Genomic DNA, 71,672 nt, shown 5'->3' on the forward strand with positions numbered 1-71,672 from the left:
AGTTTATCTTTCTTGTTATGCGTATCTGTTAGGTCCAGTTGGTCTTTTTTGGCCATGGACAAAGCCACTCATGCCACATTGACGGACTGCTACGTTGACAGGCCGCACAGTGTCTGAGCTCACATGCTTTTTGTGGCACTGTCTCAGAGCGCTGCCTCCCAAAAAAGACGCTGCATCATGGGGCCCACACTTTGCTACGTTCCCCTCTGATCCCTCTCTTAAGGCCCAAACAGCAGCTGTGGAGATTAGAGAGGAGAGGGCACTGACACACACACAGGCTCTCCCTCACAGCGACACAGCAGCAAGGACAGATCTGGTTCAGGCTGGAGTGGACTCTCATCAGAAGAACCTCTTAACAAGGCTGGGAACAACCAAACACCTTCCCCAGCAAAGATCTCCTTGACTGGACTCTGAATTTCCAATGACCCCTTATTTCCTTGGATGTCCAGTAACCTCACAGCGGACCTTTTCTTTTGTTGGAATCTCTACCCCCACACTTCTTTACTTTGGGGGCTACACTAAGTCATTTGCGACTCAAGAACTGGACTTCTTGTGTTAATATAAACTTATTCTGACTGGTCCTATTTACGCTTTGGCCATGAGTTGTTTTGGGTACCGACGAGAGCTGAGTAAGTATGAGGACGTTGATGAGGACGAGCTATTGGCTTCCCTCAGCCCGGAGGAGCTGGCTGAGTTGGAAAAGGAGCTGGCGGACATCGATCCTGACGCCAATGTGCCCATAGGACTCAGACAGAGAGACCAGACAGACAAGACCCCGACAGGCACCTTCAGTAGGGAGGCCCTCATGCAATATTGGGAAAACGAGACTCGTAGACTGCTGGAGGATGAGATAGGTGGAGGAAGCCCCAAACCGGTGAGTGATGGTGTCTAATTAGATTTGCTTGGCATTTGTAAAATGTGCCACAGGCCATGTTGGCTTGTTTGAAGTTGTATCAGATGAACTCAGGGCAGATTACTTAAAAAAGCTGAGAGTTAAGATGTTCTTTGAAGTGCTAACAGGAAGAAAAATCAAAGCAAATCACTACAGCGGCCTTAAAACCCCTGGTGTTCGTTTAGTTTTACAAGATGTTATGTAAGTTTGGAAGATGCTCATAATTGAGATTTTGCATTTCAAACATTAAACAACTTTATCAAAATACAGGCTGAGGAACAAGAGGAGGAGTGTGTGACAGAAGAAAACAGTGAAGCAGAGGATGAAAAAGATGATGAAAATGAGAAAGAAGAGAACAAGTACGAAGTAAGGAAGGTAGACAAGGAGACGCAGGATGATGAGGATGAGGAGGAAGAAAAAGAAGAGGAGGAAGAAGAAGAAGAAGAAGAAGAAGAAGAGGAGGATAGTGAAGAAGAGGAGGATGCTGTAACAGAAGAGGAAGAAGAAGAGGAGGAGGAGGAACAGGATGATAAACCAAAACCTGATTTATCCTCAAATGATTCTGGGACATCGTGGTCCAACACCCCAAAGCTCTTAATACCTCAGAGAGTGGAGCCGATAAGACTGACTCCCCCTCCTCCACCTGCTGACCCCAACACATCCAGAAACCCTATTGTTGTTGATGAAGCTCTCCAACAAGCCCTCAACAATGACCCTGAACTCACAGAAGTTAATCTCAACAACCTTGACGACATCTCTCAGGTATGAAAGACACTTGTTTGTTTGTTTTTTTGGTAATTTTTTCTTTTCTTCTTAACCTCAAAATTTAAAATAGACCTTCTGGTCTGAATATATGACCTCCATCATGAGGGTAGAAAAGCTGTCTGATAACATTCTACAGTATCCACCAAACAATAGATGAAGTATTAGTTTCAAACAATTGTTTACTCAGAGATAAACATGTGTTAGCCTCCAGCTTGCTAGGTGTTGAATAACTTTTGATTGTACGCCAGCTTAATTTTAGAACAAGGCATCTTGCCATGGTTATGCAATGGAGGGTGTACTTACATATTTGATACAAACTCTGTTATGACTGGAAATTCAATAAAAACATGGTGTCCTTGGTCTACGACGCCTTAAGCTAAAATCTACCTGTGGTCTACTGAGTAGCAAGGCTGGCAAGGCTGTGCTGCTCAATGAAGTTCAAGCTCTTTTGTAGACTTGGTAAAGATCAGCTTAGATGAAATGATGCTCTGACCTGTGCTGTGGGAAATCGGCCTCAAACTACAATATCATAATATATAACCATAAAGCTCCTTGTGTGAGTGTCTCAAGGAATTTCTTTGGGGGATATAGGCTACTATGTACAGGTCAAATGGTATCCTAAATGCTTTCATGTTAAGATGTTACAGAAGATGTAAACAGTCCGATTTACTTCTTAGGAAACCCTGATCCGGTTTGCTGAAGCACTGAGGTCCAACACACACGTGCGGATCTTTAGCCTCGCAAACACCCGAGCCGATGACCCAGTGGCTCTGGCCATTTCGAAGATGCTGAGAGAGAACTCGTCCATCATCAGTCTCAATATCGAGTCTAACTATGTGACCGGGAAAGGTGTAATGGCGTTGGTTCAGGCACTTCCAGGAAATAACACCCTGACTGAGCTCCGGTTTCACAACCAGAGACATATGTGTGGAGGACAGGTTGGTCCTCTTCCCTTACCTCCTCTCTTTGTTCCTTCACCAACTCAAGCCACCTCCTTTAAAAGGAAACCTCTTCCCGTCTTTGTCTTTCCATAGGTGGAGATGGAGATGGTTAAGATCCTGAGGGAAAACCACACCTTGATCAAACTGGGTTACCAGTTCAACCTCCCTGGTCCCAGGATGAGTATGACAGGGATCCTGACCAGGAACCAGGACCGTCAGAGACAGAAACGGCTGCAGGAGCAGAGGCAGCAGCAGGGCCAACAAGGGGCGACAGAGGGAGTTGTTAACCCCAGAACCACTGCACTGGTAGGTAGCTTTGCTCCAGAAAGCACTAAATTGGATGGTGTTTAGACTGGATTATATTCCACTGGGGGATTGCATTCAGTTTTTACTGATCACATCTATTTCCTTGACTCTGTCCCTAGAGAGGAACACCTAGTTCATCACCTCACAGCTCGCCCAGAGCCTCTCCTTGGTCCTCACCCAAACTCCCTCGGAGTGACTTGGCTAAAAAACAGACTCCTCCTGCCCCACCTCCTCCTCCACCACCTCCACCACCTCCACCTCCTCCACCACCTCCACCACTTCCTGCTATGCAGAAAGAGAAGAAGAAGCCCACCAGGATGATCGCAGAGGTCATCAAGGCGCACGAGGCCGGCAGCAAGGGGACAAAGACGAAAGGGAAGAAGAGCAAGAAGGGGAAGGGGAAGGGCTCGAGGGTTGAGGAGACCGGCAGCATCCTGAAGGAGCTGAAGAACGCCCTGAGGCCCGTGTCAGTGGAAAGGAGAGGGGAGGAGGGCAGCCGGCCATCCACGCCAATGAGGTCAGCACATGACCAGCTGATGGAGTCCATCCGAGGCAGCAGCACGCGCACCCTGAGACGGGTGAGTGGAAGGATTTGTGCAACAATACTTACATTTACGAGATACCAAAATGATGCTATTAATTGTGCCCTAAATACTGTATCAGGTTGAAGCTGGATTATGTAGACACTGTATCGAGTGAAAAGTATTCCTCCCACACAAGCAGCCAAGCAATGTGCTTAATGAAAAATTGCAGAGGCCCTCTATAGGCAACGCGAACAAGTAGGAAGTTTAATTTAGATGAGGATGACACAGAGTCAGCGGTGTCTGAGTCATCTCTGTGGATGACACGGTATGTTCTGTCTACATTGAAGTGGGCAGGTAAGAGGCTTACTGTGATCTGATCACAGAGCTACAGTATAGGGCAAATAATAATGTCAGCTAAGGCTTTCAAGTTTTCTAACAAGGAAGATAAGTTGATACAAAGAAGGAAAAGTGGGACGGTAAACAAGAAATGAGACAAGAAGGAACTATTGCTGTGAAGAAAATTAAGTACTTCTGCATTGTTATTTTGAGTGGTTGCTATTTTTCATCTTTGAGAGGAGGGACAAGCATTACCTTGGCTGGAGCTTTAGCGCAGCTTGTTACATTGTTAGAGTGGAAAATCAGCTCTGCCCTCAGATGGCGGGGTCTCCTAGCTGTGAAATTCCTGCCACTTAGTGCCAGTATTTATAGAAGCTGTTCACTGGAGCTTTGATAAGACATTTATGATGCGTTACCACAGCACACAACAAATAACACATTTGACAAAGCAAACCAGTGAGAAATCATCTTTTGACACCACTGAGGACGCCTTCGTGCAGAATCCAAGGATGTATTAGTCATAATAAGCCAATGATATCAATCGGTCCCTTCGTCTTATCACTATCTTTGAGGTTACCATCGTCTTTCCATAGCATGAAAGGCTGTTTTCATTTACTATCATTGTCATTTTCCAGGTGCCAGTCCCACATCATCTGCGATAATACGAGCAGAAATAAGAGAGGCATATTTGTTGCTGTGGAAATCTGGATAATGATGATGATGGAGCGACCAACAGTGATGAAGGCACAAGGTGAAAACACGTTGGGACGACACAGACTGAATTCTTACTCATGATAAAAAAAAAGAAAAATATACTGGAAATTTGCACTGCAGTAATAGCTTTACATTTAAATAATGTTGAAGTTTTTTTTTTTTTAAGTATTTATGCATTATAAATAATATTTGTATTTGAATTTTGAAATGATTGACTGAACTGTTTACTGACCAGCTGTCTAATTCACTGTCTTCATGTTAAATTGTAAATATGATCTGTTGCTGGTTGCATTATGTGTTTATTGTCTAAATATAGCCATTTGGTGTTTACAGTAATACTTGTCAAAACATACGGACTTTGTTCTTATTTCCTGGCTAATGGACGAGCTCTACTTCAAAGAAAAAGGTCGGTCAGGCCCAAGAGGAGGCAGAAAACATTGCTACTGTTTTCTTTTTTTTTTATCAGCTTTCCGGTCAAGCACCTCTGATGCATCTTCCCACTCTGACACATTCACAACACACCCACTCTAGCTGACACATATCAGAACAGGGCTTTTGCGCACTTTGAACAATTCACAATGTATGACCAGAGAAGGGAAAGATTGTACACTAATACCCGTATCACTGATAACACAGAAGAGAAACCAACCCTGAACAAATATCCCTTCTTATGTAAATGACTGTAACTTGATACTTAGGCGTCACTATGACTACAATGATGACAATGCTAAAACTGAGTAACAGAAGCACACGAGGTGAGAAGTATTGAAGGCCACTATGTCTCTTAATTCAGGGGGTGCATCCTTCAACTATTTACCAATGTTGTCCCATTTCGTAGGCTTCTTCAGTCGACGTGTTCTTCGGTTACTGCTAGACTTTCATAGGTCAACGAGGCAAAAAAAAAAAAAAAAACACAAAGGATTTGCTAATTATGATACTGGGTGCTCGATCAAGAGAAACATGTTGACATGAGGGAGAGACTGAGTGAAGGAGATGACTAATTGGACACTGAGAGGAAGAGGTGACAGGTTGGAAGAGAGAGACCAAGGCCGTGTGTGTGTGTGTGTGTGTGTGTGTAGGGGGGGTGTTGGTGACAGACGAGAGGGTGAGAGTGGAAGCTAAAGAGCCCGAAGAGCCAGAGAGATGTGAGCTCTCAGCATCAGTTAGACTAATCCTGTTTCTGCATTTCTTAATGTGTCTCGGAGTTCCCCAGCTCAGAAATAAACCCACAGTGCACCTGTTCAAAGACGCTGCAGTCATGGGCTGAACCCTCAAACTCTTAGAGGAGTTCTGCACCAGATATGACCACAGGCTTGATGATGTGTTCAACTGCTTCAGGAAAACAGTAGCCTACTATATTATACATAATACTTTGTACAAAAAAAAAAAAGGTATCTAAATGGAAAATCTAATACTAGACTTATTGAAGGCTTGGACAGCAGTAAGTTCAGCTACAATGCAACAATGCAGGATTCACTCCCCACACTGAAAATCTGCTCAATGTCTTTCCTATGCACAATGCACCCCTCTAATGTCCTAGGAATAAGATTTCCTGTACTCAAATACAGCACTTCATCATATCTGTCAAACTCTAAATAGAGGGGTCCTTCCATAAAACTCACCCATAAATTGCACACACTTCCTGCTTGTAAACAGGGTCTGTGCACTCAGGGTGGCCGATGCATTATCCTCTTAGAAAATCCAAGACATTATTTTCTGAGCGGAGGAGCAGAGGTTTTCATGCTCCGTAGGGAAATGTAAAACCAGTCTCCAAACCACAGTTACTGTATGCGAGTTTGCATGTATTCCTTTAACGCTGGGCTACAGAATATCCCTTGAGCTCACGACAGTCAGGCCCTTTGACCTTTGCATTTCTTACTAATGCATGTATGCATGTGATGCTGCTGTTTCACAAATGACATCTGTTCTACTAGACTCCGAAATTCCTCAAATGCAAATCTTGCTGCAGATGCACTGAAGAATAATATCACCAATAACTTACTAACAGTCCACTTTTTGAACTGGTTGCACTACAACAGCAACATTATCATTACGTTATATATGCTATATCTATGCTTGCATCTATAAATGCACATGTGTATGTGTTGGTTTGGGTCTCTATGGCAGCACTGTCTCCATGTAGTGCTACCACAATAGTGGAAAGTGCCATACCTGCTCTAATCCTTGTCATAAGCTCTGCAGCAGAGAACTGATACAGGGTCAGTATCGTGTCAGCTGATGTGGACATCAACTAAAAATAACGGGAAAGGCATTCAGTTGTTGTGATTGTTATCAAAATAATAATGAAGCCATTTTTATAGTTCCTCGCTTTTTCAACTTGTTTTCTATTTGAATTAGCCTGTCCTACTTGCACTAAAGAAGCAGGGTTAACAGATGAACTCAAAAAAGAAAAGAAAATAGGGATGTCCTCATCATTCAGCTATTTCTGTCCTTCACACACAAAAGATTCACTTTAATATAGCAACGTATTGCTATTAATAGATTCACAAGGGGAGTCTACAGTACGCTCATTCCAAGAAAGACACATGAATGCCTTTACTTCTTCTTTTTTTGAAACTGGTGTTTTACACACTTAGACACACACTTAAACACACTTAAGTCGTTGCAAAGAGATAACACTTCTCCTTTCACCCTCACTCACCCAGTTTTCACTTCTACCTGGCTCAGTGGGTGAAATGGTAGCAGTAAAGGGTGTGATAATCCCCTGCTCAGCTGTTACCAGATCTGTCCAACTCCCTGTCTCGCTGTCTGCTGCAGGTGACGAGGCCTGTAGTCATCACTCCAAACACACACACACACAAACAGATGCAAATACTCATGTTACAAGTTTGACAGAGATGATTGTGCTCTGCTACAAACAAGTGTGGCTAAACCTGTATAAAGCATTAGGATTTCTTTTCAGCTAAACTAAGATCAAATCTATGATGCCACCCAAATTAAGTGCCGAAAAAAGTTGACAAAGAAAACATAACAAAAAAAAGAAGAGATATATCCAAAGTATGTAAATATCAACCTTTTATTGGAGTGTACAATGTCAGAGTCCATTATTTGTCCAGCCTCTTTGATAAGGCTCGGCGTCCATAACATTTTATTAACCAAGTTACCTACAGAAGCTAACATCAGCAAAGACATGGCTAGGTTTTTGCCCCAAACAAGAATCTTGATATTCGACAAAGAGGTCAGTTCTTACATCAAACAAGTGGCAATTTGTCTCTCAAAGACGGATTTTAAAGAGGACGCATTTGCTATCTGAAAACTGAAAAAACCTAAAAAAAAAGCAAAAAAAAAGCAAAAGGAGTTTGGGGACATTATAGCATACACTTAATTTTTTTTGTTTTCTTAATATATAGGTTTAGGTTCGGCAAATAGGTTTCTCTATTCACTTCTCTATCATCCAAATATTTGCTATCAGGAAGATGCTTGTTACCATGTTTTTTTCCCATAAATATAGATATATAATTAGCCAATTAGCCATTTACCCTTAGCCAAAAAGTGGTGTGCAGCACATTGCTTGACAATAGTAGTCACAGTAGTGTTGTTATAAGATGTTATTCATAATTTATTTAATGTCACATTAAAAATGTTGACATACTGTAGTGCTAATTCGATTGCTAACACTTTTTAAAAAAAAGCTCTTGTTTGGATTAGCAGGCCTAGAATAGACACAAACCATTAGTCTGGTTAAACGACTGCCTGAAATGGATAATCTGCACAATTTTAAGCCAACCAAGCAGCACACATTAAGATTTATAACAGACTATTATCAGCGAAACAGAGCTTTCTTTAAGGCTAACGTGGCTAGCATGCCTCCGTTGCCCCTCAATGCAGAGATTTAAAGCAGCTATTGAAATTTTTAAAAGTAAGACATTTTCTCTCTCTGTGAGGAAGTGGTCTCAGGTTATTGGATCCCACTTAACGTGGATAAAATACATGTTGACATGTGAGTATTTGGTCTTTGTAGAGAAGAAAATGGACCACTGAGTTTTTATACATGTGTTTCCTATGTTACACCTCATTATGTACTAGTTGGTCAAGACAATATTGTTACTTGTTTGAATAATGCCATGAATCTATTGTTTGTCCTTAAACTGTGTCAGCACTTAGTGTCTATAGCAAGGAGAACACTACAATAGTCTCTCTGTTTCTGTACAGTAACTTAGCATATGGAGCCACTATAAGCATCAGGTGTGTAAAACTAAAATGTCTTTATTCCTCAAGCTTTACATGATGGACAACCTGATTCCAACAAACAGGCATTTGTTAATACTCTGCTTGCTACCGTAAAAAAAAAAAAGAAGAACATTTTCAACTTGATCTGTAGTGTGACAGCGACAAAAAAGAAAAGAAGTACAATTCACAACCGATAGCCGGCCATAACACTGTGGGCTACCCCCATGTGATTACTGTATGGATTATGGTGTGTTAACGGTTAAAATGTCTATGTGTATTCTGCCTCATTATTTAAAGCATATGCATGTTTCATAACGATACAGACCTGAAAATGTCCTACTGTACTGTACTGATGCAGCGAGTCTCCTCTTTCAATCTGTGCAAAAATATAACAAGACTCAAACTCTGGAGCAAATTTACAGTCGACAGCAAATGAAGCTAAATATTCCAAAAAAGAGCATTTTCTTTTTTTCTTCTTTGTTTTAAGAAAATATGAGTGCTAAACTAGGATCATTTGAATAAGTAAAAATAAACTACAGAGCAATAGGGTATGAAAATAGTTCATTTTTTTAAACTCCTTACGAACAATGACATGATTGATGAAGGATTTGTGGCAGCTTGTTGTATGAGCCCTCCCTCTGATCACTGACCAAAAAAAACAAAAAACAAAAAACATTCAACTCTAAGGTTTAACAGACAACTCGATGTGAAATTGCACATGTTAATCTGGGGGCTGGAAACATGGGAGAGTGACGGGGACATGTGTGATGGGAGGCTGAGTGACAGATGGAGGTGATAAAACGTCGCAGAGTTGGGGGCCGTGGGAGGAGAAGGAAAAGATACAGAGATGGAGAAAAAGCAGAACACAGTTAAAACGACAGATGAAACAAATTACTTATCGAGAGACAGAAACATGGCTAACGGGAACACAGACGGACAGACATGACGAAGATAAAGAAATTACCTAAGATATGAGAATGACAAACATTTACAGATTAAATGAGGTATTGCACAGATTAATAAAAAAAAAGCATAAAGGCAACAAAAATATACAGCAAATTGATAGAACATTTACATTTATAATTTTGAAATTAAAAATTTCTTTTTTAAGAAAGACGAGAACAATTTTTAGTGTCATAATCATCCAGGTGGTGGGAAGGGGAGAAAAAACAAAAAAACAAAAGACAAAAATAAATCACTAGTCATCCCATTCATCATCATCTTCAAAGTCTTCATCATCTTCATCGTCATCATCCTCATCTGTGGAAGAGAAGACAAAGGTTACACGAGGTCAACTACAACATCTGGAAATGATACAACAACACAAGTGTGTAGTAGCAATGACACACACAGGCACATACACATATGTCCTCTTTTTAACTTTGTACCCTCTCTGAACACATTTTAAGAACTACTTTCACATCGGAGAAATGTTTCCTACAACGAGAGGCTTGTAATGGAAAAGAAGAGTCACAAGGTTGTTCAAGGCTGATGAGGAAGTGGTGAAAGTCCAATTTATATTTTGGCAACCAAGTGTCATCTGACAGACGCAGTAAATGACGCAAGGTCTAGTTTTAATGTCAAGCTGACACAGAGTTACAGCTGCAACTGCTCAAGAGTATCATTCAAGACCAAATAAAATCTCTGTATGTCTCTTTATCCCTAAGAAGGAGCCATCTCTGTGTGAGCATTTCACTTTTCATAATATGTGAATATGTTTATGGTAAAAGGAAAAACCAGTCACGGTGGATTAATCCTCAATTTCGAGTTGAATGAGTGGAGGTAATCTATTGGTAGGAAAATGCTCCTAGTTGTTTTGTTCATATGTTATTCCTAACATCTAGATCATGCTCCTTTTAATATCAGTTAGATGGTTCCAGTTTCACTCATTCCACTGGTTACATCATAGTAAATTGAATATTTTTGTTTTTTTCCGAGTCACTGGTTGGACAAGACGTTCAATAACGTCACCTCGTGTCCTTGGGTATGTGCTGGCTGAGTGTAGGGAGGGTGTAATTGTTTATGAATGTACCTGAAGAGTGAATAGCTTTGCTCCTTTTCTGCATCACCTCCATCAGGGCCCCTACGATGCCAGCCGAGGGGGCCGGGGTGGAAGGAGCTGACTCGCTGTTTTCATCCCTCTGCAAAGAAATGGCGCCGACAGTCAGAGTCAAGGCAAGGCAAACAGACTAATACATGGGTTCCCAAACTTGTTTGAGACTTGATGTCAGCCCCTAAACGCTAGGTTAACACTACCAATTTATAATGTCATTAATTATTTTTTGACTGCCAAGCAATTAGAAAGGTGAGCATGGCAAATAAGATTTCAATATGTTGTGTTATAACAGATTATATTTGAGAATAATTCTCAAAATATGATAATTCAATTTTATTTTGTTATTTGCATTTGTTCTCATCTTCCCTCCAATTTGCTGAGAACCCCCATAAACCACCTGGCGGCAACGCAGGAGGCCTCAGCCCCCACTTTGAAAACCACTGGATTAATACATAGATGATTGACAGTGAGGTGTGTGTGTGTGATGAATGAATGCTGACCGGTTTAAGCTGGATTCCTTGTCGGATTTGGTCCAGAAGTGCGTCTCGTCCAGTGCTGGAAGACACCGGCCTCTCTTTCTGCTCCACCTTCTTCAGCTGGGTTCCTTCTCTGATCTGACTCAGCAGCGCCGACTTTCCCATTGAGGGCGGACCGCTGTCCCCTCCGTTAGCCTCCATGCTGGGCGGAGGAGCAGGGGGCGGAGGGCCAGGGGGCGGTGGAGGAGGAGGCGGGGGAGGCGGTCCTCCGGTACTGGATGGAGTTGAGGATGAAGGGGGAGGAGGCGGCGGGGGAGGCGCCACGTGAATCGAGGCGTGAGCTGGTGGAGGGGGCGGCGGGAGAGAGCCCCGGCTTGGGGGGGGAGGCGGTGGAGCGGACATGCCCGGCCGAGACGGAGGGGGAGGCGGGGGCGCAGAGACGGGAGCTCTGGACGGGGGAGGAGGCGGCGGGGCTCCTCGCCCCCTGGCGGGAGGAGGGGGAGGCGGGGCCGAGCCGTGGTGGGGGGGCGGGGGTGGGGGGCCACCTCTGGATGGAGGAGGTGGAGGAGCTGGGGATAGAGAGAAAGAATAAAAACTGAAATAGTTTTAACAAAAAGTGTTCACAGTGCAGCATTAAAAAACATCAGGTTAATAATTACTCATATTTCATGTGGAGAAAACCTCCATGAAGAGACTGAAGAGAGAAGACAGCTGCAAGACGTCGGGTTTAACAGCACATCTGTCCAAAATGCTCATCAGTTCCCCAACTCTTTCTTGTATCAAGCCATGCAGTTATAAGATTAAGCCACAGGGGGCAGCCTTCTCCCATGTAACTGGTGTTATTTGTGATATGAAAAAGAAATTATAATAATCCTCACAACAACTATCTCTGATTACAAAAATGAGACGATAAGTTGAAATCAAACCTATTCTAAAGTTGTAAGAACCAGCGATTTGGTCTTTAAAACATGCCTTTTGTTTTCTCTTACTGATCCCTGAAAGGTTGTCAGTTCACATGCAAAGTTGTTTGTACACTTTACAAGTGTGGCTAAGGCTGAAGTTGCATAGCAGAAAAGTGATCACCGCACGACTGTTAATCCATCAATTCGGCTTAAACAGGAAGCAGTGTGCTGTAGGAATGCTGCATCTTTCATGGCACTAGTTAAGAGTCAAAAAGCCCCAGAATCAGGTAACAGAAGCACATTCAACTCAGACTGAGAGAGTACTACGGCAAAACACTGCACTCACTTCTCAACTGACACTATATCACTGAAATCTCAAGTCATATTACAATCCAACTCTACATGCACAGTCATGAGCTGTCACCGCAGGTCATGCATAGAAACCTACCACTCCACCGGGGCGGACCTGGGGATAAAATCACCACAAGAGTTAGATTGTCTTCAACTGACAACCAACCCATTAAAACACAAGGTGGGTATCCAACAAAAAAAATGTGCACAGAGTAAAACTGTATCACCAAACCGACAGTCTGTATTCATGGCTGCATGTCTGCCTTACCTTGTCTCCGGAGCTCATCCTTGACAGCTTCTACGCCTCCCTTTTTCTCAATGAAGTCGTAGATGACCTTAGAGGTCTCCTTGTCCTTCAGCTCAGCCTCGGAGATGCCACACATGTCAAACAGGTTCTTTAGCTCTGGGTCCAGGTTATTCAACTGAAGAAAAACACACACAGGGGAAGACCTGACATTTAGTAAATACATAAATTATGTAACCTTCCAAAGACGGCTGCACTGTAAGTGTAAGTTTAGGTTACCACAGTGATGATTAAATAATGCAACAATCTGGGCTGTGTCGTCGCACAGACACTAATAATATCATATTATGAAATGCATACAAATAGTCAACCAGCTGATAATGTGTGAAATGAAGACTTCATTAATTCATCCTCGGGGACACATTGAGAGACACTAACTGAAATTGAATTAAAGCAGATATCAGTGGAATGTTTTTGTTAATATAAGTCCTAAATAGTCCTATTTTCCGTCAGCAATCACTTACATGAAGTATTTCAGCCTAAACACGAGTCTCTCCGTCACTCTGCTCTGCTGTAATCCGAGGAGAAAATTTTCCTTGTGGGATACAAGTGTTATCCAATGAGGGGAGAGAACGGCATGAAGGGCTGTGTGTGCAGCCAAGGGATGCGCGTGAATGTGGTGACGTAGCACGAGGACCAATTGATGCCTGACAAGGGCGGGGGCTGCTAACTCATGGTGCGTTCAAGGAAACTCGTACTTTGTGTTTTTCCTTCCTGTGAAGTCATACCAGTTCGATCTGGTACGAGTTCACGGGTCGGAAGTTACGAGTGGCCGTTATAGGGAACTTTCACAGACAACAGGACGGTAAAAACACGAGCTACGGGTTACCTGGAACGCTACCAAGTCGTAGTTGTGACTTGAAGCTGTAACTTACGGTTTCAAAAGCCTGCCTTGAACACAGCATTAGCCGAAACGGCCGTGCCGCTGTTATCTGCTTTAATTAATGTGTTTCATTACCATTACCGTGGAAATTGACAAGCCTGGTTTTTAGTAAGTGGCTCAGGCTCACTGTATCCAACCACAAGTGAACCAATAAAAGCTAATTTAATAAATTGAGGGACAAATAATTGAGATTTCTCTTCAGGCTCATTAAACTGTAGCCGAAACTGGCAGCATGTTCATTAGCTGATGTCGTGCTGCTATGGGCAAAACATAAAGGCGGTAAACACTGATTTTCCTGTTGCTGTAACGTTCCTACACATACCGCACATGACCGCATGACCTATGTTAAGAGCTGTGAATTTAATCTGTATTTATGAGCTTTGCAGTTCAGTGTCACATTCAGTGACCGACATGGATGACTGCTGTTTGACATTGGCTCTTGGATATATCATCAGATACATCAGTTATTTCTTGGTTTTGAAGTTACACGTTGCTGTGTGGAGACAATTTCATTCTCATTCCCCTTAAAATAGCTGAAAAATGTGACCAGAATATTAGCAATGATGCTGCCACCTTGTGGTGTGGGGTGACACCACTTTGTTTTTAGACCATAGACTGTATATAAAAACCCCAGATAAACATACAGTACTTCTGTTCTGATGGATTTAAATAGTTAGAACAGGTGTGGCCGCTTCCCCCCTCAGCTGTTTGTGGTTTCAAGTTGTTTTTTGTTTGCCAGTTAGGATGATAAAGAGAGAAGTTATTTGTGTCCACATTTCTCGTTTTGCAGGGTTAGTTTTGAGGTTGGCTGTGTGAAGGTGCAGCACTGTCACCATGGGAATAGGTCATGCCCTTTGCAGGTGAAGTGCTCCAGCTGTCTGCATTTAAATTCAAATATAGTTATCCCATTAAAGGTGGGAGCTACTTAAGAAGCTTCACTTTTCTGTAGATAAAGTTTTTATTTTATGTGAAGTAAAAGTAAAGCACTTAAAATATATTATAAGGATAGAAGAGACAAATTTAGCAGCTAGGACGATAAAACATGTGCCATTTGTGCGTCAGCTTTAAGCCTGTGGATCTGAGGTGAGCGACTGACGTCACCCATTCAGATCAATCTAAGTCCTTGAAAGCATTAACTTATGAAACCAAATCATCTGATTTTCATCTTTTTTTTTTTTTTCATTTACAGACGGAGCATGTCCTCTGACCTGCATGATCTCATACTCAGCATCCAACGTAATTACTGACGATGCTTTTTGGGAACGAGTCCATGGATTATGCAGATGCAGGTTGATTCTCTTCCCTCCGAAATCTCCTTGTGTAACGTTCCTGACGACTTGGCCGTGCAGCTCGGCTTAATATTTTCAAAGTTGGTATTAAATTTGAAAAATCTCTCCGGAAGCGGGACGTCTGTCTGACGAACAGATAAGCTCACGGGCCAAAATTTGAGGATATCTACGTGCAAACAAGAGCACATGCTGACATTAGGTAATGTGACTAATTGCTTACATCAAAGCCTGTGTTTGGATCCCATCCTACGTGCCCAATGTGCCTGTAAAAGAAAAGCAAAACAAGAGGGGATGTGAGCTACAGAACATAACATTTCTGGGGAAAAAAAGGCATAGAGACGTAGAGATGCAAGTCAATCAGCTGTTTACTGTAAACACTAGGACGACACCTGTGTTTCTAACCCAGACAACCCACTGATCTGACAAAACACAATGAAATCTGTCACTAACATGATTCCTGAAAGCACAGCACAGATTTACGGCATTATTAATCTTTTGCATATTTCTGGATTTCTGGATTAATGTCTACCCCCACATTCACCAGTACTTATACAGATAAGAGGCACATATGGACAAGACAGACTCTGGGCCAGTATGTCAGACAGGAAACATGTCTGCATTAATTCCATGTTAGTTTTATCACCAACATAACACAGTTGGGGGTATGGTAGAATAACAGCTGGACTTGAGACAAAAACATCCTCTGCTGTATTTGGTGAAAACTGTTTTTGGATTTCAAAGGAGACGACAATTCATGGTCGACACCCTGAGACAAACACAACTAGTGTCGCTGCTTGTGACTCACTGGAAGTTGCTCGGTGTGCCGATGTCTGCCTTGGTCAGCCTCTTCCTCTTGCCTTTGCCCCCTTTCTTCTCCCTCTTGGGGAAGGTGGAGTGCACAATGTTGTTCACCTGAGAGTTGTTATGGAAACGCTGAACACTGTTGATCTCTGGGTTTTTGATGTCGACTGTGGCCATGGGCAACGAAGGACCTGGAAAAGCGATGGAGAGGATGGTCAGGTTACAGTTTATATAACAGAGGACAGAAGCCTGCTGTACAGTTTTCCATCACGTCTAGAGAAGTATTCTTAAACCCTCAACACGCATACTGGCTTTATTAAAAGGGAAACAAATTATGAAATCTGGCATAATTGTAAAAACACTTTGGTGTTAAGTGAGTAACAAGTCAGAAAACACTGAAAATGACCCTGGCACGATATGAAAACGCAGGCCCAGCCATGTCCTTTCACTTACGTAATCCATTATTTAATTGCTATTACAGACTGTGTTTGACTCAAAGAGAACTGAGAATTTTATTTGGGTTTAAGGGCATGGGCGTGGCTCAGGCTGTGTGGGATTAGAGCATCGTCTCATTACTGCCACTCAGGCAGTACAACAAAATGGAAGAACTGGTTAAGACTAGAAGATGATAGTGAACAAAATGATATCACACAGACCAACAAGGCTTACAAAGATAACTGAGTTTTTTTTTTTTTTAATTCTGTAGTCAAACTCGTTCAGTCAGTTTGGTGACCTACAATCCCTTCGAACTGATAAACAATGTGTTCTCTCATTCACTCTACAGCGAGTTCCCTTTGGATGATTATTTCAGACATGTTCCATCTGCAAAGTGTGATGCTATGTAAATGGATGGACCTTTTTTCCATCCAGGCCTGTCCATGAGTGGCAGAAATAACAAAGAACTACCAAACTAATATAAAATAATCATGACAAAAGGATGACCATACTTAATATTCAGAAAATGATTTCAATTGTATCTATTGTTATCGCTTTTGTTCAACTTTTGGTCTGCTTCTTGTGCTATTGTCATCTGTTAGACTGAAAATCTGTATGTTTTTAGCTGGTTCGATGATATTATCAATTGTATTGTTTATTTTGCTGTTGTTGCCTCTTCTAAGACTGTATGTCACAATTGCTACATTTCAACCTTAACTCAACTGTCCCATCTGCCGTACTTTGTGATTATGAACGTTAAAGCCCAACATGTGACAAGAGAATATTGGGTTTAGAGTAAGAGCTATGAACTCTCATTCTCTCAAAACCTCTTCAAAATACAGACAACTTTGTTTTCACTGTTATAATGTGGAACAGTTTTGGTGTTTGTATATCAGTGTTTCAAACACGGCAATATAATCTGCCCACAACCAATCAAATCAGCCAACACCAACTCCATTGTACACATGCAGCCAATTAGATTTAAATCAACAACAAGAGCTCAGCACACTGGGAAATATCAACCGAGAGCACAGAGACAGATTCTGTTGCTGCACCTAACCTCAATGCTATTTTATCTCTGGTTCACAGATTTGCACCAGGTGTTAGCCACATTTTTCATATGCTGCTCTTTACTTTCAAAAGTGTAGTTTAGCTCCCACTCGTGCCTCAGCTGCAGCACGTACCTCTGACGCTCTCAGGACGAGGACTGTTGGGAGTTTCAGCGGGTGAAGGCGAGGCCGACCGACTACGTCGCCTTCTCACCCTGTCCCAGATACACCCACCCTCCTGTCTGGCCGTGCAGGTGGTCAGACTGACATCGAGGAGCACTTTGCCGACCAAGCTGCGAGCTCGCTCATCGGGGCAAATGGAGAGTCGAGCGGTCGGGTCGGAGAGAGGCGGGTAGAGTTCGTCTTGAGGGAGAACCAGGCAGTGCAGGGAAGACAGGCAGCTACCTGGGCTCAGACGTCCACCTGTGGTTCCTCCTCCGCCCTCGCAGTTAAGATCCTCAGAGGGAGCGGACAGGAAGGTGGTGCAGAACATCATTGTAGCTGATGGCTCGGTGTGAACATGGAAAGTGGTTCAAATAAAAGTGTCTTGTTCTGAGATCTTCTCTGCAGATATGTTGTAGAAATTCTGACAAGTAAGACCATTAAGCAGGGAAAAGCAGCAGGAGGAGGCTTCCTTTTGAACTTAAACTTTGTAGGCAGTTTAAAAAACGAAATCCACTCAGAAATGATTCCAGTCTTCTGAGGTAAACTCTTTCTTCTCGGTTGGATCCCGAAGACAAAGATGATCCCAAAAGGTTTCCAAAGCACCTTCAAAGAAAATAAGCTTGTGATGGACGCCGTGCGAGAGTCTGTATTTACTGAATTAATATCTTCCGCAGACATCTGGTGGAGTTGACACGCATGCTGTCTGAGCTGTGAAGGCAGACGTCCAGCAGTGGCATCAGAGGGGAGAAGAGCCAGCCAACGCTTACCCAGCCAACAGCCAAAGTTTACTCTTCCTCTTACATTCCTTCCATTACTACAACGGCGCTCCTCTATGCATCTTGTTTTCCCAGCCTCTGTTTCTTTGCGGTATCCGAGCTCCGCATATTTTGTAACTATTTTGCAATCATTTTCTATTCCCCTGGTTTTCCCATCGCAGCAGGACGCACCGTTAAGATTATCATGCTTGGACTGGCTCGCTGCGATCGTTTCTCCACCCACCTCTACTGCTATCTCCACCCATTCTCTGAAAAACACACAAATGGATCTAATCCCAGCAAATTATTCTGGATTTAGCACTGGACTTTACGTAACCATTAAAACCCATCCATGGCATAATCCTCCACGTTAATCTCGGGGGGGTTTCTAAAACATGATGAATCTATGGGGTGAGAGAAAGGGTGAGAAAGGCAGAGCAATAGGAAAGACAAGAGAAAGAGAGAGAAGAGGGAAATTAAGACAGATTAAATGAAGATCAGAGGGCAAATAGGGACAAATGACGACAAGGGGGAGAGCTGGAAAGGGCAGAAGAGAGGACTGGAGCTGATCAGACAGTAACACAGCTACGATGCAGTAATGGAACCAAGGGTATGACAGATGGAAATAGAGAATAGAAAATACTCCTGAGACTTCCTTTGGACTTGGACCAATTCACAGACCAAGATGCACTAATTCAGAAACTGAAACCATGCATGAAAACAATCCATGATAGAAACCCGTATTAACATTTCTGCATGACAGCATGACTGGGCACAGATACGTGGAACATGTTGCTTTTAGGTAATGCGTGTCCTTTTAATTCTCCTCTCTGATTGGTGATCTTAAAAAAGCTGCAAATACCGCCGCAAAGTCAACTAGACTGGTACGGCGGCGCATACTTCCACCAAGGCCAGGCATTTGATCCGAAATATTATCCGGGTCTGCACCCAACTGTACAATCTCATTGTTACGGCAGCGTGTGTTTGTGGTACTTTTGTCCTTCCACTGTCCTCCCCATGTCTCCCCCCGTGGCTCTGTCCAGGCTGTCCCTGATTACTCCATGAGAAGCACTTAGATAGGGAAGGAAGGGTTAAAGGCTCTGGTACCAGTGTAGGAGAGTAAAAGATTTTACCTTGGGGACTGCTGGGTTTGCTGCGTCTCAGCCTGGGCTATTTTGTTGTGGTGTGGTCTCATTTGTGTCTTATAGTAATTTGTTTTTTTAGAGGTGTTTCCCAAACATGAAAGAAAGTGATTTTTTTTTTTAATTCTGGGTCCACCTCCTTAATCGGATTGACATCAAAATTTAATGGGTCCTCCTCTGGCTCATGCCCCCGTCGCTCCACCAACTTTGGTGTAAATCGCTTTTTGCATAATCCTGCTGACAAGCAAACAAACAAGCAGACGCAGGGGAAAACATAGCCTCCTTGGCGAACTGAATGATTCGTTGTAAAAAAAAAAACAAAAAAAAAACGTCAACCATCAGCTCAGAATAGCTCCGGGTTCCACGTGGCTTTAGGGACATCGTGTGTATGGCCATATGTGGCATGCATCTGATGTGACCAAAGCAAAACACCCGCAGGCCCAATGCTGTTAAGCTGCTCTGAATACGAGCATCAGCTAAATGCTTAAATGTGTCATCTTGTGTCGTTAAGACCTTTGCATGATTGCGCACACACAGACACACACACACACACATGAACACAGATATATTAATAAGCCAGCTAGGTCAACTCATGCTGCTTGTCTGTCCAAAACTGGTTCATCTCCGCTCCTACTGTCTCAAACTCGGCTGTGTTCACGAGCCATATGTCCAAAAAATGATAATAAATAAAAAAACATGTGCATATCTGCAAGTGCATTCCATCTCTTTAGTCATCTGACTATACTGAGTGGCTGGGGCCAAGCTGAGGCCATGAAGGGCATCCAACTCACAGATAAAGGACTCAACTACAGGGCACTGTGGTATTATGTTATTCTGAATATAATCTCATTGTCATGATATTACGATCATGTGCTTTTTCCCATTTATTTTGATTTGACTGCAAGCTAGAGTTATAAACAAGAAAACAATTTAGTGAATTTTAGGGCAATATTTATGTAACTCTTACTTCTGTCCCCAACTGGATTACCTGAATTTTTTAAAATCTTAATCTTTGACAAACCCAAAGCAGTAAAGAGTGAAGTAAGGTGTTGAGTGGGAGGGTGTGTCCCAATTCCAGGCTACATAGTTCCTGCATACTACAGCGCATACCACCTATTAACATACTTTAGCATATTGTACAAACAGAACAAATGTGTTGATAGATATCAATTCATTGACAACTATTAATGTGACCATTTCCTGGAGCCGTTTCATCACCTTCCAGAATTTGTTTTTCCACCTACGAGCAGCTGCTCTGTGTACTGCATTGTGGAACAAGAGTGTCCAACAACTGTGGACTCATCAATGTATGATGATCAAGTAAGATGACTATACTATATTTTTCACCTTTCTAATAGTCTTTATTTTATCTCTTTTTGGAGTTCACTTTACTCATTGTAGATACCAGGTTGCTTTTATTCCCTATACAGAATTTCAAATGCAATGTCAGCTATGTTGCGTAGCTATCACAAAAATCTCAATGATCCCGAAAGTTTCACCCACTGAGATAAATGTCTCGACACATGTCTGACACTGGTTCAACACTTCTCTGTCAGTTATGTTCAGGAAATAGTGGGAAAAAAAACATACCATTCACAGGGTCGCGTCTCTTCTCTGTGAACACACAGACAAAATCAAACCATTACAATCCGGTGCTGAGCAGTGGGTTGGGTTAGTGAGAAGCGAATGTGCACAAGAGTGCAGGTGCACATAGAAGAGAGTGTATTGGTTTTTAAGTGCAGGCCTCAGTGGGATTGGAAAGTTATTCGGAAAAGAAGCCAAGCAAAGTGATCCGTTAGTGTGTTCAGGGGCGTAAATCAGACGTAACTCTCATTCATTCACACATGACAGCTCACATCAGATCCACATATTATTCTATTGTGTAAAACACTCAACTGTCTAGAGGAGAATACATGTGTGCTTCTCTCTCATGTAGCACTATAAATAATCTGAACACTGACATGCACACGCTCACACACAAAGAATGTATCAAAATAATATTGGTTTAAGTTTCCCCTTGAAGGTCATACAGAAGAAGCCTTGTAGACAAGATTAAGGGCCCGAAGCAAAGGGCTGAAGGAGGAAAGATGAAAGAGAATGATCCATCTGAAAGGTCATCGAATGACCTGCAGAGGGGGGAAGAAGGAAGACGGTCGGTCTTAATCAGGCAAGTGATGATGAAGGTTAAGGCCTCAATGCCAATAATTAGTTGGAGAATGCATCAGTGTGGCTTTGCATAAACAATGTGTTCTCAATTGGATCCTCAGTCTGGTTGGGTGAACGCAAACATGCGCAGCTCATTTTCTTAGATGGAGAGATAAGATAAAAGCTACGATGCAAAACAAAAAAACTATGCATCATTTCCACTGAGTTTCCAGTGTAAAGGCGTAAATGTTGTTGGACGATTTGCATCCTATGTGTGTATCTTTATTATTTATAAAAACATCTGTTGGGGCTCAAGGGTGAATGTTCTCTCGCATATGCTGTACTCACCATTTTCAATTCATTATAAGCCGACTCTAGAAACACTGTGGTCATGAGGGATAAAGTCTGTCTCTTAGCAACTCATTCATTTGCCCATTTCAACCTGAAACTGCAGTGCCCCCCTTGGGCCAGTTGTCAGAATTTTTCAAATATGCAAGTGCTTTGTTTTGAACCGTCACTTGCAGGACTTGCTTTAAATCTGATCAAGGGTCTGTTCTTACCAACATAGGAAAGAATAATGATATGGGGGAAGCATTAAAAATGTAGCTATGACAAATGCACATTTAAGAACTATTTGTTAAGTTTTCTTGAAGCAACACGTTTGGTGAATATTTGGCGTTTTAAATGTGACATATGTCTTCATGGGTCAGATATTCATTTCTACATGTAGGAGCTGCACTGTTGAAGCTGAAGGACGGTTTGCAGACTGACAGGTTTGGAGACAGTGTTACCCAAAGAGTGTAGAGATCACAAGAGATCAAGAGAGGAAGAGCAAATAGAAAACAGTACCAGGCAAGAAAAACCTGAACCATTTTCAATACATGAGACTTTGGTTTGTCCATCTCATATACCCGATTTAAAACATCAGCCCTGTGCAACTAAATTTATTTTCCTCATGTACTGAAGTTTCACTCTTTTTGCCCAGTAAAAATGACAAGTTTAGAAATTTGTTTGATCCAGTTGGCTAGTTTCAAGCCAAAACCTCCCACCACACCTTTACTTTGGCTTGCTTCTTTTTTTTTTTTAAGAAATTGAGATAAATTTACTAAACGTGTCATTTTTTAAAAATCATGTTAGGAGAGCAGGTAAGGTTGTAGTTAAGTCAGCAGCGGCAGTAAGTTGGTACCAGTTTTCCTCTGTCTTCTCCCCATTAGCTCCGACACCTGGGCATGGAAACGCTTGGTCTCCTCCTCACTGGCAAAATTCATACCCACTTGGCATGTCTGCAAAACACACACACAGAAACACAACAGAAATGTATAAAAATTCAAAACAGATAGACCGTTAAAGTCAAAGTAAAAATTTAGTCAAAGTACAAATTGTATTCCTTGTCAAAAGCCAACAATCCACCTCCAATATTCAATTTCCATGACTGAATTTCCAAACGTATTTCCAGTGAACAGTCCCAGCCTTATCAGCACAGTCAGCAGTCCCACATACCTCATGGTGCGCTGGAGGCTGAACTGCCACTCTACCCTCGAGCTAAGATGTTTGTTCCACACATAAAAGGGGCTTTGTCACATGAAGCATTTTAGATATGAGATAAATGTTGATTTACATGATGAGAAATCAATTTCTGGGTTGAACCTCTAACAATTTCCTCTTATCATTTCCCCCGGAGCAACATTTGGACCTATTAGGCCCATTATTTAAAAGTAGGAGTGTTGAGTTGGTGATATGACAGACAGGAACTCTTTGTTGAAGCGAAAACCAGAGAAACAGGTCAACAATTTACTAAATAGCACAGGGGAAGAGAAAATATTTGCACTAGTGGGTCAGAGGAGTATCGACATGTCTTGAAAAAACTGTGGCTCTTAACTATGCTTGAAATGTGATGATCAATAAAAACACATGCCACATTACAAGCAGAAATCTATGAATGGGAACAAATTTACAACAAATTAAATCAAAAACAACATTACACACTAAGTTTTTGTGACCGTATTTTGAATGGTAGCGACTATCACAGTGACTAAAAGTTGTTAAGTGCTTAAAACTGCCTGTGTAGTCGACCCTGATACAGTAGGTATCACATTTAACACACTGACTTGACACACGCACACACGGTGAAAACCTGACTAAATAAATAAAATAGAGAGAGTAACTCACATCTCCAGCAAATGAGATGAAGTAAGGTTTGGGGAAGTAGACGTTAAAGTTGTTGTAGAGTTCCTGTTCAAACATCATCTTACCATCCTGTGGAGAAAAAAAACACAATAATGAATACAGAATAATTAGGTTTCACTTAATGCTACTGACTTTTAAGAAACAGACATCACACATACTCTACTGTGTTTAAAGGAACATAAATTATATGCAGTAAATAGAGCAGTGGTACACCACCAGTGGCATTCACTTGGGTGAGTAGTACAGTCATCTGGTTTTGTGCCAGTGCCAGCAAAACCACAGATGTAATCATGAGTGTGCAGATTTGCTGTGTATTCACTTACCCTGATGTCAAAGACCCTGATGAAGTAGGATCGATTGGGGTTGTCTTTGACCAGACAGGCCACCCCGCAGCATCTCTTGTTCCAGCTGGAGTTCCTATCTGCTGTGAACACCTGGACCACAGCTGAAGACAATGTCTGGAGGGAGGGAGAAGACAGAGAGACAGACGGTCAGTCTGATTGTGTCCTCTTACTTGATGGGCAGCAGCACATCTGTGTTGTTGTTGTTGTTGGACTTAAAGGGTGCGCATGACAGGGAGGGAATAAAGTAAAATCCACAGTAGATTATAAAAATGAAGATTCATGTGAACTAAATGGATTTAAATCCATAAAGCACTCAGACTGTCTGAGGCACAGCATCAGACTCAGCAGCAGCAAAGGTGAAAAGCAATAAAGTGTCAGTTATTCAGCTAAAAACAACACACAAACACTGTTGTTGACCCAGATTTAAGTTCAAGATACAAGTCTGAAATGAATCCAGAGCAAAAAGAAAAACACCCACACACACACTTGTATCTCAAAGAACATCAGTGAAACGACTGAATATGAGATGAAGATGACTAAAGAAGAACTTTAACCCACAGGTCTCAATATGAATCTTGGATTACGATCAATGATAATATTTTTCTGAAAACATTTTATGAATGACAGCTGCCAGAGACCCGGCAGCACCAATATCAACACCACTGTGACATGGGAATAATCTAACTGGACAGTTGACAAAATAAAAGAAAAATGTGGGTGTTTTTACATGTACACCACAGTTACTGGGTTTCTTGTCTTTGCAAAAGCATAAATCTGACATCAGCAAATCAACTCAGTCTGCACAGTCCTTTCATTAATAACTTGATTTATCTAAGGAAATCATCTGCCGCTGTTTGATTGGCAGCACGAAGAGTATAATGACCACAATGACCACAGGCTGATTGAGTGACAAAGTGACAATGACTCTGTGGGGAAAAGGGGGGGGGGGTCTGAAATGCCAGATGTCTGACACGCAGCACAGAATATATGATAAGACACAGAATCAAAGCAGTGTGAGGTTAGGTGAAATACGTCACCGCCGACAACAACAACCTAAACATGAACTCTGATGGAGCCGACAGCACCGTGTGCACTTTATATAATGTCCAGGAAGTCAGCAAGGACACGCTGCCCTCACACTGTGGCTGGAAGCTGAGGTCACTCTGCTGGTTGTGTATTAAGGACAGTGAAAGCATTTCAGCATCTCCCCAAGTCTGAACTCCCTTGAGGATCCATCCATGCTATAATAAGACTGAGCCCACACACACACGACGACGACAACAACAACACATGGTAAAATCAAGTCTCAGCCCTTGTCTAATGCAGCTTCTTCTGTACTGCGCACTAATATTTCAGCACCACACAGAACCACAATAAAACCAGAACATTAATACAGATGTTTTGGTTAAAGGGTGTTAGTCTGAGATTACACACACTTACACACACAGGAAGAACACACCTGTAGCACACACAGACACAGCTATGATCATAAGACGGGATCAGCCTCCCACAGGTTTTACATGCTGCTCCGGGGGATTTCTCATTGCAAGGGGTCCTGGTTCACAGTCATTACCACACAGATGAAAGGGGGAAAGCCTGGTGATTTCTTTTCTTTTTTTTTTCTTTTTTTACACCTTTTCTACTCAGTAGTTCCAGGAAATCTTGGCATCATATCATGACAACAACATCGAGGTCTTGCGTGGTTATGTCTCTGCTTGCTTGTTTTTTGGACCCGGCCGTCAGGACTCGGCTGCAGTACAGTTGGACACGAGGACGAGAGAAATTCCTGTCCCTGCTCATAATATTGATACTAGCAACAGGCTGTGTTTACAGTGCAACTGTCCACACAACCAGCACTCTCGCTGCTTGTGGATGACCAAGAACCGACTCCCTTGGGGTCATCATCCCGAACAATGATACTGTGCTTTCTTTGCAAGTCATCAGGACTAAATGGTCTCGTTTTTTATAAGACATCACAGCCACTGATGCAGACAAAATGTAGTGGAAGTATGAAAAAGGAAACAAAAAAAAGAGGCTATTGCAGACTTTAACATTTGTTTTACTTGCAAAGCTACTTAAGCGGTGATATATTTCCATCTGACAGACAAGGCTTTTAGAGAGAAGTTATGATGATCCTTAACCCCTCATCTATACTACTCCCGAGTCCCTTTGAGTGCACACTCCAAAGAATACGCTCAAATGCGTTCGCACATCTCTTCACAAAATGGAAAAGGTCACAGACGCGCATTCGGGCAGATTCAAAGCACCACAGCACAGCTCTTCATATAGGAAGTGAAGTTTAGCTAAATTGGTTACACAGTCCTAGGGGGAAACAGCTGGAAGGCTGTGTGTCGTCATGGCTAATGTGGCCAAACTGAATGACTAATATTAATCTGCACATAACATAGCCTCAGCGAGATAACAGGACCACACGTGCAACTCGGAGGGGAACGGTCGGTTACGTCATGGCGCTGGTTTGTATATCCGTTTTTACATTCACAACATGAACGACCCAGCAGATCATCCCAGCCTCAGCCTTCCCTGCATTTATCACCATTATGGTACTGATTGATGTAATCATTTCAGTATTTACAAACTGTCCTTAGAGAGGCTGTTTGTCTTTCAGCACTGCATCTACAAGATATTTTTATTCATGTTATTTAGACAAACATTAGAGTCTCTTGGCAGCGTGGCCGCTCTTGATTGTTTGGATTTAGATCAGAAATATCTGAGATCAAAGGAACAATCTGAATTCTGCTTTTATGATGGACCTTCTCTACAACGGTGGACATAATAGCGTCCAGGCTCGGAGGCCCTGGGGTTTCATCCCACCATGGAGGGCTGATTGTTCCTGACAGGGCCAAAGGCTGCAGGAACTGGAGCTCAGTGCATGGCGTCATCAAAACCCGACAAATAACGGCGCTCACTCACTCCACACACACACACGAGTGAACTCTGTCCCTTATGCACTTGCTCAAACGCTGTACTGACCAGGATATGGTGCTGATGCCTTCACCTGACGCTGCATGGTCACAAATAAGACCACAGGAACAGACAGAAGAGGCAACAATTGGAGATTATGACACATCAATGAAATTGAAGCGTCATATTTTTAATGCTGCTGAAGATTTGGGCGTGTATGAGAAATCCACCCGTGAAAAGACAGCAATCACATATGTCCAAAAAGTAAAAACAGAAACTAGTAAAGAGAACCTGTTGTTTCAAACTGAAGGAAAAGAACATCGTGTGCCTGTGAAAACAAGAAATCAATTCTTGAAATGTGAATCATTAACTTTAATCATTAGGTGTGTCAAAAGTTATAGTGTAATTTAATCATTTATTTCAAAAGGGAAACATGAGTACTGATGAGACAACAAATAGGATCACGCCTGTGTCTTTATCTTTAATTTGGCTGTCGTCCATCAAGCATTTGGTTGATCCTGGCTCAAATTAGGCACCAGCACACCGAGATAGTTTGGAAAGATGGGAAAGAGTGGGAAGACACGATAGATACTGTAAGTGGGTGGTGCAAAAAAAAAAAAGCAGCGTAGGACAGACGAGGGAGAGAAGAGTGAGAAAGAGGGATGTGATGATGTCCAGTAAGGACAAGGAAGCAAATGGAAAGCAGCAAAACAGGCCTGAAGATGAGGTGAAGCAACCTGAGAACGGGATGACAGATGACATGAAGGAGGTAAGGTGAGACTATAAAAAGGATTGAGGAAGGAGGAAAAATTAGAAAAAGGAGAGAAGTGGAGGAAAAGAGGAGTCATGTTCCACTTCTCCAGCACAAATCACCAGAGGAGGCCGACCACGGGACTTCCTGTAGGACAGGACTGCTGATCAGGCAGTCTGCACACACACACACACACTCACACACATACACACACACTCTCCCTCTCTGTCTCACACACACACAGTGTGAATTGGACCCCTTCCACCTTTTGCCCGGTCCGACAGCATCGCTGATGGTGAAAACAGCCCAAGGAATACCAATGAGTAAAACCAATGAGCTGAGACCGCTGTGTACATATACATGCATGTCGCTCTTTCTGCCTGGATATGAATGACATGGCATGATCCTACCAAACACAACACAGGCTGAAATACCGGTGTCATTCCTGAGCTATTTGGTAAATTCTTGCTTCTGTAGCATGTGCATGTCTCTGCTGCAAAGCAAAACAACTGGTCGCGCAGGAAAAACAATGAAAGAATCCACTGTTTATACGGTCACAGAAGCTGTTGAAATAAAATCAGATTGACTATTAACAATTTAATGAGCTCTTGCCAGTTTTTAGAGGTGGTAAAACATTTTTGGGCTCAGTCCGAGTCACGAGCAACAAAGATAGCCACTAAAAACAGAGCTCTGCTACTTTCACACAATCAGTCTATATATACACAACAGTAGAATAAATCAAGTCCACTTCAGTGGTTCAGTCGGCTCTTACAAAATAAAGGTGACTCTACCATTCTGACACTTTCTGCATAATAAGTACATTACATAACACACAATCAGTCAGTCAGCCTCTAAATCACTGATGGGCATCCTAATTAGATTGGTCAGGAAGACACACAGTGTCTGTCTCTTCCAGTGTCCCTCTCCCTTTCTCTGTCTCTCTCTCACACACACACGCAGAGTCGGCGTCTGCCAAACTCAATCTGCATGCAAAGACGTGTACAGACACACACATGAGCGTAGGACTGTGAGGAATGTTTCTGATTCCTTGTCTCTGTCACATGTCGAGTGACACAACTACCAAGATGCCAGAGGCACGTCGTCACTTTTATTTTTTTTAAAGGTTACAGAGGTGTGGACAGACACACCTCAGAAACCTGTGGTTGCTCATATGCTACAGGGAGAGGCGGGACGTTATCACCATGTAACCTCTTGCACACATGCACACAGGGCTGAGACACTGTCATGGGACAGGAAAGGTAGTTCTCTTAGAGCAAACATGCTAAGTTGACACCCAGGGACCTTTCCTAACCAACAGTAGCCTACAACCTGTTCACTGCTGTGCTGACCTATATTGACAGAGAGGAAGAGGCATTTCTGTCTCTTAAACTCACTTTACTATACACAATGACAGGAAACTATGATCAGCATGGGGGAAGTAATCTGAGCACGGCCTCCATGTGCAAAAAAAAAGATGTGCCGATACCTTTGTTTCACCTGTACTGACCCATATAGAGCTAATTTGATTAAATTATGATATTATACATGAAAAATATTACACACTTTGACTTTTACACCCATTTTACAACCATTGTTGCACTGTCATCAATTTATTCTTAGCCTTTTTATTTATTTTTCCAGTTGGCCAGTCTTGTTGTGTATGTTATTTTGTGTATATTTGTCTGACACTTGAGGCCACTGACGATTTGTTGTATTCTTCTTTTTACACTGACAATAAAGCTTTTTATCTATCAACAGTATCTTATCTGTAAAGACAATCAATAACACGTGCACATGAAAGTGTGACATTCTTTCAAGCTGATGTCACTGTGTGACATTAACCAGACCAGAAGGCAAAGGCTACCGAGAAATGGTTAGAAAAATAATCCAATTTCCAAATCAGGACAAGAAAATCTAGTTTTATGTCTCTGTTTTTGTCCTCTCACAGGGAAGCTTGCTCCTGGCCAAAGGTTGTGTTATGCACATGCCTTGTTGAGAAAACAAGCTGATTTAACAACCCTTACTGCTGAGAGGAGCCAACTTTACAGTGAGACTGAGGAGGGCCATAGTCATTCTGGGCCTGATGTCTGTAATGCAAGATACTCAAAACAATATATCAGCTGCCCATCTGTGCATGAGCTAGGCTATATGCCGTTTACTTTTCAGTCAAATGGAAATGTGCTTCAAGGTGTGAAACTACTAACCACTTGATAAATGCTGCTGTAAGTAAACACGACCTAGCCCAATGCCTCAGAGTGTTGATATTAGTTCATGAAATGATGAATATTAAGTGCACCAGCCAGTGGGGATGTTTGACTAAAGAGGAAGATGAAACAACCTGTTCTGTCAGTGTCATAATAATGGGAAATCAAACACTGAAGACACATTACATGAGGACTAGGATCTCATGTCAACTAGTGTTGTTGATGCTGCTGCTGCAAACGCATCATTTGTCTTGAGCTGTCACTGGGTGATGAGCTAGCTACAAAGGAGGACGTAATGTAAAAATGATTCAGCTGAATGCTAAAGGTGTTACGTAATATCAGACTCAATGGCAAGACTGAATCTCACAGTATAGAGTCGTGACATTGCCCCGGTGATCCGAGCTGCAGTCACACTGGTTAACAGCAGGCTGCTCCTGCTGCTCCCCCAGTATCAGCTCACACTGTGACTGAAAGGTCTTCCTCGCATTGCATTGAAGGGAGGACTTTTTTAGCTGCTCTCAGCTCAGCCAAGTCTGGTCGGCACATTCTTCTCGGTGGACACACTTCCCGAAAACAAACCCAGGTTCAGGCTCTGTTATGTAATGCCAGTGTAAGAATCATTGTTTTTGCCCCTGCTCCTTTTCCTGCTGATGGATTTAACAGCTCCATACACAGACACAGCCCCCGACGAGTTTAACTCCGCTCCGCTCTGCTCCGAGGTTGACAAGAGGAATTTCAGGATTTCCTGGGTGATTTCAGGTGTGTCAGGCTTTCACACCAACAGCCGTACCAGCGCACCAGGCCTGGGGCTGGGGTGAAACTTGCTGTTTGCCCCCCCAAAAAATGTCACCGTCCCACAAACGGGACATTAGGAGACAAGTCGCTGCTAGCTCCCTGCAGCCTCGGCTGTCAAAACAAACCGACCTCTTCATCTTCAGTTGGAGGACTCAAGTGTTTCCCGAGGGGGGAAAAAACATACACGTTACCCCGAATCTCTGTATTTTTTTTTTTAATCACTACACAAAAAAACTGTAGGCCACAAACACACCGTTACACCTCAAAGCTAGCTTCACCTCCCGTCTCAGGACAGGAAACACGGTGCAAGTTAGCTGTATTAGCTTTTTTTCTCCCCCTCTCCCTCTCTTAGCCACCTATCACAACAATTTGATGGAAAAAACTTACGATGCATTTCCTGCCAAGGTGGTTGAAAAGGTGTTCATTTTCCTGCTGTGTCAGTAGTATCGAACCGACATTTCCTGGCCGCCGTTGCGGCGGGTGTCCACTCATTATTGGTGGTCAATTTTTATAAAGTATGCACCGACTCTAACTCGTTATGTGAGATCCAAAAAGATACATAAACAATCCCTCGGTCATCCGTGGCCTTCCTCCGACCCCTCACACCGGTTACAGTTTATCCAGTTGCTCTGCAAAACTGGTGTGCCACAAAGGGACACCGTTTAGGCAAGCCGTGCGATGTCCCGCTCCTCTTTAAAATAAGGTCAGATTTGCAGCGACCGAGCGAAGACGTAAATCAGTAAAAACTTTCCTGGGAAGTCCGGCCGCTAGAGAGCCCGGAGCCAGTTCCATCCAACATGGCAGAGTCAGGACGAGTCCATTATCTGGGAATGGGGGCCACGCGTTTCCCAAGTATGTCCCACATAATCACCAAGATAAAAATCCTGCCACGGGGAATAGTCAGAATATTATATATGTATACATTTAACATTTAGGAGAATTTTGTTGGACGCCACATTGGCACAATCTGCTTTATAAAAACCACAATTCCCATTGTCCTCCCTATGGAGATGGTTTGGTCCTGTCCGCCCGTGGCTTTTATGACAGGAATGTGTGCGAGTGCAGAATGGGAGGAGATAAGAAATATAAGGTGCAAGTTGCAAAGATCATGTAATGAAGCTCTTTGTTGGAGGAATAATCGAACTGAAAATTAATCCAAAACTAAGCCAACTCTTAAAATAGCACTTTATGGCTAAAGTTCTGCTCATAAAAGAACCACTTACATTTTTATTTCCCGGTACAGATGATAATAATGTTTGAAGTCAGTGAAGTCAGGTGGTTCAGGCCCTGTAATGTCCTAGAATGATAAACATGATTTGTCCTCATGAAATGAAATGCTTCAACCTCCTTTCATTTCATTGCAATAAACTATAAATAGCCTATAAATAAAGTGAAGTAAAATTAAGACTGCTCCAGTTACTATGCATAGCCAGAGGGGTAAAGGTGCCATGTCTGACATACGCTTCAAAGTATACGTTTCTGTGCATCTCCAGACTCCTTGTCAAGCCATACCACAAAATATAACACTACAACTGTTCTCAATGTGTGACATGGTGGGTGAATATTAGGCCCCACTAGCAAAATACAAAATACAAAAGACAAAATAATAATTTAAAAAAATCTTTGCAATAAACAGACCAACAGTTATTAAACAGATGTATTTAGAAAAACAAGGACAGCATGCATGGCTGGTGCATGTTTCAATAATGCACCTAAGGGTGATTGCATTCAACATGCTCGGTCAGGCTCAAAAATGGGTGTTGTTTTGCCTTTGAGAAGTAATACAAAGAAAAAAAAACGTTCCCTTTCAATCAATACTTTCCAGAAGTGATTTTTATTTGATTTCCATTTGTGCAGCTCTTTATTGTAGCTACTTTTTGAAACACATCCTCTCTAGCTACTTATAAAACTGTCTTTCGTCAGGGACCAGAAGCTCCTGTCCTTTTATTTGCAGTCAGAATAATAATAATTAAAAGAACACTTTTACTTTCTGAATATACATCACGTATAAGGGTCTGACCAACTACAATTAGTAAGGGTAAGAGGCTACCAAAAATCTGATATCTTCCTTTTTCTATCTAGCCGGTGTATAAAGAACTTTCCATAATGAGTCATGAGGAGCTTAACTTTGAAGAAGTTCTTCTTCTTAATCCCCATGACCCAGATGACAAGCCCTGTTCGACTCTTTCATAGGTGATACGGTGTTAAAATAAACTCATGACGTCTTCACGCCCCCTGAAGACCTCATATCCAAATACCACATTTGTTTGTCTATCTCCAGTCATTGCCTATTGTACATTTAAATCACTGTTGTGCTGCCAGATAATGTAAACACAGTCTATCAGACTGGTGTGAAATGTAACCTCATGCTAAATTATTGAGGAGCAAATTTCATTAAAATTGTAGCCACGCTGTCTGTCAGTGTGTAATAGAGATGTTTCTTATGGCCCTTCATTGAAGACAGCATTTATTCTGCTTGCGTTTTGCTCCGCTATTGCACAATACTTGTGTAAAGGAGCCCTTTGTTCTTTCACCATGGTACTGAATGTGATTATTTGCATGTGTGTAAAGGTCTATATCTGATTATTTGCATGTATATGTGAATATATGCCCACAATCATGTATTTCCTTCTAGTGGAGCTGGGTGAAAGCTTTAAATGTCACTAGTAACAATTGTTGTGATTGACACCACACATTCGCCAAACACGGTAAGAATGGCCAATGTTGTTGCTTCCCTTTTGTTCATTTTGTAAAGATGGGTGGATGAATGTGACAGTATTAAAATATATCACCTTTGTGTTTGAATAAAGGGCGAGTTGTTGGCTTACTCTCACAGATTGCCACATAGATTTCATAGAACTGCAGTATGATGTATACTTATCTAATGAATGACTCAATCTCTCAGCAGTGGTTACTGTACATGTAGTTTTTTGCTTTGAAATGTTCCCCAAAACCTTGATTTGAATAGAAGCTCAACGTGTTGTGTCCTATGTGAGCTCTTCTGCACTTACTTCCACGTGTACCTGGGTGAACCAATTCCCCTGCTTCTGTAATGAGTCTTGCTGAACTTGAAAAACCCGACCGACAGGCAGAGAAACACCTTGTGAAACTCTGCACTAGCCTACTCCACCTAGCCTTGGTTCATCGCAGTGTAGATATGTTAGAAATGATTCATCCTGGATGGGTGGTTATGAGAACATTTATGTTATTCATGCAGGGGAGTGAAACATGAATGAGAGAAAGGAAGAGTGGGAGAGACAGCGAAGCAGTTGGTGGGAAATAATAGTGTGTGTGGGGGTAATGACACATTATTTCAAAATAAAGAAAGCAAAAAGAGAATCAGCCAAACATTGTAGTGTACTTCATATTAACGAGGAGAAACCGTCCATTTTCTGGTCTTACTACAGGAACTCTGTGTTTCAGGTTCGTGTTGATCGTGTGACAATGATGATGACTGTGGAACTTTTCTTTGCCACAGTACAAAACCCCTAATGCCAATAACAAGGACAATCTTCCTTACTTTTAGGAGAACTTATATGGCTTCAGTTCCTTTTGGTCAATGGACATGGTTTCTAAATGTCTTTTTTCTGAACTCATGACAACTTGTGGACAGTCCACAGTGTCAGGCTGGTACATAAAACCTGAATTTCCCCAACATTTCCCGAAAGCTAAGTCAATAATTATATAAGTGAGGAATTAAATTCTGCATCACTCAATTCGCTGAGATGGATACAGATGCTCCATTCACAACAAACTAATGATGCTAACAGCTAACACTGCCTGGTATGCACTTACTCACGCACTAAGGAGAAGTGAACTGAGAACAGATACTTCTGTATGGGCAAGATATACCTCATTGGGTTGTATGAGCAATGCTGACAGGAATGTTTGACGTGTGTGAAGAGACGCCATTTCATTTTTGTAATGTTTTAAGTGTGTTTATTGTATGCAAATGTGTATTTAAGGAATGGAGAGCTCTTTGTTGTGCAGGGCGTCTACGGTGTATTTGTTTTTGAGGTTTATTTGTACCAGTGCAGAGTCAGACGAACCTTCTGGGGCTGCCCTTGTGAAACATTCGTTTGACCCACTTTCCACAACAAAGGAGAATTGAGGTTATGAGAGAAGGAGGGAAGAGGACAACATGAATATTATATTTTGGATTCTGGAGGAAGACATCCCCTACAGGCCTCCGTATGAATATTTAATGAACGTGGCCTTTCCGCATCTCTTCAGCATGTTCTACAATATGGATTTTGGAAATATCACGACGGGGGTCACCTAAACAGAAATATATTCAGACAGGCAAGTACTGTGGTTTGCCAAGGGTGGCATTTTACTTCTGATTAAGGACTAGATGATGACACAGATTTGCCTAATACATATGCACACACTGATTGAGAAAAGAAAAAAAAAAGAATCTGAGGAATTATCACCAGAGTTATTATCTGTCAGTGCTTTCTGGTAGTTTTTCCCTCACACACTCTGACATACCGTACATACAATGCTTCAGTTTGTTATATACAGTGACGATGAGAACTAGACCATGTGATTCCTATAACTTGGGTGTCAAATGCCCCAAAGGAGATTACAATATTATTCGTTGATGAACGATAAACAACAAACATAATTCTGTTATGCAAAACTTTTATTTATTTATTTTTTTTTCAATTTTTTAATTCTCATACAATATACGTTTTTTTAAATCATGAAATAATGTAGGTTTTTACCAAAGGGTTCATATGAAACAAAAGTAATATAAAGTTATACATAGATATATATATAGATATCCTGAATGTAGGAGTGTCAATATACAGTAAAATATGCCACAGTTTAGGTAGAAACCTGACATCCATGATGTTTTGGCCAAACAGTGGCTGCAGAGCTCAAACACTTCTTCAAATTTCTTGTACTGTCTGACAGTTAATCAAAAAAAAATTAAAAGATATTCAGTTTGTAGTGGTAAAAAACAGAAACAGACATCTATACATATGAAATTAAATATTAAAAAAATATAAATATTTAATTTCTTAATGAAAAAATGGTTGAGATAATTAATGGATTATGAAGATGTTTGCTTAATTTCTTTGTTGAGTGATTATCAATTTTTTGCCTGTACACACCTATACGTTTGAGAGGGGGTCAAGAGTAGACATTGCTTTCCTTGTGCCGTTTCCAGCCATACTTTATATATATGTTGGTGCTAATTAAGTTTCTTGTTGTTGTTGTTGATGTTGATGAATGTTGTTTGTTTTCCTTTAATAACTGCTGTCACCCTCCTTTGGATGACTCAGTGGAGTGAGTCTTACATCAGCTGCACAGCTAAACCACAAGATGGCAGCATTACATCAGATATGATATCACTGTTGCTGGCGGGTGCACTCTGCACATTGGTTACTTATGAATACCAAAACACAATAGCCACTTCATGCTGTGCTGCATAATGCTGCCTGCATGTGTCGTCATACATCAAGGAGAATGATGATGAGTGAGGCGGTGAGGAGTCACCGCCCATCTGTTGGAGCAATTACCCCAGTGTGGACAGTCTTAACAATGGAGGTTGTTATGTTAATGCAGGTCTGGGAACAGTGCAAAGTATTAGTAGACTTGGACTCAGAGCTTTGTATGGGCAAAGCTTCCTTTAACTTTGCAGGAATGCCTTGAAATAGATTAAGTCTTTAAGGAAAGAGCTTGAACTACATCTAATCTAACCTAATCTAATCTAATCCAATCCAATCTAATCTAATCTAATATGATCTAATATGATTTTATCTAATCTAATATAATCTGGGCTAGATGGCATGCAGAATTACATTATTGCAAGATTAAATTTGATTATTAGCATAACAGTTTGGTCCAGTCTAAAGAAGATTTAATTTTTTATAGATGCAATTTATGAAATAAAATTTAGACTCTAACTCTTACTAAAACTGAACATATTTGATCCTTTTACAGTCATGAGGAAACACATTATTATTTTAACAGAAGACACTTACTGTAATCTAGAAAACAAGTAGTCAGGTGGAAGGTCACTGTCCCACTCTTCACACTGTGTCACTAACCTGTGAAATAACCACCATTTGGTATGTATTAGCTGTCCCTGACAAGACAAAAACACACACATGGTAAACACCAGATCCAATACAGACATCTTCAGACAATGTACAACTATGTGCAAAATGGAGGCGAGTGTGCTGTTGTTCTATTTTTAGTCGTTCTTGCCAATAAATTTCTTTGAGTGTCAGACGTAATTAAAGTCTCATGGGAAAGATATGTGTTGTTATTGATGTCATCTGTGTACCACACCTCTCTTAACACCTAGATGTCAAACTTTCCTGTCTCCTAACTGCTGTCTGGCTGCTGTTTGATAGTGTTTACCATATTGTGCAATTTTTCTTAAGACCACCCCATGGGAGCATTACATGAATTCAAAAATTACTAATACTATGTGCTGTTGAACCCACAACAGTCAAACTCATATTACTGTAAATGCTGTTTTAGGTCCAAAGAGGGTGACATCAACTGCAGATGTGATTTAAATGAATTTCAATTTATGTATATATTTAAATCCCAATGACCTCTGTCATTGTCATGCTTTGTTTATCCCGTCCCAGGAGACAGGCACCAGTATCACCACCAGTGTGTACCAGTCTGAGCTCCACTCTGAGGCCCAGCTCAGTGTGCTACACTATGAAGACGCTGCATGCTCCATAACTTCACACCCAGGTGTGCCTTCCTCCCCTGCCCCATGTCAAACTTGGCACATGGTGAACAAAACAAGACGTTCTTCTGACACAAACAGTTTGACAGCAGAGCAGCTCAGCCCACCATGCCTCTCCTCCTCTACCCATGTCATACTGTGGCATTTCTGTAACGCTACTCTGGTCGACACATCTTATGGTGAGACGGTTCCTCTGAAGGCATGTCCAGGTACTGTGACTTGTTTTTTTGTTTTTTAACACAATATGCCATCCGTTTTGTGTTAATAAGTTGATAAATTGTTGATTTGTTTGGGAACATCTACTGTTGTAAAATGTTCACATCATGGATATCGAGATCCGTAGTTTGTGATTTATATTTGGCAAGAGTGAAATTACATCTCTGCTCTTCATAGCAAAGCTTTCAAATTATTGCTAAAAATGATTAATTTTAGATAAGGATACAATTAAAACAACCGCTGTAACTACAGCAGCCACTCAGATAAGCAGAAACAAAATTAGACTGTCACTGCAAAATTTATCTTGAAAATCTTAAATGATCTTTGTTGCTTCATTATATTTTCTGACAGGTTTTACTGCCTGTGGAACATGAAAGCTAATATGGGGTTTAATGGGCTCTGTTTGTTTTTGTTTGATGCCGTTTCAGGCAGGTGAGAGGATGGTTTCTGTCACAGGGAAGAGCAGAAGCTTTGTGCTGCTACTCCTTTCACTCACACAATCGATCCTTCCCCCTGTGCCACTCTTCTTCGTCACCGTAGTACCAGTTTCTGTCCGGCCGGCTCTGGCATTAGCCACCTCGAAAGCACCAAAAACCATGGTTCTTCCTGTTGGCGACACAAACAAATCAGTTGTCAGATTTATCACCCTATCAGCTGCCATTTCAACTGCCGGTGCTGCAATCAAAACATCATCCAGACAGTCCTTCAAAAACTTTTCTATCGCAGCCATTTCCCCATCTTCTTTGTCAAGAAAGTCACTCTTCGAACAAACATCCCGTAGACATGTCCTCATGACCTCACCCACAGGTTCTAGAAAAGCTGTGGGTCAGTTTGGAAAGAAAACCTCTCTGGGTGCTTGTTCAATCCATTGTCACCCTGTGGATCGCTGTCTTCTTCGACCTCTCAAAGAAATGTCACAGTTGCCGCCTCGTGGCTGTAAACATACGACTCTGACCCTCAAAACCAAGGCACCTCCACCTTTACACAAAAACCCTCAGTCTCCTCTGTCAAAAATGTCTCTGCTTCCCAAGTTTCCTAAAAAAAATCATCCTCAGACTCCTAAACCTCCAAAAGGTTTGCCATCTTCTATCTCTTCGAACAAGCAAACCCCTCTTGTGATTTCTAAAACGTTGCCACCTCCTCTTGCCAAAGTTTCGCCCGTGAAGACCTTACCACGTCCGTCAGAAGAAACAAGCTTCCGCGTACCACCTCGGCCTCGGACTCTTCCTCACACGGCTGGTCCGCTGTTTGAGCACCAGCCCTTCATTGTCAGCTGGAACATCCCCGATCTGGTGTGTAACAGATACAACATCTCACTGGACACCTCGCCCTTTAAAGGAGTGGCCACGCCTGCTAAGGTGATATGTCGCCTCCTCAACCTCCGGTTTGTCTGTCGAGCTGCTCTTCTTCCTGAAAACATTGTGTTATTTTCATCTATGTAAATTCACAAGTTGATACAGTTTCCTGTTTGTGTTGTAGGTTCCAGGCCAGTTCCTATCCCTCTTCTACACGGATCGACTGGGTCTTTATCCACATGTAAAACTCGCCAGCAGAAAACAGTTCTATGGTGGGATTCCTCAGAGAGGTAACCTGAAAGCCAGCATGAACAAGGCCAGAGCAGATATTAACTACTACATCCCATCCAAGTGAGCCAATCTTCATGTTAAAAATTAATTCTTTGGCACATTTGACCCTGATTTTTTTTTTGTCTCACCATCTGATCCTCCTGTTTTTGTTCCAGGACAAGCCGAGGCTTGGCTGTGATCGACTGGGAGGAATGGCGCCCTCTATGGGACAGAAACTGGGGCACTAAGAAAATCTACCAGACGCTATCCGTGGCACACGTTATGCAGACAAACCGCTCCCTCACAATGCAGCAGGCTACAGAAAAAGCCAAACAACAGTTCCAGGTCAGATCTGACTGTGAAGACCGGTGAGACTGGTTGTGTAGTTATGGAGAGATTGTTAATGAAATGTTGATGAATAGCTTTTTCTCTCTAGCTGGCAGCCAGAAGTTTGATGTCAGCGATGTTGGCAATGGGCAGAGCCATGAGACCCAACTATCTCTGGGGCTTTTACCTGTTTCCTAACTGCTATAACTATGGCTGGGTGGAGCCGGGCTACACAGGCCGCTGCTCCAAAGAGGTGAGGAGGCAGAATGATGAGCTGCTGTGGCTCTGGGAATCCAGCACTGCCCTCTACCCCTCTGTGTATCTACAGGTTGGTTTTTAAAAAAACAAAGCCATTTTAAGATTTAGTTCAATATTTAAGATTTAAGCGTAGGATTTTTTTCCCTGTGTTGTTCTTGTTGTGTTCCAGGCCTCATTGGCAGACAATCCCAGAGCCACGCTGATGGTGAGAAACCGTGTCCAGGAAGCTTTGAGAGTGTCCACGCTGCCAAAACGGAGTGGCACTGCGCCCGTGTTTGTTTACATGAGACCTGTTTTTGTTGATCAGAACAGACGCTTCCTCAGCCAGGTAAACAAATCCCAATTTACATGCTGATTTGTTTAATACAAGCCTCATTCACAGATGATACTGATACAGATTAGTATAAAATAGTACACCGAATGAGTCTTGGAACCAGTGATGCAAGAAGACGTCATTTGGAGGCATTTATTAATAACAACTACTCACTAATCCAACTAGATAAATAAATAATTATATCCACCGTCCAAACAGATTGCATCTTTTGAAACAGCTCATTAGGGAGCAACCACTCACTTGACAAGATTAGATACATCTTAGGTTACTTCTCCATCTCAGCAGTGAGGTGTTTTCAGCCTTAGGTCCAGTTTTTAAAAGGAGTTTGGTTTCTTTGGTGTAACAGCACCCCGCCCAGGTGGTAACCCTCACCTGAACATGTAATCCTTATCCTCTCTTCTCACCTTTGTGTCATGCGTTTTTCATTCTTAAACGTGTAAAAAACTGAAAGGCTGTGCAACAAGACAAGACCGGTGTTTGTCTCATTTGTGAATGCCTGTGGCTGTTTTTCTCTTTTTCTTTGTTTTTGCTTTTACTTAATGCGTTAGCAGCGAGACATCAGTGTTTAACCTGTTTAACCATTTGTGTCCAGGGGGATTTGGTCAGCACCATTGGAGAGAGTGCAGCAGTGGGGGCATCCGGTGCTGTGTTGTGGGGAGCCAGTGCTGACTATGATGATCAGGTAACACCACACCGTCGACCTCCACGGCGCTGCTGAAAGACACAGCAGGGTACTGATGGCAGGTAGTCAGAGAGAGAGAGACAAAGGGTTCAACGAGCTGACATAGGAGTCTGCTCATCTGACAATAGCTGCTGATTGACTGTGGTGGTTGTTACTGTGGTGATATTAGTTCATTCATAATAAGCTTGATGATAGTGATTTTCACCGACATTGTTTCAGTCTTCTCATCTAACCATGGGCTATTCTTTTATCATAAGGAGGTACAATAGTAAGTCTTCCTTTCCCTCCTCAGGCCTCTTGTGAATCCCTCTCTTCCTACCTCTCCTCCACCCTCAACCCTTACGTCGCCAATGTCACAGCGGCCGCTCAGCTCTGCAGCAACTTCCTGTGCCAGGGGAACGGACGCTGTGTCCGCAAAAACTACAACTCCAATCACTACCTCCACCTAAACCCAGAGAATTTCAGAGTCATGTATATTCAGAAACGCTACCTTGTTCTTGGGAAACCCACCTTTGCAGACCTGAAGACTTTGAGCAGGAGATTTACCTGCCAGTGCTACAAAGGACTGAGCTGCACCCCCAGGACATACAGTGAGCTTGCCAAGGCCTTGATATTTGGTGTGAAACAAGGGCTGCACCAAAAAGCTCCTACTCTGAATGAAGCTGTGCTGGATGATACACAACAAGCTAGTATTAATAAGAATAATGTTCAAAATAATTTGAAAGTTTAGCTCATCACAGCTTGCAGGAAACACACCATTTGTGATGTGAAAAATACACAGTTCACTTGCAATCTAGGGCTGGAGACAGAAATCTAAATGATAAAAGAGTGTCTTTGCATGTTTGACCCATAGCTTCATTTGCATGGTCAGTGATTAAAATGAAAATACAGCAGGCTTGGCTCAGCTGGAGCGCAAAAGCAGATTGCCATGCTCACAACAATCTAAATGGACATGTGGTGTTCTTCATATTTATGGTTTTACCTGTTGCCTCCCATTACTCAAATTGTTACTGTAGGTAGATTTAAAAGGACTCAGGAAGCATCACTTCATCTTTATAAAGCTGTCATATTGTGACCAGTGACTGACAGTATCATGTGTATAGTCTTACAATCAGGGGTTTGCCAACAGCTGAGTTTCCCCTTATCTCAGATCAAACCTGCAGGAAACACTAATATAGACTTCAAAGACACACTATTCACAGTAGGCATTTGTATATGATTTGACTGTACATGTAAATAAATGAAAAGAGACAGATGGCAACAGTGTTCATCTTGCTTTGTAGAGTAAGAGGCCGACTGGGAATTTTCAAAATTCATTTGGGATGTGACTCTTCAATTAAACTAAATAGGCAAATGCACATTATTTAATGTGCTTTATGTGCTTAATTTACTGTCTTGTTTTATTTTAAATGGTGGTATAATGCACATCAATAGATGAATAAAAGATACTCACTCAACAGCTGGGTCACCCCGAAGAAGGTTATAGCTCTTCTCGGCGCAGCGTGAGTCCTGTTTACAAGCAGACTTGAACGCATCTCCGTAGAACAAGCACAGGTGTTTAACGACCTCTATTAATTAACCTTCTTTTAATTAAGCATCCCAGTATAACGTCGATAGTGTGACTGTCAAACTGTGCGTGTAATATGACGGGAAAGGAAACCAACATGGATGCTGTACTAAATTAAGTAGAAACGGAGCCAGTAAATTCTCTGGTAGAAAGCTATTAGCTTGCTAACGTTAGCTTATGCTGCTCAGTCATGTTGAAGACTTTGTTGACTGCGCATTATTTTCCTACATTTTAACGCCTATTTTCAATCTGAGCAGAGGTCCAATCACGTTAAGTCTGTATGTGTGTTCGGCCAAGCCAAGAAGCTAAAGTTTTATCACATGGTGTGGCTGTTTTAATTAGCTAGCTGCAGATGTGGACCTGTGTGAACAACCATGGAGAGTGTGTCCCTTTTTTTTTTCTTTTTTCTTTTTTTTTTTTACAGTCTATGGTCCCTGCCCACCTGATAAAGGTAAGACAAACCTTTTTTTATATATATATATCTCCACCTGCAAACCATGAGAAATAGCCGGGTCTGTAGATGTTTGAACAGCTAATAAGCTAGCTGTGTCCAATGTTGCTGTTGCTGCTGGAGCTTTTAATGCTTAAAACCCCATGCTTAAAACGGGTCCATGCCTATGTTCCCACAGCCTTATGTTCCCACAGCCCTATGTTCCCACAGTTATAAGATTTTTCTCAAAATTAGGCCCTATGTTCCCACTGGACTCTCTCTACCCATCTGGACTCTATCTATCTGGCCTGTCTAGCCTCTACTGAGTCTTTTTACTAAACTTAACCAACTCTTTTCTTCATTGCCTAGACCAAACCAATGGTGGGACCAAAGGGCTGTGGGAACATAGGGCCTAATTTTCAGTGACAACAAAAGTTAGAAATGTGGGAACATAAGGCTGTGGGAACATAGGGCTGTGGGAACATAGGAATGACCCCCTTAAAACTGCTGTGTGGAAATGGGCAAATAAGAGCATGAATTATGCATAATGTTAAGTTCCTGTGCTTTAGAACACACAATGTGCTCATAAAAACTAAAAACCTCCTGGTGACAAATGCAAGATAATATTTCAGGATTTCCTTCCATCAGTTTTGGTCTCAACCAACTACTGATAATGACTAACTTAGGCCTAAATGTTTGAGCAGCTAACTCCCTCTGTTTCTTGGTGTTGAGAAAGTTGTGTACAGTGTGCTTATGAGCTTTTTATTTGCCTGTTGCTACTGTAAAGACTTTGATAAGAACTGTAGTAGGCCTAATAAAATAGGTTGGGGTATCCTCTACTATAATTTTAGTTATTATGACTGAAATATCATTAATTGAGCTTTTTACAGTTGGCTCAGTCAACCTACACTGTAAATGACAAGGCTATTCTTTAGGTTTCTTCAAAAAGTACACCTGCATGACTACTGTATACAGCATTTCCGGAATATATTAGTTAGGCCTATATTTTTTTTAAAATATATTTGAGAAGACAAAATGAACATAATTAATCTATTTCCGGAATATGTTTTGGAGCGGCCTTACTGCAGTACACTAGCCTAAACATAGAAATATTTTACTTTTGACTCCAATAGGTTTCTAGGAAGCAGAGCTTTTATTCAGAAGAATTGATTTTCTTTTCATTTGGAACATTTGATGGACCACATGCTGTGGAGAAAAACATCAGTCAACTCATGCATGCAGTCATGCTGTCCTGCTGCACTTTTTTTGAACTGATCAAATTGAACTTGGAAGTGTCCTAATGATGGATATGTTAGACAAAGATTAGGCAAAGGTTAACTTTCTTGACCAGAGTGCCCAGGATTTATTAAGCTGATGTTTGAAGTTTTAGAAATAATGGAAGATTCCTTTTATTTTAAATGATCGCCGTGTTTATAACAATTAAGGTAAGTGTACCTATTAAGCCCACCAAATCTGCTTTTCAGCCATTTTTAATATATACCACCCCAATTTAAGTGAAAACATTTTAGTTCAAATGATAGTCTATTGTCTAATTTGAAGTGTCAATCGTTCATTTATAGCAATTTTTATTGTTTTTATTGTTTAATTTGTCAAAATATACCAAAAATCTGGCATGGGCTTAATGGGTACTTAATGTACCCTTTAAGCCCATGGGTGTTCCAAATAAGCCCACTTCATGATTTGTTGATAAATACATATATATATTTAAAAATCTTAAAAATCCAAACTTATTCTATTAAAATATGTAATCTCTTAGCTCTCAATAGCTATTTTCATTTTGTCTCCACTCCTCTCCTCGGCCCTGTAAACGGCATTTGAAATAGGCATGATCGGCCTATTTGCTGTGTTGTCAACACAGAAAAAGCTAAACTTACAACATGTCTTCTTTGGAATGTAGCCAAAAAACTATTCATGAACAAAATAAAAATTAGAATGGAAATTACTCTTCGGTACATAAGCTTTCAATATCTGTTGTCATTTTGTCTGTATCTCTATCCTACATTATACAATTGGCATTTACATTTGGCCAAATTTTCTGGTCCAGCCAGCTGGTTGAAAGTGTTTTTATCTAGATTTCTGAAGACCCAATGACTGAGAGAAAGACAGTTTCCTGGTTCAATCCTATTTTAAGGATAATAAATTAATCAATTTCAGTATTTACAACTAAACAAATAACTTTTTTAACATAAAAACACAGCTTAAATAGAAACAATGAATAAAATGAATGAATTGGCCGATGCAATATCACTAATATTTAAATTTGGGTATTTAATTATCTGAATTATGAAGCTGATTGATTAGGTGAGGTCAAACTTAGGCAGGAAAATGGTTCAAAAGTCAAAAGGAAGAAACTCTCCATTGAAACACAGCCAGTGGGCTTAATGGGAGCAGGTGGGCTTAAAGGGAACATCAGTGAATTACTGGTTAAAAATCTGAATATTTTTATTCTACACACATGGCATTTAAAAACAACTACATGACATGAATCTATATAAGCTGCACTAACATAACATGAAAAGTATTAAAGCAGATATCAGCTTCACGGCCGTTTCGGCTAATGCTGTGTTCAAGGCAGGCTTTTGAAACCGTAAGTTACAGCTTCAAGTCACAACTACGACTTGGTAGCGTTCCAGGTAACCCGTAGCTCGTGTTTTTACCATCCTGTTGTCTGTGAAAGTTCCCTATAACGGCCACTCGTAACTTCCGACCCGTGAACTCGTACCAGATCGAACTGGTATGACTTCACAGGAAGGAAAAACACAAAGTACGAGTTTCTTTGAACGCACCATGAGTTAGCAGCCCCCGCCCTTGTCAGGCATCAATTGGTCCTCGTGCTACGTCACCACATTCACGCGCATCCCTTGGCTGCACACACAGCCCTTCATGCCGTTCTCTCCCCTCATTGGATAACACTTGTATCCCACAAGGAAAATTTTCTCCTCGGGTTACAGCAGAGCAGAGTGACGGAGAGACTCGTGTTTAGGCTGAAATACTTCATGTAAGTGATTGCTGACGGAAAATAGGACTATTTAGGACTTATATTAACAAAAACATTCCACTGATATCTGCTTTAATTGATCATGTATTTAAGTAATTAGCTATACTCATTTACATCTGCCCTAAATGGTGTGATTTTTTTGCTACTGTCCCCTTTAAGCCCACTTGGTAAAAATGTTAATTAAAAAATAAATAAAGATAAATATTCATATGTATTATCAATTTAACAATAAAATAGGATATTCTGCATACAAAAATGTAAACTATCCATGTTTATCATGCTTTATGTCATGGCAATGAACAATGCTATGCAGTGGCTGTGTGCAGTGGCATGTGGGCTGTTTGCTAGCATGCTAAAATGCATATTTTGAATTCAAAAGAAAAACTATTTCTAATTCTAGAAAAATTCTAACACATGTTTTATTTAAAGCACTAATCTCTTAAATTTTGGTAACAAATGAGTTCTTAGCTAAAGTCGGAGTAGAAATATGGAATAAATATTGTTTTTTCAGGGCATCAAAATCACTTAAGTTTTTTTGCAACTTCTTCAGGAGCAGCAGGCACATGTCACACATATGCTTCGATAACTCAAGATTGACAAATCTGATTTGCTTAGAATAAAAAGTATAATTTATGTAACAAGCTGCTTCATTGGAAGAACCATGAACCAGCAAAAATGGTGATGTAGTTTTTTTTTTATTTGACTCAGAAGTCACAAGTGGGCTTATATGGTACGTGGGCTTAATAGGTACACTTACCCTAAACTTAATTGGTACCTACAAAACATGAACAACATTGCTTTTGAATAAAAATAATTTTTACAGTAGCCTACAGCTTTTACTTGAATTGAAGTAGGGAAATTAACATGAATATCTATACTTTTTCTTAAGAAATAAGGTTGTGCACTTCCACTTCTGGTAGTAGGCCTACTCAGCAGGAAGTTGCTTCTCACTTCTTGTTTCCATACATGTGAAACCATGTTTTCATGTTTGTATTCAGCAGTCTTTTGAAGAGTTGTTGTATGATATTCCCATTGTGGTGTTGTTAGCAGATACTGTTGCTCATTAGTGTATTCACTCAGGGCCCTCTGGGTGGTGACTGCAAGAGGTTTCTGAAGATGTGTGCTGGCTTGCGTCATAATGATGTCCCTTGTGGTATTACGAAAGGTCCAAAGTTTGACACATTGATGATTTTGCGCCTTATTGATTGCTCATTGATAAATCGTAAGTCTTACTGAATTATTACCATGCAGTTGTCACTATTTGTTTTGACAACATTCGTGCAGACCAGATGGCTGCTATGATGCATATTTGTCTAAACTATGCAACCAACCATCCGACCGACCAACATGCACACATAAACACACGTTGCTGTGACAATGCTCCACATAGAGAGTGTGAATAAAACCAGGCCAGAAAAGTACGGTGTGTCTACAAGTTCAGGACACAAACAGACATGTTTGTATAACATTATTGCTTCCTCCCTGTTGGTTTAATTTATCACAACAACAACGTCTCAACAAGGAAGCTGTAATGACACAAATAGCTGTGTGTACCAGGAAGTGGAATGTTTGCTCCTCTACAGAAACCATAAAAGCCCACACTACCTGTCGTGTACCTGTACTATCTATGTGCGTTCTTTTGAAATTGAACTTTGCTGGAACCTGTTTTATGCCTAAGATAAGATATTGGTCTATAGATAAACAAAAATGCAAGGGAAACTGCTGCCGCACTGCTGTTGACAACACCATGTCAGTGGTGTGAGTCAGTCAGAAAATAGGTTGCAGGCCTCTCTTTTAGTTGGTAGCTTATGATGGTGAATGTTTTAACAGAACTGCAACACCCATGGCATCAAATAAAAAGAAAGGGAGAAAAAAAGCCAAATAGTTTTTCCTTCTTGCACAATCCCTCTCTAAAGACTTACTTTCCTGCTCTGTGCATTTTCCTTAACAATTTTCCTTTACAACTGGAGTGGTCAAATAAAAAGGAGATCACAGCTTAATATATGGACTCTGTGGATCTAGTAATAAGTAATAGTTAAAATTTTAAAAAATTGAGTGCCAGTCATGTCACAGGAAAACTGAGGATTTAATTAAAATGGTCAGTTGTACAATACGCCATTGCAAGTCAGTCATGATTTTTACTTTTTATTTGCATTTTATTTCAACCATTTGACAACTTTTCCATAAACAGTTTGGTCTCTTTTCTTTATTTTGTATTTTGTTAATCAGTAAGAATACACAAGACAAAGGAAATATGATTAAATTACAGTTATTCATCCATGGAAAATCTTAGGCATAGAAAGTTCAAAGTCACTCATTCATGAGGTTGTGATAGAGACAATGAAAATGTTAAAGAACTTTAATATAGCTGCCAAGTACCACAACAAAAGTCACCACATGATTTTACATATGTTCTTACACCCTAAGACATAATGTTTGTGCCAAATGTCCTCCTCAATATGCATAGACAAAATTCATTCCTCGATAGAAATCATTGACAAATTGAGAAAAAATGTATTTTAATAATCCAAAGTGAAAGGCTGTAGTAAATTTCAATGATTTACGACCATAGTCAGTGTCACTCCCTTGTGTACAAGTATATTCAAGTCTAAGCATATACTCACATCTGGCAGAACCACATTCATGTTCATTCAAGCTCAAGAATTTAGAGTTACAGTTGGTGTTTCCTAATTTACATAAATGGTTAAAGGGCAACTTCATAAATAACAGGATTGATTACAGCACCAACCTTTACACCACTGCGAGATTACAGCTGCTGGTAAATTCATCAGCTCAGTAGGAGTTTAAATTCATAAATCAACTCCAAAGGATGGTTACTCACCATACAGTGTGACTTGTACAGAGTTAAAAGGTTTCCTAAGATATACCACCATTTGTTTTGTCACAGTGCAAGGTACTTAGGTTGGTTTGCTCAGAAGCCATAAGACCAATATAAAGCCAAAGCGCTGGAGTTTAAAAAAATATTTTACTAAAAAACTGTTCCCTCTGAACTGACAATACTGACTTTAAGTTTGATCAATGAATTCAAATTAAATGGTTGCTTAAAGGCTTTTTACATTAAATGTCCATCTGTTTGTGATAAACTTGCTCAGTAAAAGTGTTATAGAGACAGTCTGACTCTCCAAAGCTTGGGAGTCTTGACGAAGTTTAAATGACATTGCAATCTCTAAATTGAATCAACTTTCTTCCTCTTTTTCTAAATTGGACTGGCATTGTTTATCTAATGCTCTTTTCTGGAGATAAGAAATGCTGTGGACAGAGTCGGACAGAGTCTCATTAGTGTGTAAAGGATTCAGCCTAGCTGACAGAGAGCCTGTTGACAGTTCATGTTTATCAGGAGAGCTGTGTTCAGATGGGTTTCAGATGTCTCATGCAGTACATTGATAGCAGAACTGTGGTTCCAACCCATAACTGTAGCGCTGTCCGATGAAAAGAGACCTGTGGAAACTTGTTTCTTTTAGTACAGCTGACTCTGTAGAGGAAGGCACTCCAGCAAAGTAACTTTTGGTTCATGAAAGATTCACAGTAAAATCTCACTTGGCTCCTTGTACCCATTCAGCTACAGCTTTTCCCTTGCTACATTTATTACTGGGTTTATCTCTACTCTAATCGTTGTCATGCATTACTTGGGGATCATATTAACAAGCTGGGTTTGGGAGTGTGTTACACAATGTGACATTAACAATTAAAGTGATAAGATGAGAAACACTTAAACTGTTTGCATGAAAGAATATGGAGAAAGGGAGATAGCATCCTCTTAACTTTGATTTTTCTTGTCTTCAAAATACTGACATTTTCATTTTAAGTGGAAATACATGAGTACATGGAGAAGAAAACCTAAGTTATAAACCCGAAACAAAAACTTCCAGTAGTATTTCATATATGTGAATATATATCTACCTTTTTTGTTTGTTCAGCATGCAGATATGAGCTACAGTCAAGCATGCCAGTGCATTATGTAAGTGACAAAACAGTCAAACTGAAACTCGACCTGCCACAATGGATGGAGTGAATGAGATGGTTAATCTGTCACTGCAGTTATTAAAACAAGACCAGGTCAAAACCCAGCATGAGGCTGGACCACCCGTGGTCAAATCCTAATTTTTATAACTGTGACATCATCTGTCAGAATCACCATATCTCGTTTCTGCTTTATTAATTAATTTATAAACACTAGTTTTTGAGTCGACGACTCTATCTCTGTGTTTTGTATTTAGTTATTCTGCTACCTCCTTTAGCAATAATGGTATGAAAGTAGTTTGTTTGCCATAATGGAGGTGAGGCTCAGTGTGTTGGAAGTATACATTTGCTTCTCTGCAGTTCCCAAGCAGCCGAGGAAACCAGAGTGTCGCCACACTCCCCTGAGCAGTAGTAGAAGTCACTCAGTCGGTCAGGGACTTTCATGATTATAGGGCTGGCCCCACTCTTGTGGTCCAACCGTGAATGGAATATTTACGCGTTCAAAGTGGTCAACATCTGTATTACAACTGCATCTTACAAAAATGGCAGTATACTGAATTGAAAAAGGTTAGGCAAACAAATCAGGTCAAACCAGTTTTAACTTCATTTAAGGACCCAGATTTATCAGACATCTCAACTTCTACAACTATTAACTGCACAAAACCTCAACTCATTTGTTGTGGTATGTCACCTCCAATTTGAACCAAAGTAGGCTATAAGATATACTCAATATCTGGGCAAATGCAAACCATGTTTGAGTTTGGTCCCTCATTACCCTCTAACCTCTTAAACCTTTCCTTTAATCAGTGTGCGTAATAAACAATGCCCAGGCCTGTAGGCCTTACTGTATTTACTTTCTAGAATAAATAATGCCGCCTTGTTTCTTCATCAGTCACGACTCACGTGTGGGCCAGACTTGGACTAAAACCTCAAAAATAAACCTTATAGTTTTTTCTTTGACTCCAGCTGTCCATTGACCTCTCCGTTTCCCTCTCTTACATCTACATCTTTGGTGCACTTGATCCTCAGCAGGACATTGGACAGCACGTCCTGATACAGACTGAGACAGACCCAGCCAGGCAGGTAGAGGAGCGTGATGAGTCCCATGAAGTTGTGAGGATAGTGGGAGTAGTCCCACGAGCAGGCATCAAACTGCCTCAGGACCAGACCCCAGGAGAACTCCCAGGTGTAGATGAAGCAGACGTAGAGAGGGAGCCGCTGCCACGTCCTCCAGCCTCTGCTGAAGTGCAGGTGAAGGTAGAGCTTCTCCACCACGAAGCTGCAGCTGCCGTACATCAGGAAAGACCACAGAGACGTGTGTCCGCTGAGGGACCGGTCCGACTTCTCAACCAGGTTGAACACAGACGTGAAAAGCACCTCGTCCAGAAGACCGTGCATCCCGAAAAACATGAACCGCACAAAGCCGGGGAGACCCTGAGGACGAGCACGGTCCTCACCGCTGTCCTCCGCGCCGGTCTTGCCCAGGAGGTCGGTGGGACAGCACGGGTGATACTGCAGCCTCGACAGCCCCCTGTGAAACACCTGGGCGAAGTAGAGAGCCAGGATGTAGTGCACAACCAGCTGCGTCCCTGATACGACCCTCACCTGCTCTGTTAAAGTGTTGATGTTTCCGATCAGGATCTGCAGCCCGATGTAGACAGACGGGTAGAAAACAAGATGAAACACCACAGGCCGACCTCGGAAACACCTCTTCTGTGAGTAGATCTTCTCAAGCGCAAAGTGGGTCAGTGAATGCATGATGCACAGATAGGGAGAGGAAAACCCCACCAGTTTAGGGTCCCGATAGTTGAAAACCCCCTGTAACGATGACAACAGGACATCCAGAGTCACGCCATGCATCCCGTAGAAGTAAAGCCGCATCCATCGTGGCAGCTCCCGCAGCGAGTCCGCCGCGTCCGCGATCTCCCCAGTCGGTTCCTCCTGGTGGGGTGTCCGCGCCGCTTTTAGGCCACCGGCATGATCCCCCGACCGGCTGCGAGCACCGTCTCGCCACCGACTGGCCATGATCAGTCACTCTGTCTGGAGAGATTAAGCGGTCCTCTTCCTGCACATTGTTTTTCTCTTATGTTCCGCTACGACCGCGCAGTGGAGAGAGCTGCGGCTGCAAGCATCTCCAGCAACTGTACAGAGTGCCTGCTGCATTCACGTGCACCTCGGAAAAATGTGTGTTTATGAATACCGCGCTTTAGAGCTTTAAGATCCCCCGTTGAGTTTTTTTTTTTTAATGTACCTAATCAAATTAAAGTTTACTGTGCAAACAGTATTGAGATGCAATGTTCACATCTTAAAAGTTCAAGGCTATGTAATGTGGAAATGTGCAAATATAATCATTGTTTACATCCATCCTATCTGCCGAAAAGAGTCAAACATGACACACTTTATATGTTCACGTGTGTCCCCTTGCATGGGCACATTGCAAACCAACAAGGAACCTTTCACAAAAGCATGATTGATAGTGATACTACTAGGCAAAAACTGCAAAATTGACACAAACTAAATAATTAGGAAATGACAGGCTCCAGCTGTCTTTGCAATAGTTGTTTTGTCTTCCAATTCCATGTCTAACATTGAGAGTTGCTAACATTAGCCTGACAAATTTATGTTAATCAAACGAACATTGTGAATAAACACATAAAAAAAAATCATATATCAGTGCTTTTCACCTCTTTAATGTCGGATCCAATTGGAAATGATGAAAAGTTGATTTTAAAACCACACTGATAATAGTCTAGTCATTCAATATGATCAATTTCCTGTAGGCTATTTGTACTGTATTTGCAGTAAATGAAGCAAAAAAAATAAATAAAATCACCTGTCTATTAAGAGCTTAGTTCCATCTGCGATATACACACTGAAATTGAAGAAAAACGGTCTTGGGGTCGTTATCGGCATCTCCGTGTTTCTAAATTCCCAGTTGCACCTGAAGGTACCATAATCCTAACTGATGGAGGCGGTGTGGCTGCACTGCTGTGGTGGAGACGGGACGTTTCGGCTCTGACGCGGTTATTAACTGAGCTCACGTCTCCCCGCCACGTCCTGACGGCGCTAAATCATGACTCATTAATGATAATCACTGCAAATCATCCCGCTGTTATTACAGCTCCGTATCCTCTCTAAACTCATTTGTTAAACCATCAAATTTCATCAGTAGTGGCCTTAATACTAATTATCACTCATGTGGCTTTATCAAATACGGAAAAATGACTGATCATATTGCTGCCCTGTCTATGGGCTGCTTCCTCCTATGGTTTCCTGGTTAACACTTTGCAGTTGTGTTCCTCTAACATGAGCAACAGCCTAACACAATGCAATGTAAAATATGTAAAACATGCCTCATGTGATACTGTGGTTTCAATTAGTTTATTATTCAGCAGCCACTCAATGCATATAAGTTATAGTTGTAAAAAGGTGATGTGATATTTTCTATTTAGAGGAACACAACATCCAGTTCTGTGAAAATAAGAAAATGGAGTGAAAAGGAAACAAACAGAAGAGGAATTATTTGCTATCGTTATGCGGGGTTAAGATAAGGTTATGCAAGGGTTGTAAATGCTGACAAGGCCTGATAAGAACTTTGCATATATTCAAAGGTGCAGTTTCTGACTGAGGATGTAGGTCAGTGCTTGTCTAAGATTAGTGCATGATCACTAAACTTCCTCTCAATGTCACAGTCCTTAACCTCTTCACAGCCTCCAACCCCATACATTGCATATACGGAAGAGACAGCATATTTATCATTATGGCCGCAGCAGTTTTTTATGGTAGTTAAATGTCTGGAGCTGCCTTGTCTCTTTGCTCTTGTGTGGCAACGACAAATTAAGTCAGTTAACTTTGAACTTTGCTTATAGAACAATTTAGAAGACATGCAGCAGTACACCACAATGCCCACATGGGGGCACTGCTCAATTGTGTGACCAGAATAGGGAGTGATACTGTAGCTAAGGCTCATTTTCCCCAAAGGGAACTGAGTGCATTTCCATCACAGGCTATGAGGCGAGCCAAGATGATGTGTGTGACATGGTGCAGTCTGGTGTCACCCATCTCCTCTTCTCCTTGTTCAGTGCTCACTGGGTTTCTGTCTGTGGAGGAAGAGTCTGTGTCAGTGTGGTGTGTGGTTAGTGGTTTGAAAATGAGACACTGTTTTTATTTTTGGGTCATGTGAGCATGGTTGTGTTCTACTTCTCTTTGAACAGTCATACAGTTTCACAGTGCGTGTATTTGACAGTGTTTGTTTGCTCTATCTGAGTAATGCGAGTGTCACCGTGTCTCTTCTGGCTGCAGTCCTGTGTTCCCAATTTGTGTGTGTGTGTGTTTGTCTGCACACTCAGAGGAAATGGAGATATCAGTGGTCTTTCTGGGCCACGGAGATAACACTGTGTCTCTGCATGGTTTAAACCCATCAGAATCACTTTGGCAGAGATTGAACTCCTGTCTGAACCTACTCTGTAGTGATCCAGGACCTGCACAGCCGAAATGAGAGAGTATATTCAAACAGTTTGGGTCAAACACAATATTATATATGTGTATATATGTATATACACACATACCACAACACCAGACAAGATATGACCCACACACACACACATCCATCTCCACCCTTCCTTTTGCTGTTGCACATCCTCTCTCAACCTCCGTTAAATGCAATGCTAAAGGTAATTGCAGCCATTATTCTTGATGTGTAGCATGTTGACATTGGCCTTTGAACATCAATAATTCATTGCCCTATTTATTGAGAGATATAATGTAATTAGTGTGAATAAATGAGATTATCGCTGATATCAACAGAACATGTAGAACATCTAAACCTCCCATAGTATTGAATAATAGATTTTGTTATCAGGAAAAAAAAAGAAGAAGTAAAACAGAATGTCTGGGCAGAAGAGTTAGCCGTGCTTTAAATTCGGCATCAGTCATAATTTTAGACAAAGCAGTGCTGAATGAGGGGGAAGAGTGAGTCATCTATGTTTAATTATTGCACTTAAATACATCTCCTCTTCTGGTGTCTCTGGCGTTTTCTGTTTACATCTATTCTGTTCAGACAAAAAGAGCATTTCTGTATAGGCTATACCGCTATCACTATCAAATGTTTGGCTAATCTGATTTTAGTCTAATTTTTGCACAGACAGGTGTATTAGACTATTTTACTGCAATCTGCTAGAACGACTTTTTTTTATTGCATGACACGCCAGCAAAGATTTAATAAATGATCTCAGGGTATTTTAATATTATTCTGAACAGTGAAGCTTCACTTTGCACCAAGTCTGAGTCAGACACGGGGATAGGAAAACCTCATATTGGATTCCTTTGAATTTCAATGTGCTATCAGTGATATATTTTTTTAAATTAATTTATCAGGGCATAGAACCATTATCTTACGCAAAAGTCACAGCATGTTAAGGAAAAAAAGGTAGATAGTAGATAGTAAGTTTGTAATGCCGATAAAACCGTTCTTGTATTTCTCTTTTTGTATTCAGATGACTGCTAGATTTGTTGATGCAACTGGAGGCTGCAACTGCGAAATGTGGAATGTTCAATAAGCTATTTCACTGAATAGAAGTCAAACAAAGATGCATGTTTATTTCCCCTGTGAGCTGACACAAAATCCGCCTTTGTAATGATAAACTCTTGTCTTTTGTGCATCATTGTCATCACAACAGATTTCTGCAGATGCAAAAGATGTGGAATCTGAGACGATTGTGATTTTTGATATGACTGTACAATGAAACCTCTTATTGTCAATGTTTGGGTTTGAGTCATGATAAAACACCATATACCTGCAGGTTTAGCTCCACAGATGGCTGGGCTGTTCTCTTTGTCTCCCTTGGTATGTTTTGTGCATTTCAATGTGCTTTGGATCCTAGTCAGCCAAGACTAGAAGTAGGATATTAGGCAGTGGAAATGGTGCAGAGAATGTAAAACATTATAATTGGAGACATCTCTTAAATCAGACCATACAATTATATCATCTCATTTGCAACTCGATAAGAATGGAAAGCGTTTTTTCAGATCTCCACTTTTTTTTCTGCAAAAATCCTAATTATGTCCTTTCAACAACAGCAACATTTTAAACACTAGATGGCAGCAGTGTGGTACAGTCTCCTATGGTTTGGGTGGGCCCTCCTGACTCTGTTGTTTTCATTCATAGAAACGCAATTATACCGTGTTTTTTGCATGGAGTGAGTTTTAACATATATATGGTGGCTATGTGTGCATCAATGATGGTTATTGTGGCAAATGCAAGAGACAGACAGACAGTCAGTGTGTGGCCTGAATTGCCCTGACAGATTATTGTGTGTGCGACTTTAGACTCCTTTATACCCATTATGGTGTATGACTGTGTGCTGATTGCCATGTTAACAATGGATGATTCAAGCCTATTCTACCGCTGGTGTCATTGTACAACATGACATTCAGAGAAGAGTGCCTTTTAAAGCCTTAATGCTGAAATGCTAAATGCATTCATTTACTTCCTGAAAGGTTGTAGACCGCACTCTCCGGATCAGAGAGGCGCATGTAAACGTACAGAACAGATAGATCAGATCAGAGCTGTGATGGACTCCCCTCTATTGCATACAAAAACATTTTCTCATCAGATATGTCCCGTTAGGCTCATTACAGGTTATGAGTGGCTGTAAGATGAAGCTATGTGATGTTTGATTGATGTGACGCTTGACCGAGTCCCACAGGAAATGAATGTGAATCTGCAGTCACGCACTTAAAATGGGAACCTCTGAAAATGTAATTTCAGAACCCATTTCCTCCAATTTGAGCCATTATTGAATGGACGGCTGGCCCCATGCTCGTGCATTGTCTTGTACGGTCAGATTGGGTATACTGTAATGTGTTTGTGTATGTGTGTGTGTGTGCGTGCGCGCACAGGCTCACGCAATGTTATTGTTTTGTGTATTTTTCCTCGAGTTTGTAGCTTGTTTGTTCTCATTTTATACATTTTCAACCTGGGGATATTATATTTCCAGTGGTTGTGTGTGCTTGTTGCTTCTGTGTGTGTGTGTGTGTGACTCTGTGATTGGGAGGAGGAGGTGAGAGGATAAAGTTCAGCCTAAATGATGGGAGGTTTGCAGTGTTCCCAGGAGTATAGTTCAGGCTCTCCTTTGCTGTTCTTCCTCATTAGGAATTCTGTACAACCCCGAGACCGTCCAGGGATTCACCCAAGCACATGGCAACACAACACCCTGCCTCACCCTGCCTCACCTAGCCTTACCCCTCTCTGCTCTCCTTCTCTCCCCTCTAAATGCTCTCTTCTTTTCTCCTCATATTGTAATTCATGCGTCTGAGTCACTATCTTATGTTCTCTCGCTGGCTCTCTTCCACTACAGTTTTATGAACCACATCTTCTTCAAGTCTGAGGCAATATTTTAAAACATATTCATTTACTACTTAGATAATCTTCTCTTCTCTTCTCTTCTCTTCTCTTCTCTTCTCTTCTCTTCTCTTCTCTTCTCTTCTCTTCTCTTCTCTTCTCTTCTCTTCTCTTCTCTTCTCTATAATCCACTAATTCATCTGTGCTTTCCCCACCCTCATTCACCTATTCTCCTGCTTATCCTCTCCTCCTCTCATGTTTCATCTCATCCTCTCAATAGTAACCTTAGTGACCCTCCTTTTAACCTTGTCATCTTAAATAACCCTCTCTCCATCCACTCCTTCCTTTCACATCTCTTCAAATCCCCCCTGACCTTCATTTACCCCTTTGCCACCTCTCACTCCAGCCTCCCCCTCCACACAGCTTGTATTGTCTCGTGTTTAAAGAAAACATTTTACTCCTCCTGTGTTGTTCACACAACTGCAGTGTTGTGACCTTCTGCTTGTTGGGTGGTTGGTGCGTCGCTTTGTTCCAGGCTGAACACCTATTGGAAAGATTTACTTTACTTTTTGTATCCATTTATAGCATTCAGATTTTTTTTTTTTCATTTTAAAAAGGTCCTTCAAAACTCAAACAACACAGATAGATCTTCAGTAACATTTCCAACCTTATGTGCATTAAAATCCATATGAAAAAAAAACCGTTACCTTGAATATACGATAAGATAGAAACTGCTGCTGTAAAGGCCAGTAGCAATGGAAACACGACTTAGCCCTTTATCCTTCTCTTTGCTAATTTCAAAAGTGTCACCTTTTCTTTTTGTCTAAAGTCTATTTTACATTTTGACTTATTCTTTCCTCTTCTGTCAGATATCTGTACGTTTCTTCCATCTTAATCCTCCACACCTGTAAAACTGCTTCTCCCTTTCCTGCCAGCTCTCTGATAATAACAAGTCTTTTGTCTCCTCTCCTTTCCTCTCCTCTCCTCTCCTCTGCATGTTATATCAGCACAAAGCAAAGAGCAAACGTACTTGGTTAACTCAGTGCAGCACTACAGATGCCCTCTGTGTACCTGTTGCAGACAGTCTCTGTCATCCTCCTGCTCTGAATTTGTATGTGGACCTCTCCACTCCTCCCTCTGCCTTTTCCCTCTCTCTGTCTGTCTCTAAGTCTAGACAGTCGGGGCAGCAGCATCATTGGATGGCAGGCATGATTTAATTTTTCTTGTCTGGGGGTGGACCTCTGGTGAGAGAAGTGTCTGTCCTGTGGTGGGACTACTTTTGTAGTAATTTGCAGCGATGAATGAAAAGGAGCACAGACAGACAGACGGACAGACACACTGTGTATTGTGAGGCTTTGTGCATCCTGTCCATTTTGTTTACCATCCCCTGCTCCCAGGGGGTGTCTGGGAGATTGTAGTCATGGGATACCGAGACTCCATGAACGTGTGTCATGCTCTGATTGGCTCAGCTTGCCACTGGCTGGGGCATTTATTAGACCTGTAGTGATATGGATATGGATCATCGATGAGGCTCCCTGTCTCTCACCCCCTCTGCTCTTTGTCTTTCTTTTCTCCTCAGCCTGTTGTTGTTCCCTCTCTCTCTCTCTGCTGTGGTCACGTACAGCACAGTCCCTGTTTGTCTTTTTCTTTGTCCAGACAGACAGTCAGAGGGAAATAGAGAAACATAGTGATGGCAAGAGAGAGAGAGAGAACAAAAAAATAAGTGTATAGGAGAACAAAAGGAAGCAGGAGATTGTCAGTTATCAGTGGGATGGGTGATGGGTCAGCGCTGTGAGTGAATATGTAGACATCCAGTGAAGCACAGCGTAGGATGTTGTCTATTAACTGTGGCGCCAGGAGGTAAACAGGAAATAGCAGCAGGTGGCTTGTCTTTCAAATCCTTGGTGTCAGCTGACCTCTAATCTCTGACCTTATGGGTATTTCAGTGTTATTGTGAACCCTTGGGTATCAAGTCTTTGCTATAATTTCCAGAAACTGGTTATGGAGGGATTGGAAACTCTAAAATTCATATATTTGAATGTGCTTGTTACATGTCCTACATGAGCACCAGTCCTACAATGATGATTTCTATAGAAAAATACACAAAAGATCAAACTAGTAATGTCCTTTTCATATAGTCTAAAGTATTTCATCATATTTCATACATAAAAGGATATAAATAAAGTAAGGAAACCAACCCGAAGATGGTAAAAAAGCAGAGAAAGCAGTTCTGCAGATGACCAACTGTTATTTCTCTACAGGAAACTGTTATTTCTCTACAGTAAAAATGCTAATGTGTGTTGGATTATTATGATGAGTTGCTACAATCACTCCCATGAATATCATTAAGTGCCCACTGCCCAAGAAAAAGCTGCCTGTATTCCTCCTCCATAAAGCCTATTCTTAGCACCACCTGTGACTTTGAACGTAACAATTGCTTGGATATGGAAATAAGACACTGTGTTCAACTCCATGATGTCAAAATGCCTACAAGCCCCTAAAATAACATTACTAAATGAAGATGGATGTCAAGATGTGACATGGCTCTTGATGGAAAAATTCTGCGAAGGAGGGAAGAACAAAACAAAACAAAAAAAACAAAACCAAACCTTTCCCCTAATGAGGTCCCATGGCGGCCTGCCTACACGGGTTAACAAAAGAAACTCTCTGGTGGATTTCACTGAATGTTTCACCCTCAAACTTTGATGCTTTATACCCCGTTTTAATTCTACAGCAGAGGCTGTGAGGTGGGTTAGGAAGAGGTCATATTGATGTAGATGTGTATGAATCACACTGTACGTGTAATGAATAAATTGTATTATTTTACTGTAGGTCTGAAGTCAAAGAAGTTGAATGATTATAAACTTGTCTTTCTAGTTTTGCATAAGTCAATTACTAAATCAATCATTTATTAGTCACCAGACCAGCATATTTATCATTTATAAATGAGAGTCACAATACTATTTTTTTTCTGTAGGCTTCCAATTCATTTAATCATTGACTTCTTGTCTGATTTAAGGCAGTGAGCGAGTGAGCATGGGTGAGCCTGCAACAGAGGCTCATTGCATTTGCATAATTCACAGATGACCAAATGACTTCTTCAATCTTTTTTAACATGAATCAGTGAGCCAATCATTACTTCCATTGAAACAGAAATGATTACTTCAAAATAAACATGAATGAATACGACTCTATAAATAATTAGCATGACACGTCTCTAATGTTGCTATCCCCAAAGGAGCTAATGTTTATGCCGTGCCGTGTATCTGCTTATGAGAGCAGCACGTTCGCTTCCTCATTTGTCTTTCTCTCTGCTTCCAGTCATATCTTTTCAATTTAGCTACAACGTAAACAACTCCTTCAGTGTTTCCCCTCTCCCACTTTGTTTTTTTCTCCCTTTTCATTCTTATCCTTTTGCCTCTCACTTGCTCTCCTACAAATGTGCCATGCATGGCTTTGTATTTCAGGGTCAGCTATGAAATTCAGCTCCTCCATAGTGCTGCTGAATGTTTAAGATGCTGCATGCGCTGGCAGTATTTGCATACAATTTATATGGAGGAGGTCACTTTCACAAATTTTCTTTCATGGAATCTCTGGTTTACACAGTTTATGGGCATAGGACATGGTTGCTGTCCGGCCAGTTGTTTATTTATTGGTATTCATATTAGATGTTAGTGGCAAAACAGTTTTTAGAGACAAATAGATAGTTGAATGTGAAAGTACAACCATAAAACATGCGACCAAACTGCAGTTTTTTAAAATGACAGTATTCCACAGTATTTGATCAGTGACCTTTGACATATCATGTCATTGTATAAACCATAACGTGATGTATTTCTTCTTTTCTGACCTTCACTAAAGAAATCCATCTGTACACATTTGATCCCTTTTCATGTTTTCTTTATATCCTTGTAACTTTTCAACAGAAGCAGGATAACATGTTGAACCATGTCTGACTCTTGTCCTGAATCATTACTTCTGACTACTGAGGCTACATTGTGGGGTTTCCAAAGGGCGCAAGATGTTGCAGGAACAAAATAAAAATACACTATATTTTCACAAGCTTTATTAAAATTTCATCCAGCGACGGCACAGTGGAAGCATCAGCAGAAACTTGCTGCAGGCTATGCTTGAGGGAGAGAGCTGCATCTGTTTTTATATAAATGAATGTCTTCTACTGCACATTATGCAAAAGAAAGATTTTTGCTCATAAATGAAGAGGGAGAAACATGGAGCATCACAAAATGTACAAAATCCAAGTGCCCTGTATTTGTTTTTGTAAATGATAATAATGGACCCATCATGCTTCATTAAACAAATGAGACTAACAGAGTGTTTTACAGTACTTAGCTCCCATCTGTGAATATGACCAATTTAAAGCTTAAGATATAAAATCAAAGTATCTCTATTGTGCATTTTCAAAACTTCCTAACCATCAGAACAAATGTTTGACTAAACAATCCACAAATACTTCACCCCTAAGTTCATACACACTTTACTCACTCAAATGTTCAATTGGTTGAATGGCTCAGTTAGACAATTGTTTTGTCATTGTGTGTAGCATGTGAAAGCTATGATGCAGTCATCAATGGATACAGCAATCCCTCACACAGTCTGCACCAGTTCATCGGCTTTTGACAAAGAAGTTGTGTTGTTTCACTCATATAACCGCCTCCTTAGAGAGTTCCTCGCTGTTATCGAGTCAGACCACGGCTGCGTCTGACCTGCGGTGGCTCCAGCTGAGGCAAAACAGTAATTAGCAAACTTCTCATAATAAACTCAACTACTGAAGTTCAGTGAACTGGATAAATGTTTAGACACAGAGATGAAATGCGTTCAGACCACTGGCTCTGGAAAGCAGCAGGCACAGCTATCCCTGCTTTGGTTTATCCACCTCCGTCACTTGGGAAATACTCACTGTAGGAATTAATTGCGTTGTATAGTTTGTTGACTGGTATTGATAATGTCCAGTCCTAATCAAGGTCATGATGCTTTCTAGGCTGATTACTTAACAGGTGCAAGGTGGAAAAATACCATCCATAGCACAGAATAATGCAGAGGAAAAAGAGCCCAGGCTAATTCAATTCAAAGCTCATATACAGTATATTGAATGATAGACCTTCAGTTATGTGACATAAATGAGTGGGTTGATGGGTTTTTCTATTAAGACATAAGTATAAGAAGACTGCTCTTGCATGGAAAAAAAGACACTGAACCTTGTGAAGAAGGCAAGGACATGCTGTTTTCTCTTTGATATAATAAATAAGAACTTTTCTCTTTTCTTGGCAAGTGTCGTCTGAAAATGCAAGAGGACTGGGATCCCTCTATCATCACCATCAGCAGCATCATCATTATCCTACAGGAGCGGTGCAGAGGTCAGTAAGTGTGTTAAGGATATAATGATCCTTTTAGCGCACCGTGAGATGCAGTATCTAGTGTCAATGACTAATGCTAGGGGGTGGCAGACATACACATGCATACATATAAATGCACAGACTCATGCATACAGTATATCTATATGCAGCACATAGTCACACCCCAAGCTCCACACTCACTACAGTGTTGGTGACTAACTGGGTTAGGGGTGGGGTAGGGCATTTCTCTGTATCACTGACCCGTATTAAGTTACATTGTGTTCCCTAGAGGGAGGATATGATCCTCCGTGTCACTGGAAAATGAAGGGTGAACGGAAATGGTGGGGGAGGAGGAACGCCAAAGAGACGGGAGGGCGCGAGAGGGAACGGAGAAATCAACTTACGAGGATTGACATGCAGGGAGACGGGGAGGGTGAGTGTCAGAGCACATGAGTAAATCTTGAAGAGGATGTAGGAAAGAGTGATCAGCACACATGTAGGGAGTCAAAATCCCAAATGTTTAATGTATTCTCCACTGTATTCATTCCATTATTCCTATAAAAAGACTATCAGTAGCTTTTTAGACTCTTGTGGGGTCGATTTTGAAACAGCCATATGTAAACAATCTACCATATATGTTCATGACCTTCTGGTTGGGCTCTGACCTGCAGTACTGTCATTGCTCACACATTTTTCTGGCCGGACTGTTTGCTTAAGTGTCTGTTGAGTGCTTGTGTTTGTTTCCCATCTCACTTCATTTTAATGATGACGCAGTGCCCTCACATCTCAGGTTATGGGGGCAGTTGGTACAATATCAACATAACTGAGGGAAACCAAATATTGAAAAATAAGACCCAAGTTCCAAAAATTGAATTATTCTGTCAGGAGCATTTTGCGTAAAATAAATCTGACTGGCTCCAGAGGTGCAGAGTCACTGGAGGTTTGATCCCCAGCTCTTCTACTCTGCTTGTTGAAATGCCCTTGAGCAAAATACAGTAGTGAACCCCAAATTGCCATATATGGCTGGGTGTGATGTATGTGTGAGTGAATGGGCGAATATGGCGAGTATTTTAAAATGTTTTGAGTGGTGTAGAAGACTGGGAAAGTGTCATGTAAGTGCAGTCCATTTACAGTTTATCAGAACTGTAATTGAGGCTCTGAAGTATTCGCTGCCCTGCTGTGCATCACATCAAACAGCGAGCACAGGCTGATCCACTAGTACATGGACAGATCATTTTCTGTCTCACTTCCACAGACTCTGTGTCTTTTTCCTTCTGTCTCTTGACTCACCTTTGCTCTTTTTAGTTCCCGTTGATCTGTAACTCTCTCCCCCTTTCTCTGCCTCTTGCCATCTTCATCTGCCGACTTTCCTTGTTTCTTTCTCTCTACTGCACACCACCCACACCCACTTCTGTCTGCCTGTCTGTTAGGGCCCTGTGAGCATTTACACACACGCACAAACTCTCACACGCACAAACCCAGAGCTGCTGGAGCCCTTTTCCTGAGAAATGTCAGGGGAACGCCGAGCTAATGCCAACCATTAGATTCTACCAGCATTTAAAATCTGGCAGCCTGTGTGAGCATGTGCACACAAGCTTTAATACGATAAGCATGTGACTATGTGTGTGAGCAAATGTGCACAATTGTGTGAATGTGAGTTCTATTGGTACATATGAATGTATCAGTTTATTAATATCTGTCATCTGCTATCTATCATTTGTCACAGAGGACGGGCAGAAAGACAGTATCTAGCAGGAAGAAAAATAGAGGATGCGTTCCATATATCCGCTCTTTAACCTGTCTCGCTCTTTTTTTTTTCTTCCTCGCTCCTCCAATCTTTTCAGATTTTATCTTCCATTTAGCACTGTCTGAGCTTGATGTGCTGTCACTTGTCCATGAGATAAAGAGCATATATCTGCTGAAGACTAGATATTGGAATGTACAGTCTTTCCAAATATAGGATAATGTAGCTCTTAAATAAAAAATGTAATTTCAATATGTCTGATATTTAGTTTTTCAAAACCATTGGAATATCGCTAGCATATTCAGGTGTATGTGATATCACTAGCTGTATTCAATACATCCCCTTCATTCAGTATGTGGGCACCTTTTTCTTTTTATATGAAGCTGATTTGGGCATCAGCCAGGTTTGTTATGAACTATTTCAATATTATATCACAAAAACTCAGCTTGGATTGGGTCACATCTCTGATGAGATCATGACAATGGTCCCAAACTCCTGCCCTGAGCTGGGTCTCAGACTTTGGCACAAATTCATGTGTTGCAAATTGTTGCATTTGATGTCAAGTTGGTATTTCTACTCATTAAAGTCCCTTTAAGCCGAGGTCTGTGTCTAGAATTGAAATACTGAATTTTTTTGTCGCTGTATGCCAAAATGTTGCCTCATTAAATCGTTTAAATGAGCTTGATAAATAAGTCCAATTTCTCCTTTGTTGGAGAGCACACATAAACTCAGCAGTCACAGCTGGAGAAACCACGGCCTGCTCGTACATGTGTCTGTGTTTGTGTGTGTATGATAATTTGGGACACAGCACTAATGACCAAATTATAATTCAGCTCATGCACACAGTCAGGAGAGGCACATGGACTCACAAGTGTATACACACACTTGCACATGAACAAAGAAAAGCAATGACTTGTGGCTGTGTCACTGTGCGTACTGTGCACATATGCATGCAATGATGTGTGTGTGTGTGTGTGTGTGTGTGTGTGTGTGTGTGTGTATGTGTGTCTGAGTGTGTGGGCGTGCGTGTGAATACTGTACGTCAATCTGTCTGTACACCCGTCCCCTGCCTGTGTGAGATGACGAGGTCACTGGGCCGAGCCTCTTAACTTCACAGTTCAATTTGGATTTGCATAATCCTGGCGTTAATTTCCACAGGGTGCATCCATCCAGCGTATCTCGACAGGTGACGGGGGGTTAGACAGCTATCCCATGATCCACTGCTCCAGCAGCAGAGCGGAGCGAACAAACGTGCAGAAGAAGAATGCTAGAAACATGGACTAAAGAATCACTGATGATTTATCCTCACACACACACACACAATTGAGGAGGACGACTGGAGCTGTGAAGTTGATTAATAAATTGAAATTACGTGACATTAAACAGAAAAACAATTAGAAGAATAAAGAATGATCAGCATAAGAAAAATAAATCACTAGAAGACAGATTCATTCACTTAGAGCATTACAATGAATGACAATATCATTCCCTTTTAATTAGTTTTAACCCCATGACACTTCCTAATCAAAATGAGCCTTCAGCCATGTCACTCAAAACAAAGAATGGAAACTATGGAGTAAAGTTCAAAAGTGCAGCACAGAAACATACTGAGACAGGCTTCTATAGTAAGCACTCGTATGAAAGATAAGTTGCTCAAATTAATCACGGTGGAATAGTGTGGCTTTTCCTCCAACAGCTCTAACTTTTCATCTCTTACCTTAAACTCCACTTTCTGTGCTGTAGACTTTCTATTAAAATATTTTGGAAACCATACTGTATTTGCTCTCTTGCCAAGATGACGATTCTTATCTCTCTCGTTTCTGCACTTCAAGTAATGAAGGAGAGCCAGGGGGTGATTAGCTGATTTTAATGAATGGAGGCAGAAGGAAACCACTTCTGCTCTGTCCAAAGTTTCAAACTACACCTTAAGCTTGGTAATTAACATGTTATGTCTCATTTGTTTAATCGCAAACAGAAATGTAATGTATGTGGTTATACAGAGGTTTATGATGTCTTGTCACTATGTGGTCACAAGACACTGCAAGCTTGTTAGGTGGACATCAACTGTTTTGACGGAGAGAGAGAAAAAAATAACTAGGTTTCCCTTTCATCACAGACTGTTGTTTGTACATTCACATTTGTGTATGGATTAAACAAACAAGTTACAGTATGTTGCTGAGTAAGCTTAGGATGTGCTAGAAGGCAGATTTATTAACTTTGGACGGAGCCAGCTTAGTTGTTTCCCCCTGCAGTCTTTTTGCTACACTAAGCTAATTGCCTGCTGGCTCTGGGTCCATCCTTAATGTACCAGCATAAGGATGGTATTCATCTTGTCTCACTCTTCACAAGTAAGCAAATGAGTGTGTGTGTGTGTTTTTTATTTATTTATTTATTTATTTATTTACAGACACACACTGCACATAATAGCAGACATCATTCAGCTGCACATAATAATAATAAGAATATAATTAAAATAGGATAATCCATTAGCGTAACTTTGTGGAGTTGTGCTGTCTGTGCTGAGGTTAAATGTTCCTTATGACAGAACCTGTGTAACTGAGATGTTGAACAAATGAGAGGCTGGAGTTCACAATAATTATAAGAGGAATAATTGTGGAAGGTATGATTGTAGTAATATATAATGCTCATGAAAATATAGTTAGGGAGGCTTCCTATTAAAACAAAGCAATGTGTTGTTTGATGTATAACACAAGAAGAGTCGACTCCTGACTAAAGAAACAAGTGTTGTTGTTGTTGTTGTTGTTGTTGTTGTAGCCACACAGTTGATTGTTTCTACTCTAAAGGTGAAGGAGAGGAAGAAATTAATAGGATGAGTTACAATTACATGCACACAGATAAATCAGAGATTAAGAAGAGCAGTCTGAGTGGAAACATTGTAGTTTTTTAAACGACACTTGTCGAGTGCCTTTTTTAATACCGTTTCTATTTCTAATTCTAAATTTTCATGTATCGGGGCGGTATTTAGCTCAGTTGGTAGAGCACCCGCCCTGTGTTGAGACTACAGTCCTCACTGCAGGCGGCCCGGTTCGGATCCCGTCGGACGACCCTATCCTGCGTGTCATTCCCTCTCTCTGCCTCCCATTTCCTGTCACACTCTCAACTGTCCTATCTAATAAAAAGGCATGAAAAGCCCCCCAAAAATACTTTATTTTCATGTATCGTTTACTTCACTCACCCTAATTCTCAATTTTAAATCGATCCAGTGAAAGCTTCCCACCTGAGTGTGAACTGTTTTTGATGCTAGTAGACGCAAGTAAAACTCTTTCACATCTTTATCAAATCAAGTTGTCAACAGCACCCAGTCTAACGGGAAATCAGAATAACAGGGCTCCTCTGCAGCAGTTAATGGTTTCCTTAACATGGAAAAAGCTTCCCATTTTCCTTGAGGGTTAATAGAGGTGACAGTTGGCTCAGTAGTGCCATGATGGCTGCCGCTGCCTGAGTTTGACCCAGTGACACATTTCCTGTCCCATCTGTCTGTGGGACCCAGAGGAGGCGAGAGTCTCCCTGAACACCGGGAGTGCAGGAGTGTCTGTGTGTGTGTGTGTGTGTGTGTGTGAGGCCGCATCTCTGTGTTGACTTAATGTTTACTCAGCGAGCCCCAGCTTGTCTCTGAATAATTCAGTCACGCACACACACACAGACACACTTTGCCTATTCCAGTGGCACCCAGGATTTGTTGTCAACCCCTGTTGTTAATTTGTCTCACACCAAAAAAAAAATACATCTCTCTCTGCCGCCCCTTTCCTCCATTATCATCTCACATCTTCCTTCCCAGCTGTCTCTTTGACCTCCATTCTCTTTCCTCTCCCTCTTTCCTCATTTTTCTGCTTCATCTTTCACATCCCTCATCCCCTCCTCGCCCACCATCTGATTCTCTCTCATGCATAAGTAAATGAGAAGCGAGGAAACACGTCTTACTTCTCCCAAAGTTCAGCTGCAGAGCTTTCAAAGATGCATAATTGAGGCTTCCAGAAAGTGAGAAACAAAGAATGAAGGCCCGGTCACACCAGAAAGTAGTTCAGTGAAATGAATCCACATGTCTGGGCAAAAATATTTGGTAGTAGGAGTTGTAGAAGTAGTGAAGAAGGAAGATGGCTCTCTCTGGTCAATTATTAAGCATGCTAATGGGTTAGTTTAGTTGATCTTTAATGGGACAGGAAAGTTTGACAGTTTATAATTTTTGCACCATGGGCTGTACCATACAGCTAACAAGCCACAATAGCTTGAACTACTTGGGTTTGTGTGACTTCAGAAGTCAGAAGCACTGTCCAGACGGCTTGCAATTCATCAACGATTTGGCAACCAATGCAAATCCATTTAGCAATCTTCCAGTCTTCCAGTGAAACACATGCAAAATTGAGTCTTCCAGTGATACACATGCAAAATTGTTCACGAAAATATGACTTTCCGTATCTGCATGGTGGGGTTTTTTGGTAATCATTTTAGTCCTTTGAACAGTAATGAGAAAAACCTATATGTGTATTTTATAAATCATTCAGTTCATCATTAAATCATGCCTTATCTAACTCTGCACTACACTAAATATTGATGTTTGCTGCCGTAATGCCAGCGCTTCAAAGAATATTATTCTGCACTGAAAAGATTAATCAATATGTAGAAAGGGAAATGGAGGGAGGAAGGTGGAAGAAAATGGAGAAGAAACAGATGTTGTCTAAAAATGCGGAATGGGAAATAGGGAATTGACAAAATGTAGAGATAAAGAGAAAGAGCATATACACACACACAAACTTGAGAACACAAACGCAAAGCTAACAATCCTTATAATCCTCAAATCCTCAGAAATCTAATGGATCAAAGTATCGCTCATCTAAACCTTGGTGCTATTCAGCTCTCAGAGATGGAATACATCAAGGCTCGAGTGTGAGTCTATGTGTGTATAGGTGTACACCCCTCCCTCTTACTTCTTCAGTGTTGATTGTAGCATGATGCGGCAAAATGCAAAACACTTTGAATGATTAAAGTGGGCTGCTGGTCATGTAAAATTCTGCCACGCTCAGACACAATATGACTTCAGACAAAATAATGGGCTCCTTCTCTCCTCCTCCTTTCCATCCAATCCCTATTTCTACATTAACTTCCTCTGCTTTTCCTCCTTTCTCTGCTCTACTTTCTGTGGCTCCACTCTTTCTCCATTCATTTCCTCATCTCCGCTCCTCTCCCCCTCCCCACCACTCTTTTCTGCCCTGCAACAGAGAAACTCAGGGGTGAACAATTCTGCTGAATTTATTCAGAATTATGATAATTTCTGCTAAACCCTATTTATAGCCACCTTCGCTTACTCCACTGTAAATCTGGGTGCACAGAAATGTCATACATGTGCATTTGTGTGTGCAAATGTGTTCTCGCAACCAGTGCAAGCAACAGTGTGTGTATGTGGGTGTGTTTGCGTGCCAGACTTGGTCATGCATAATGAAAATCCTTGGGTCTTCTCTGGGCTATCCCGCTCTGATTAGGTGTAATTGATTAAATGGTTATTATATGCTAATCTACCATTATGCACACAATCTATAGAGTAATAGCTTGGTGTGTTATCAATGTGTTTGCTCTCTATCTACATGTGTGCTTGTGCAAATGTAATAACCTGCAAGTGGACATATATCGTATAGGTCTGAATGTGCTCCAGCAGTGTGCACAGTAGGTGTGTGCGTGTGCCAATATGTGTGTACACGCAGGGCGGGCTGATGTATTTCTGTCCAATTAGCCAGTGACCCAATTCTCTCTGGCTGTCTCAGAGTCATTCTGTGGTTGTAATGGATTCACTCTATCATCATATCCAATCTCCCTGTCTGCATCACACTGGAACTGCTCTTAATTTAACTCGCACATGACGTTCCTCTTACCAAGGACAGTTCGATCAATATCTGTGAGCGTGACCCTCCCACTTTCCCCTCAGAAGAACCTCAGCTTACAAGACTCAAATCTTAGATTTCATCTACAAGTTGACACTGACACTAACATGTTTAAAGGTGCACAAACACACCGCTCACACACATGTGCATACAGTATCTCATCTTGAGTTTCAGCAACTGCTCAACAGATCAGTCCATGTGATCTTGCCTTGTCCACTTGTTAATTTCTGCTTTGCTCCATTGGCTGGTTTGACCTTAGTGATGCAGGGTCGAAAAATGGTTCATTAAGGAGATAGGCTGACATTTGGAGAATTAACTTGCTAACGCCTTTTTGTGACAGTGAGGCTATACAGTAGCTGTACGCCTCTGTTTTTAGTCTTTCTGCTCAATGAATCTGAACGGCTTGTAATGGCTTTTTGCAGACGTAAGAGTTAGCGTTGTATAATTATCCAAATCTTGACAGAAATGTGCATACTGTAAGTGTGTTTCTTTAATGTGATGAGAATTGTCACATAAAAGACAATAGATAGGAAAAACAACAGTAGCAACAACAACATAATCTAAATTTTTGAGGTTCATGTATTCACTGCGTAACTGAATAACCATATAGTGGTTAGAACACAAGTACTGACACTGCTATAATATATACTGTGCATGCATAAAATAGATTTTAAAAAAAAAATCCTTCAGAGTACATAAATATCATGATTTACTACTCCTCATATCCCTCTTATCTGCCTGTGGGAAGTAAGCGAGTCAGGCAGAAGGCAGCTGAAGTCAGCATGATGTCCACAGCAGTTCTCACAGCTCAGTACATTATGCTATACCATGGTTGTATCTCACAATATTTGCAAAGTAACACCCTTGAATTGGGGGTCATTTATTTGATATCCCTGATGTGATGTCACCAGTGGTCTTGCATTTGCAGCCAACAGGCAAAGCCACTTTGTATCACGTTAAGAACAGCTAAATCTAACACCCTATTCCCAGTGATGGCAGCTAATTACAGATTTATGTCACACCACAGCGAGTTCACCTTTTATCCTTCCCCAGTCTCTCTCGTACAAAACTGACTGACATCCAGGAAATAGTCTTGTATAATTCAGACTGATGGTTACTGACTGACAACAGAATCAATTTCACTCTGAATTATTATAAATGTGAGCCTATATAGCAGCTGTCACATGTCTGCAAGTTTCTAGTACATCATAGGGCATTCATAACTTGAGGCTCTAGTGTCAATAATTGCACACAGGCGCTTTATTTTTTATATTATATTTTTGATTACATTTTACCATATGAAGCTTAACATTATACCAGTAACTTCATATGTTTGTGACAGGTATTTTGTGCTATGTACATGCAGAAAACATGTTGTAAATGACCTTGGTGGTCATTAGGTGAATTACAGTAGTGTAACTACACAGCATTGGTCACTGTCCCACCTGACCAGATGGACTTCATCAGATAAAATGCTTTTGTTTTTTATGTTGTGCTTGGACCTAGTCATTTTCATGATGTTAGCAGACTCCATTTCTAAGCGAATGTTTGTTAGCGTTGTGCACTGTTGGCACTGTGGGGAGCAGAAGAGGCAAAGCTCTGTGTAGCGAGCATAA

At 41.2% G+C, this 71,672-nt stretch overlaps 4 protein-coding genes across 7 annotated transcripts; 2 read left to right on the forward strand and 2 right to left on the reverse strand.

Annotated features, from left to right (window-relative positions):
- The first annotated feature begins 247 nt into the window (after positions 1 to 247).
- lmod2b (leiomodin 2 (cardiac) b) lies at positions 248 to 4,814 on the forward strand. Of its 2 annotated transcripts, none has more exons than XM_085769056.1 (6): positions 248 to 884; positions 1,176 to 1,654; positions 2,335 to 2,595; positions 2,692 to 2,904; positions 3,024 to 3,482; positions 4,400 to 4,814. In XM_085769056.1, the coding sequence occupies exons 1-6, from the start codon at positions 599 to 601 to the stop codon at positions 4,424 to 4,426; spliced, it is 1,725 nt and encodes a 574-aa protein (XP_085625182.1). In that variant the 5' UTR covers positions 248 to 598; the 3' UTR covers positions 4,427 to 4,814. The 2 variants fall into 2 exon arrangements, with proteins under 2 accessions (XP_085625182.1, XP_085625181.1); XM_085769055.1 differs by having other exon boundaries at positions 248 to 874; positions 1,163 to 1,654.
- Positions 4,815 to 7,501: 2,687 nt separating this feature from the next.
- LOC146962674 (actin nucleation-promoting factor WASL-like) lies at positions 7,502 to 31,387 on the reverse strand. 3 transcript variants are annotated; one of them, XM_085769057.1, is made up of 11 exons: positions 31,013 to 31,387; positions 23,933 to 24,067; positions 23,592 to 23,678; positions 22,609 to 22,705; positions 20,868 to 20,891; positions 15,736 to 15,922; positions 15,151 to 15,193; positions 12,723 to 12,876; positions 11,226 to 11,770; positions 10,702 to 10,810; positions 7,502 to 9,929 (listed from the first exon to the last, which is right to left on the reverse strand). In XM_085769057.1, the coding sequence occupies exons 1-11, from the start codon at positions 31,115 to 31,117 to the stop codon at positions 9,868 to 9,870; spliced, it is 1,548 nt and encodes a 515-aa protein (XP_085625183.1). In that variant the 5' UTR covers positions 31,118 to 31,387; the 3' UTR covers positions 7,502 to 9,867. The 3 variants fall into 3 exon arrangements, with proteins under 3 accessions (XP_085625183.1, XP_085625184.1, XP_085625185.1); XM_085769058.1 differs by lacking the exon at positions 20,868 to 20,891 and having other exon boundaries at positions 8,686 to 9,929; XM_085769059.1 differs by lacking the exons at positions 20,868 to 20,891; positions 22,609 to 22,705; positions 23,592 to 23,678; positions 23,933 to 24,067; positions 31,013 to 31,387 and adding an exon at positions 17,351 to 17,833 and having other exon boundaries at positions 8,686 to 9,929.
- A 6,603-nt stretch (positions 31,388 to 37,990) lies between these two features.
- On the forward strand, positions 37,991 to 41,648 carry LOC146962675 (hyaluronidase PH-20-like). The gene is made up of 7 exons (XM_085768957.1): positions 37,991 to 38,917; positions 39,039 to 39,205; positions 39,301 to 39,469; positions 39,561 to 39,779; positions 39,879 to 40,037; positions 40,636 to 40,725; positions 41,018 to 41,648. Exons 1-7 carry the CDS (start codon positions 38,000 to 38,002, stop codon positions 41,453 to 41,455), a joined length of 2,160 nt encoding a protein of 719 aa, XP_085625083.1. The 5' UTR covers positions 37,991 to 37,999; the 3' UTR covers positions 41,456 to 41,648.
- An 8,985-nt stretch (positions 41,649 to 50,633) lies between these two features.
- Positions 50,634 to 51,868, reverse strand: tmem229a (transmembrane protein 229A). Its single transcript, XM_085769575.1, has one exon. It carries the CDS (start codon positions 51,745 to 51,747, stop codon positions 50,665 to 50,667), a length of 1,083 nt encoding a protein of 360 aa, XP_085625701.1. The 5' UTR covers positions 51,748 to 51,868; the 3' UTR covers positions 50,634 to 50,664.
- Between the last annotated feature and the right edge of the window lie 19,804 nt (positions 51,869 to 71,672).

Source organism: Trachurus japonicus, chromosome 23, assembly GCF_045865225.1.
Source record: "Trachurus japonicus isolate A0001 chromosome 23, Traja_1.0".
In the NCBI taxonomy this organism is placed as follows: Eukaryota; Metazoa; Chordata; class Actinopteri; order Carangiformes; family Carangidae; genus Trachurus; species Trachurus japonicus.

What these genes read in the sequence shown, in the direction of transcription:
- LOC146962675 (XM_085768957.1), top strand. Translation starts at nt 38,000, where the DNA reads ATGGTTTCTGTCACAGGGAAGAGCAGAAGCTTTGTGCTGCTACTCCTT. An exon ending in ACAGACGCTTCCTCAGCCAG is followed by an intron (nt 40,038 to 40,635) that starts GTAAACAAATCC and finishes ATTTGTGTCCAG; the next exon opens with GGGGATTTGGTCAGCACCAT. An exon ending in GTGCTGACTATGATGATCAG is followed by an intron (nt 40,726 to 41,017) that starts GTAACACCACAC and finishes TTCCCTCCTCAG; the next exon opens with GCCTCTTGTGAATCCCTCTC.
- tmem229a (XM_085769575.1), bottom strand. Translation starts at nt 51,747, where the DNA reads ATGGCCAGTCGGTGGCGAGACGGTGCTCGCAGCCGGTCGGGGGATCAT.
- LOC146962674 (XM_085769057.1), bottom strand. Translation starts at nt 31,117, where the DNA reads ATGAGTGGACACCCGCCGCAACGGCGGCCAGGAAATGTCGGTTCGATA. An exon ending in TCAGGGTCTTTGACATCAGG is followed by an intron (nt 23,679 to 23,932) that starts GTAAGTGAATAC and finishes TTTTCTCCACAG; the next exon opens with GATGGTAAGATGATGTTTGA. An exon ending in CAAAGCTATTCACTCTTCAG is followed by an intron (nt 9,930 to 10,701) that starts GTACATTCATAA and finishes TCTCTTCCACAG; the next exon opens with ATGAGGATGATGACGATGAA.
- lmod2b (XM_085769055.1), top strand. Translation starts at nt 599, where the DNA reads ATGAGTTGTTTTGGGTACCGACGAGAGCTGAGTAAGTATGAGGACGTT. An exon ending in GTGGAGGAAGCCCCAAACCG is followed by an intron (nt 875 to 1,162) that starts GTGAGTGATGGT and finishes ATCAAAATACAG; the next exon opens with GCTGAGGAACAAGAGGAGGA. An exon ending in ACCTTGACGACATCTCTCAG is followed by an intron (nt 1,655 to 2,334) that starts GTATGAAAGACA and finishes TTTACTTCTTAG; the next exon opens with GAAACCCTGATCCGGTTTGC.